The following is a 72089-nucleotide window of genomic DNA, read 5'->3' on the forward strand; positions in this document are numbered from 1 at the left end:
ATATATATATATATTATATTATATGTTTCATCTTATAATCTTCTTAAATGCAACAAAAGCTATTCCTGATTCCATGCTTCTTGTCATCAATTAGGCTGGACTCTCTCAAGATTTTTATTGCCACTGCATTTGGAAGGGTTTACATAGTCCATAAAAACATCCCTATTGAAAATGCCATCTGGGACCTCAGTGCACGGGGGCTCCTGGAAAGGGCAGCGCAGGCCCTCCTGGTTGCTGCCCTAGTGGAGAGCTCATAAGCAACACCCCACGAGCAAACTTGAGCCTCGGGACCACAGGTAAGACCAACTTTTCTGCTCCAAGCGACCTGACTGGTGGTCTTAGGACACACAAAGGCAAAATTCCTCTAGGACCGGACACTTCCGGATTTTAGCTGGATTCCAAACTTCGATGAGCCCTGCCCCCAGCTCACTGCTCCCGAAGCCCGTGGGAGAGAGAGCTCACCACCCGGACAGGTGGGCACTCTTGAGACTTCAGAGCGGGAGAGACCACCAATACTGCCCACCCCTGCCCACATCTCTGGCCTAAGAGGAAACTGTATACGGCCTCTGGGAAACAGTAGATAGGTGCACTGGAGCTGCAGACCCCCGGTGCCCAAGACACTGCCGGAACCTAAAGGGACTGGATTAACAGCTCTCTGCACCTAAATCCCGTGGGAGGGAGAGCTAAACCTTCAGAGAGGCAAACAAGCCTGGGAAGCCAGAAGAGACTACACTAGGCCCACATTTCTGACTCACAGGAACACACAGGAACTCTTCAGGCCCACAGGAGCAGCTGAAGACCTGTAGACAGGAAAAACTACACACCCGAATGCAGAACACTCTGTTCCCATAACTGGCTGAAAGAAAACAGGAAAACAGGTCTACAACACTCCTGTCACATAGGCTTATAGGATAGTCTAGCCACTATCAGAAATAGCAGAACAAAGTAACACCAGAGGTAATCTGATGGCAAGGGGCAAGCGCAGAAACCTAAGCAACAGAAACCAAGACTACATGGCATCATCAGAGCCCAATTCTCCCCCCAAAGCGAACACTGAATATCCAAACACACCAGAAAAGCAAGATCTACATTTAAAAATATATTTGATCATGATGCTGGAGGACTTCAAAAAAGACATGAAGAACTCCCTTAGAGAAACACAGGAAAACATAAGTAAACAAGTAGAAGCCTATAGAGAGGAATCACAAAAATCCCTGAAAGAATTCCAGGAAAACACAATCAAACAATTGAAGGAATTAAAGATGGAAATAGAAGGAATCAAGAAAGAACACAGGGAAAGAACCCCTGATATACAAGCATCACCAACAGAATACAAGAGATAGAAGAGAGAATCTCAGGAGCAGAAGATTCCATAGAAATCATTGACACAACTGTCAAAGATAATGTAAAACGGAAAAAGCTACTGGTTCAAAACATACAGGAAATCCAGGACTCAATGAGAAGATCAAACCTAAGGATGATAGGTACAGAAGAGAGTGAAGACTCCCCGCTCAAAGGACCAGTAAATATCTTCAACAAAATCATAGAAGAAAACTTCCGTAACCTAAGGAAAGAGATGCCCATAAGCATACAAGAAGCCTACAGAACTCCAAATAGATTGGACCAGAAAAGAAACTCCTCCCGTCACATAATAGTCAAAACACCAAATGCAAGAAATAAAGAAAGAATATTAAAAGCAGTAAGGGAAAAAGGTCAAGTAACATATAAAGGCAGACCTGTCAGAATCACACCAGATTTCTCATCAGAGACTATGAAAGCCAGACGGTCCTGGACAGATGTCATACAGACCCTAAGAGAACACAAATGCCAGCCCAAGTTACTGTATCCTGCAAAACTCTCAATTAACATAGATGGAGAAACCAAGATATTCCATGACAAAACCAAATTTACACAATATCTTTCTACAAATCCAGCCCTAAGAAGGATAATAAATGGTAAAGCCCAACATAAGGAGGCAAGCTACACCCTTTAAAAAGCAAGAAACTAAACATCCTGGCAACAAAACAAGGAGAAGGAAAGCACACAAACATAGCCTCACATCCAAATATGAATGTAACAGGAAGCAATAAACACTGTTCCTTAATATCTCTCAATATCAATGGTCTCAACTCCCCAATAAAAAGACATAGATTAACAAACTGGATACGCAATGAGGACACTGCATTCTGCTGCCTAAGGAAACACACCTCAGAAACAAAGACAGACACTACCTCAGAGTGAAAGGCTGGAAAACAACTTTCCAAGCAAATGGTATGAAGAAGCAAGCTGGAGTAGCCATTCTAATATCGAATAAAATCAATTTTCAACTAAAAGTCATCAAAAAAGATAAGGAAGGACACTTCATATTCATCAAAGGAAAAATCCACCAAGATGAACTCTCAATCCTAAATATCTATGCTCCAAATACAAGGGCACCTAAAAGAAACCTTACTAAAGCTCAAAACACACATTGCACCTCACACAATAATAGTAGGAGATTTCAACACCCCACTCTCATCAATGGACAGGTCATGGAAACAGAAATTAAACAGAGACGTAGACAGACTAAGAGAAGTCATGAACCAAATGGACTTAACAGATATTTATAGAACATTCTATCCTAAAGCAAAAGGATATACATTCTTCTCACATCCTCACGGTACTTTCTCCAAAATTGACCATATAATTGGTCAAAAAACGGGCCTCAACAGGTACAGAAAGATAGAAATAATCCCATGCGTCCTATCAGTCCACCACGGCCTAAAGCTGGTCTTCAATAACAATAAGGGAAGAACGCCCACATATACGTGGAAGCTGAATAATGCTCTACTCAACAATAACCTGGTCAAGGAAGAAATAAAGAAAGAAATTAAAGACTTCTTAGAATTTAACGAAAATGAAGGTACAACATACCCAAACTTATGGGACACAATGATAGCTGTGCTAAGAGGAAAACTCATAGCTCAGAGTGCCTGCACAAAGAAACAGGAGAGAGCATATGTCAGCAGCTTGACAGCATACCTAAAAGCTCTAGAACAAAAAGAAGCAAATACACCCAGGAGGAGTAGAAGGCAGGAAATAATGAAACTCAGAGCTGAAATCAACCAAGTAGAAACAAAAAGGACCATAGAAAGAATCAACAAAACCAAAAGTTGGTTCTTTGAGAAAATCAACAAGATAGATAAACCCTTAGCCAGACTAACGAGAGGACACAGAGAGTGTGTCCAAATTAACAAAATCAGAAATGAAAAGGGAGACATAACTACAGAAACAGAGGAAATTCAAAAAATCATCAGATCCTACTACAAAAACCTATATTCAACAAAACTGGAAAATCTGGAGGAAATGGACAATTTCCTAGACAGATACCAGGTACCGAAGCTAAATCAGGAACAGATAAACCATTTAAACAACCCCATAACTCCTAACAAAATAGAAGCAGTCATTAAAGGTCTCCCAACCAAAAAGAGCCCAGATCCAGACGGGTTTAGTGCAGAATTCTATCAGACCTTGATAGAAGACCTCATACCAATACTATCCAAACTATTCCACAAAATTGAAACAGATGGAGCACTAACGAATTCCTTCTATGAAGCCACAATTACTCTTATACCTAAACCACACAAAGACCCAACAAAGAAAGAGAACTTCAGACAAATTTCCCTTATGAATATCGACGCAAAAACACTCAATAAAATTCTGGCAAACCGAATCCAAGAACACATCAAAACAATCATCCAACATGATCAAGTAGGCTTCATACCAGGCATGCAGGGATGGTTTAATATACGGAAAACCATCAACGTGATCCATTATATAAACAAACTGAAAGACCAAAACTACATGATCAGTTCATTAGATGCTGAGAAAGCATTTGACAAAATTCAACACCCCTTCATGATAAAAGTCCTGGAAAGAATAGGAATTCAAGGCCCATACCTGAACATAGCAAAAGCCATATATAGCAAACCAGTCACTAACATTAAACTAAATGGAGAGAAACTTGAAGCAATCCCACTAAAATCAGTGACTAGACAAGGCTGCCCACTCTCTCCCTACTTATTCAATATAGTTCTTGAAGTCCTAGCCAGAGCAATCAGACAAGAAAAGGAGATCAAGGGGATACAGATTGGAAAAGAAGAAGTCAAAATATCATTATTTGCAGATGATATGATAGTATATTTAAGTGATCCCAAAAGTTCCACAAGAGAACTACTAAAGCTGATAAACAACTTCAGCAAAGTGGCTGGGTATAAAATTAACTCAAATAAATCAGTAGCCTTCCTCTACACAAAAGAGAAACAAGCCGGGAAAGAAATTAGGGAAACACCCTTCATAATAGTCCCAAATAATATAACGTACCTCGGAGTGACTGTAACCAAGCAAGTAAAAGATCTCTAACAATAAGAACTTCAAGCCTCTGAAGAAAGAAATTGAAGAAGACCTCAGAAGATGCAAAGATCTCCCACGCTCATGGATTGGCAGGATTAATATAGTAAAAATGGCCATTTTACCAAAAGCGATCTACAGATTCAATGCAATCCCCATCAAAATACCAATCCAATTCTTCAAAGAGTTAGACAGAAAAATTTGCAAATTCATCTGGAATAACAAAAAAAAAACCCAGGATAGCTAAACTATCCTGAACAATAAAAAAAGGACTTCAGGGGAATCACTATCCCTGAACTCAAGCAGTATTACAGAGCAATAGTGATAAAAAAAAAAACAAAAAAACAAAAAAAAAAACTGCATGGTATTGGTACAGAGACAGACAGATAGACCAATGAATAGAATTGAAGACAGAAATGAACCCACACCTATGGTCACTTGATTTTTTGACAAAGGAGCAAAAACCATCCAATAGAAAAAAGATAGCATTTTCAGCAAATGGTGCTGGTTCAACTGGAGGTCAACATGTAGAAGAATGCAGATCGATCCATGCTTATCACCCTGTACAAAGCTTAAGTCCAAGTGGATCAAGGACCTCCACATCAAACCAGACACACTCAAACTAATAGAAGAAAAACTAGGGAAGCATCTGGAACACATGGGCACTGGAAAAAATTTCCTGAACAAAACACCAATGGCTTATGGTCTAAGATCAAGAATCGACAAATGGGATCTCATAAAACTGCAAAGCTTCTGTAAAGCAAAGGACACTGTGGTTAGGACAAAACGTCAACCAACAGATTGGGAAAAGATCTTTACCAATCCTACAACACATAGAGGGCTTATATCCAAAATATACAAAGAACTCAAGAAGTTAGACCGCAGGGAGTCAAATAACCCTATCAAAAAATGGAGTTCAGAGCTAAACAAAGAATTCACAGCTGAGGAATGTAGAATGGCTGAGAAACACCTAAAGAAATGTTCAACATCTTTAGTCATAAGGGAAATGCAAATCAAAACAACCCTGAGATTTCACCACACCAGTGAGAATGGCTAAGATCAAAAACTCAGGTGACAGCAAATGCTGGTGAGGATGTGGAGAAAGAGGAACACTCCTCCATTGTTGGTGGTATTGCAGACTGGTACAACCATTCTGGAAATCAGTCTTGAGGTTCCTCAGAAAATTGGACATTGAACTAGCTGAGGACCCAGCTATACCTCTCTTGGGCATATACCCAAAAGACGCCCCAACATATAAAAAAGACACGTCCTCCACTATGTTCATAGCAGTCTTATTTATAATAGCCAGGAAAGCTGGAAAGAACCCAGATGCCCTTCAACAGAGGAATGGATACAGAAAATGTGGTACATCTACACAATGGAATATTACTCAGCCATCAAAAACAATGACTTTATGAAATTCATAGGCAAATGGATGGATCTGGAAAATATCATCCTGAGTGAGGTAACCCAATCACAGAAGAACACACATGGTATGCACTCATTGATAAGTAGCTATTAGCCCAAATGCTTGAATTACCCTAGATGTACAGAACACATGAAACTCAAGACGGATGATCAAAATGCGAATGCTTCACTCCTTCTTGGCTGGGAATAGGGAGGCAAAGATTAAGAGGCAGAAGGAACACCCATTCAGGACCTGTCCCACATGTGGCCCATACATATACAGCCACCCAATTAGACAAGATCGATGAAGCAAAGTAGTGCAGGCCAACAGGTACCGGATGTAGATCTCTCCTGAGAAACACAGCAAGAATACAGCAAATACATAGGCGAATGCCAGCAGCAAACCACTGAACTGAGAACGGGACCCCCGTTGAAGGAATCAGAGAAAGGACTGAAAGAGCTTGAAGGGGTTCAAGACCCCATATGAACAACAATGCCAACCAACCAGAGCTTTCAGTGACTAAGCCACTACCCAAAGACTATATATGGACTGACCCTGGGCTCCAACCTCATAGGTAGCAATGAATGGCCTAGTAAGAGCACCAGTGGAAGGGGAAGCCCTTGGTCCTGCCAAGACTGAACCCTGAGTGAACGTAATTGTTCGGGGGATGGCAGTAATGGGCGGAGGATGGGGAGGGGAACACCCATATAGAAGGGGAGGAGGAGGGATGAGGGGGATGTTTGCCCGGAAACCGGGAAAGGGAATAACATTCGAAATGTAAGTAAGAAATACTCAAGTTAATAATAAAAAAATAAATAAATAAATAAATAAATAAATAAATAAATAAATAAATACATAAATAAAAGAATCAAAAAAAAAAAGGGGAAAGGAGATGCTATTAATAGTTGTAGGTGATGGAACATGCTTACACCCTGAAGCATTCAGGATCCTAAGGCAGGTAAACTGTAAAGTAGAGGATAGGCAGGGCAGTATAGCAAATTCCAGGCCTGCATGTGGTTACAGAGTGAGAGACTTAACAAAAAAAAAATCCCTATTTCCAGAAATCACCCATACTGCTGGCACCTGTTCTTAACAACTGCTTCCTCCTCTAAATCCTACATTTCCCTCTGTTAATAGACTTCAAGGGGCAGCATTTCTAGAAGGTAACTTGTGGATATAGTTTTATCCCTAACTTCCTCACAAAGCAGCTAAGCCTAAGCCTTAGCAGCCATAAATTAAGAAATCCCAAGGTGTGATCTGGATGAAGGAAGTTATAAAGAAAGGCTGAAAAACTTTAGATTTTCCCGACAGCCAAAGCTGACTTCATGTCACTCAGGCACAGAGACCTTTCTGAAGGTTCTTAGTCTTGTTAAAATAAATGGATATGAAGACAAACTCAGAAAAAACTCTGGTATAATTTATCCCAGATTTACTGGGATTAGGAGAGAAACAATAGGCCAGGGCAACTAGAGAGCTTGCCGCTTCCAGAAAGGGGCAAGTAATTGGCAAGAAAATAGAGGGAGATACACGCCAAGAGATATCAGAGACAATGGAGACAAAAAAGTAAAAAAAAAAAAAAAAAAAAGCCTCAGTCCACATCTGTACCCTGGAGCAGATCCTAAGATCTGTCCTTCCCAGAGACAGCTGGAACCCAAGGAGTTGTAACACATCCAGGCTCACAGGTAAGTCCCCCTTTCCCCATTATTACCATAACTGAGACCCCTGGAGTTAATATCTATACCCAGAAGCAGAGCCTGTGTCCCAACCTCCCTCCCCACTCCATCCCTATCCCCCAAGAAAACTCGATCCCAAGGAAGTCTGACAGAGCCAGGTTCATAGACCAGACTTCCCAGACCTCCTCCCATACCCAGACACCCAGGCTCCTAGGAGGGATACTTTGCAGTCAGTGACAGCAAGGCCAGTTAATACCACAGATAAACAGATGGCCAGAGGCAAGCGCAAGAACATAAGGGACAGAATCCAATGCTATTTGGCAACATCAGAATCCAGTTCTCCCACCACAGAAAGCCCTGGATAACCTAATATACCTGTAAAGCAAGATTCTGACCTAAAAATCTCATCTCATGAAGATGATACAGGACCTTAAGGAGGACATCAATGACCCTTAAAGAAATATAGGAGAACACAGAAGCAGGTAAACAGGTAGAAGCCCTTAAAGAGGAAAGAGATAAATCCCTTAAAGAAATACAGGAAAATACAATCAAACCAGTGAATGAATTGAACAAAAACATCCAGAATCTAAACATGGAAAGAGAAACAATAAAGAAATCACAAAAGGAGACAACCCTGAAGATGGAAAACCTAGGAAAGAGATCAGGAGTCGTAGATGCAAGCATCACCAACAAAACACAAGAGATAGAAGAAAAAATCTCAGCCATAGAAGAAACCATAGAAGACATTGACACAACAGTCAAAGGAAACACATAGTGCAAAAAGCTCCTAACCCAAAACAGTCAAGAAATTCATGTCACAATGAAAAGATGAAACCCAAGAGTAGTAGGTATAGAAAAGAGCAAAGTTTCCCAGTTCAAAGGGCCAGTAAATATCATCAACAAAGTTATAGAAGAAAACTTCCCTTATCTAAAGAAAGAAATGTCCAATAATATACAAGAAGCCTACAGCACTCCAAATAGACTGGACCAGAAGAGAAACCTCTCCTGTCACATACTGAACCTTATACAATCATAGCGGGAAACTTCAACACCCAAAGGTCATGGAACCAGATACAGAGACACAGTGAAACTAACAGAAGTTATGAACCTGTGATGGTTTGTATATGCTCAGCCCAGAGAGTGGTACTATTAGAAGGTGTGGACTTTTTGGAATAGGTGTGCCACTGTGGGTGTGGGCTTTAAGACCCTCATGCCTGAAAGCCAGCCTTCCACTAGCAATCTTCAGATGAAGATGTAGAACTTTCAGCTCCTCCTGCCCCATACCTGCCTGGGCGCTGCCATCCTCCCACCTGGATGACAATGAACCTCTAAACCTGTAAGCCAGCCCCAATTAAATGTTGTTCTTTTAAGAGTTGCCTTGGTCATGGTGTCTGGTCACAGCAGTAAAACTTAAGTAAGACAGAACTAAATGGATTTAACAGATATCTACAGAACAAAGAGTATACATGAATGGGTCCAAGGCTCCAGTTACACACATAGCAGAGGGTTGACTTATGTGGCATCAAAGGGAGGGCAGCCCCTAGATCCTGGGGAGCATCGATTCCCCAATATAGGGGGCTCCTAGAGTGGTGAGGTGAGAGTGGGTGGGTAGAAGAGCACTGTCTTAGAGGCAAAGGTGAGGGGGATGGGATGGGAGATTTGCAGTGGGAGACCAGGAAAGGGGACAACATTTGAAATGTTAAAATAACCAGTAGACACAAAACCAAGAATCTCACTGCCCAAGAACTTAGCTCCTGGTTTATTTTACTGGGGAAGATAAAATTGGCCTCCGTATGGACTAATGCTAGGTTTGGGGCATAAAAGCAGCACTCCAACCTTTAAGGACAACCAATGAGGTAATATTGAGCCTCAATATTATGTATTTTACCCTTGATGCAGTAGCTATAGATAGTTTAAAATGTTGGATGTGCCTAACATAAGAAAGAACAATAGCTGCGTTTGTCCTTTTCATTTCCAGTTTGTTACCTTGGAGTTAGTTTAAACTGTGGATAGCTTTGAGCCCAGCCGTTGGTTGATCCATGGACAGCAGTTTATCATTTATAATACGAGGCCAGTCCTGGTGTCTTTTTAATCTGGCCACAATAAAAGCTAGTGTTTAGAAGTGAGTGAAGAGCAGTTTGAAGACTTTGCATTACCCAAGTTAATAAAGATGAAAAAAAAAAGTGTTGAAATAAAAACAATAAAAAAGAAGACTTTGCATTGTAGTGTATGAAATTTACTTCCTATAAAAATTGTAGAGCCCTACTGTGGTGACAAATATTGTTTTGTTGGCTCAACACACTGGAGGCAAGCCTCAGGACACAGCTGTGAAGGGCTATCTAGATTAAAGTTAGCTTCTGGAATTGTCTGTGAGAGATTGTCTTGATGTCCTGGACATGGCCTAAGGATCAAAGACTACATCAAAGGGACAGGGCAAGCTGGTCATTTGTATGCTTTCATCGCTCTCTATTTTTGAGTGTGGGCTACCAGTTCCCTCAGACTTCAGTGACTGTGACTTCCCTGTCACGGTTGACAGTAATCTGGAATTGGAGCAAACTCCTTCTAGTTTAAGTGATTTTTTTTTCAGAGCATTTTATCACAGCAACAGGAAAAGAAACTAAGACCCCCATTTTGCAGGGACTCACTGACCATGGATGAGAGCATTTGTCTCCGAGTAAGCTAACTTACTGATATCCAGGTTGGTCACATGGTACCTAGGATGCAGAAGGTTGTAGCTGGCCCTTTAATTCTTTTCTTCCTGCTGTCATCTTCTGTCAATCAGAAGTCAAGTAGACTAGCCTTTCTATAGCTCCCATTTCAACAACAATGTGATAGGCTAATCTTTATTTATATTATTCAAGTGAGACAAGGCACAGGTCATGCCAAAAGAAGAGTTTTATAGTCCTTCAGCAGATATTACAAGAAATAATTATGGTTTTTTTCCTTAATAGAAATAGGCAGAAATATAACTCCATGTCAATGAAAGTGAGATTTTATTATATTTTTATTATTTTATTTTGTTAATATACTCTCATTTCATATTCATCCAGACTGCAGTTTTCCCTCCCTCCTCTCCTCCCAGTCCCACATCCACTTCTCCTCTCCTCCAGATCCATTTCTCCTTATTTCCCTTCAGAAAAGGGCAGGACTCCCAGAGATGTCAATCAAACATGACACATCAAGTTGCAGTGAGAGAAGGCACCTTCACTCATCTTAAGGTGGAATGAGGCAACCCAGTAGGAGGAGAAGGATCCTAAGAGTAGGCAAAGCAGTGAGAGACTGAACCCTATTCCTCTGTGAAGAGTTCCGCAAGATGATATATGCAGAGAGCTTAGGTCAGACCCATGCAGTCTCCTTGACTGTAGGTTCAGCCTCCTTGAGCCTGATAAACCAAGTTAGGTGATTCTTTGGGTTTTCTTGTGGTGTCTTTGACCCCTCTGGCTCCTTCCACAGAATTCCCTGAGCTCTGTTTCACATTTCACTGTGGGTGTTTACATCTACTTGTATCAGATGCTGGATAAAGCCTCTCTGATGGCAATTGTGCTAGGTTCCAGTATATGAGTATAGCAGAACATTATTAGGAATCACTTTATTGACATTATTTTGGCTGGATATTTTTGGTTTTATGCTAGGCAGTGTCAGGGATGGGCTCTCTCTCATGGTATGAGTCATAAGTTAAATCAGCTGTTACTGGTTATTGTCACAAGTTCTATGGTACTCTTACCACAGTACATCTTCAGCAGGATACATTGTAAGTCAAAGTTGATGTTCAAATCTCTCCACTGGAAGCCTTGCTTGAATACAGGGGATGTCCAGTTCAGGTGCCATATCTCCTAATTCCTTGCAGTCTTAGCTAGAGTCCCCTGTAGATTTCTGGGAGTTTCTGTCACAGTAGGTTTTTTATCTTGTCCCCTAAATATCCCCCAATTACAGATGTCTCTTTCAGAACTCTCACCTCCATTTTCCCAGTACTGTTCCATCCATTTCCAATATTTATCCATCCCTAGGTCAATGGAAATACCTATTCTATTTCCCCTTCCTGGGAAGATTCATGCTTTGCAACTTGAGCACTCCTTATTAGTTAGCCTCTCTCAGTCTGAATAGAATACAAGAGATAGAAGCGAGAACCTCGGGAGCAGAAGATTCCATAGAAACCATGGTCACAATGGTCAAAGAAAATGGAAAATGGAAAAAGCTACTGGCCCAAAACATACAGGAAATCTAGGACTCAATGAGAAGATCAAACCTAAGGATAACAGGTATAGAAGAGAGTGAAGACTCCCAGCTCAAAGGACCAGTAAATATCTTCAACAAAATCATTGAAGAAAACTTCCCTAACCTAAAGAAAGAGATGTCCATAAACATACAAGAAGCCTACAGAACTCCAAATAGATTGGACCAGAAAAGAATCTCTTCCCGTCACATAATGGTCAAAACACCAAATGCACAAAACAAAGAAAGAATATTAAAGCACTAAGGGGAAAAGGTCAAGTAACATATAAACGCAGACATATCAGAATCACACCGGATTTCTCACCAGAGACTATGAAAGCCAGAAGATCCTGGACAGATGTCATACAGACCCTAAGAGAACACAAATGCCAGCCCAGGTTACTGTATCCAGCAAAACTCTCAATTAACATAGATGGAGAAACCAAGATTTTCCTTGACAAAACCAAATTTACACAATGTCTTTCTACAAACCCAGTGCTACAAAGGATAATAAATGGTAAAGCCCAACATAAGGAGGCAAGTTATACCCTAGAAAAAGCAAGAAAATAATCTTCTTGGCAACAAAACAAAGAGAAGGAAAGCACACAAACATAATCTCACATCCAAATATGAATATAACTGGAAGCAATAATCACTATTTCTTAATATCTCTCAACATCAATGGTCTCAACTCCCCAATAAAAGGACATAGATTAACAAACTGGATAACCAATGAGGGCCCTGCATTCTTCTGCCTAGAGGAAACACACCTCAGAGACAAAGACAGATACTACCTCAGAGTGAAAGGCTGGAAAACAACTTTCCAAGCAAATGGTCTGAAGAAGCAAGCTGGAGTAGCCATTCCAATATCGAATAAAATCGATTTTCAACTAAAAGTGATCAAAAAAGATAAGGAAGGACACGTCATATTCATCAAAGGAAAAATCCACCAAGATGAACTCTCAATCCTAAATATCTATGCTTCAAATAAAAGGACACCTACATACATAAAAGAAACCTTACTAAAATTCAAAGCACACATTGCACCTCACACAATAATAGTAGGAGATTTCAACAACCCACTCTCATTAATGGACAGATCATGGAAACAGAAATTGAACAGAGACATAGACATACTAAGAGAAATCATGAACCAAGTGGACTTAACAGATATTTATAGAACATTCTATCCTAAAACAAAAGGATATACATTCTTCTCACCACCTCATAGTACTTTCTCCAAATTGACCATATAATAGGTCATAAAACAGATACAGATACAGAAAGATAGAAATAATCCCATGTGTCCTATAAGACCACCACAGGCTAAAGCTGGTCTTCAATAACAATAAGGGAAGTTGAACAATGCTCTACTCAATCATAGAAGACCTCATCCCAATACTATCCAAACTATTCCACCAAATTGAAACAGATGGAGCGCTACTGAATTCCTTCTATGAAGCCACAATTATTCTTATAACTAAACCACACAAAGACCCAACAAAGAAAGAGAACTTCAGACCAATTTCCCTTATGAATATCGACGTAATCTCATTTGTTAACTAAGCTAAAATCATATCTTTGATATAGAATTTGTTAAAAGTTTAAAAGTACAAGGTTTAGAGCCAATCCTTTTATTGATGTCATTACAAACTTCTGAGTTGATTACACATATGAGTTATGGGCCAATAGCAAACATATTACTGACTTTGTGAGAGAACTTTGAAGATATTATTAAGCTATAAAGTTTTCCTGCATTCTTATACAACCCAGGATTGACACTGGCCTCAGGGACCTTGGTCTTCTCACATCAACTGTTAATCAAGAAAATCCTCTACATCCAGGGAAATCTGATAGAGGCTTTTTCTCCACTGAAGTTCCTTCTTTCCAGATGACTAAGCTTGAGTCAGGCTGACAAAACTAAACAGCACAAGTATGTTTATATACAACCTCCACAAATTGGCATCCTTTTGAAAATAGTTATGTAGCATCACTGCTAACTCAAGGTTTTCTAAATATTTCCTGCTATTGATCATTAGTTGTTACACAGCTTGTACATTTCAATAATAATCGCACACTCCATGTTTTCTCCAAACACATGAGCAGCTAAAAAAAAAAAAAAAGAAACAAGATCAGAGAAATATAAATTTATGTTAAGCTTAGAAATACCAGTGACGTTACAGAAGAGTACAGAATGATTTTATGAAGAGTAGGATGATTTTAAGGAAGCTTTGTCTATGTCAATATCCCAAAGTATTTTAACTATGTTTCCCTCTATCAGCTTTAAAATTCCAGGTCTTAAAGTCTTTTAAAATTGAACTGATTTTTATGCTCTTATTCAAGTCAAAATTAACATCTACATAGCATCGTCTATGCATTCGACTGTCCCTCCCTAACCCCAGATTACATTTATTCTTCTAACTTTAAGACAACAGCTTTTAGCATATCTAATTGATGAATGAAAACACAAAAGGTCATCGTAGTATAATGCTGCAAACATTTTTAGAAAGAGCAGTCGACAACTGTTTCAATGTAGTATCACCAATATGTGTAATAGAAAAGTTATGGTTATATCTCCATAATAGATTTTTTAATTTAAGTCTGTACTTGAACTTTTTACAATCTCATACATGTATACAATATATTTTGATATTTGTCTCTCATTACTCTCTTATTCTCCTCCTACTTGTGAAAAACCTTTTGTTTTTCCAAATTAATGCCCCTCCTAATTGCATTGACTTTAATCAGAGCTGTTCGTATAAGCATGGCTAGGGAGTTATAAGTTACTTCATATCGCTTCATCAGTGAAGACATTGATTCTGCCTACCCTGAGCAACCATTAACTGCCAAAAGCTCAGTCAAACCTCATGAATCCCTCCCTATTCATGACAGAATGTTATGAGCCCACTCTTGTGGTCTTATGCAGGTAAATATAGATGCTGTGAGCTTGTGATTGCAATTACCATGGCATATCCCCAAGACAGTGTCCTAGCACTGCATCCTATCTTTTAGTGCTCACATTTTTTTATTACCTCTTCTGTAATGTTTTCCAGGTCTTTAAAAGAGTGAGACACCTCTCTCTCTCTCTCTCTCTCTCTCTCTCTCTCTCTCTCTCTCTCTCTCTCTCTCTGTCTCTCTGTCTCTGTCTGTCTCTCTCTCTCTCTGTCTGTCTCTCTCTCTCTCTCTCTCTCTCTCTCTCTGTCTCTCTCGACTGTGCACTCAACAGTCATTACTCTCAACACTTTGACTAGTTATGAGTCCCTTCATTAATGAATGTCATCTGAAAGAAGTAATTGTTGATCAAGGCTTAAAGTGTTGTAATCTATGAGTACAGACAAATATTCAGAAAGCTGTTTGTCATGTTCATTTGGAAAACAGCAATAATTGTGATCTCCCTGGCATAGGCTTTTGACAAAATTTAGAATACCAGACATAAATTCCCTCCTGTGAAGTAAAACTCAAATTCAGTTAACAGCCTTGCCTCTAGTGCACAGTGATATATCTTGCTTGGTATGTGATTACACAAGGTTAATAGCTGGATAAGACCACTGATCAATTTTCTACACCAACAGACTGAATGGCACTTTTAAAAAGTACCAAAACATGCTTAGCTATCAGTGAAAAACAAAGTAAAACTACTTTGAGATTCTACCTAACCACAGCCAGAATGACTATTTTGTGGAGACACTGGCAAGGTAGTGGGTGATGAAGAACCCTTACTCAGTGTTGGTTGGTATGCATATTTCTCAAAAGGTAAAAATAGAACTACCACATGATGTAGCTATTCCACTATTCTCTGTGGTGGTTTGAATATGCTTGGCCCAGGGTGTGGCATTATATGGGGGTATGGTCTTGTTGGAGTAGGTGTGGTCTTACTGAAGGAAGTATGTCACTGTGGGCATGGGTTTTTAGACCCCTGGCATAGCTGCCTGGGAACCAGTCTACTAGCTGCCTTTGGAACAAGAGATGGAACAAGAAGTTCCTCCAGCCCCGACATCTGCTTAGATACTACCATGCTCCTGCCTTGACAATAATGGACTGAACCACTGAACCTGTAACCCAACCCTAGTTAAATGTTGTCTTTTATAAGAGTTGTCTTGGTCAAGGTGTCTGTTCACAGTAGTTAAAGTCTAACCAAGGCAGTTGCTATATCCTACAACTGCATACCCAGCTTCTACACATGGATACCCATCAATAGATGTCCATCAACTGTGGATAATTAAAACACAGTATATATGTATCTAAGGAGGCCAAGAAGTAACAAACATAACATGCTTGCAGATTGAAGGCTTTAAAGTGTATGGGAGAGGGCTAGTAAAACAGATATTATATGGAAGTAGAAAAAATATAGGGGTAGAAAAATTTAAACAACAGTAAGATATGTGTGGGGATGGGGACATGGGGGATGGGGAAAAGAGGAAAAAGATTATTCAAAGGCTGGATTATAAAAAAGACATATGGAAACATTACTTTATAAGATAACTAAAATAATATAGTTGAGGTTGGGAATATTCTGTAAGGGTAGATAATGTTTGTCCAAGAAGTCATAGGAAAATTCCAGTGTGAGGTATGTGACACTTTTCTATAGTCAGAGAGGTTCCAGAGCCCCAATACAACCCAGGCTACTGCTATTGATTCTGGCTGCCCATGGGAACTGGATAGTAAGACCCTATCGTTGAAAATACACATTTGGTTATAGGATAGGAAAATTAAACTGGAGCTGATCCAGAGATTTTGCATGTGTGCAAAGGCTATCCTCTCTTTACTCAGAAATAACAGATGTCTTTTCATTAATAAGATTACTTGAATTCTCCAAGGGATGCTTTTAGATAATAGAAGATGTCAAAACAAGCATTTAATATCTTTCAATCATTTATATCTCTACATACACATAGATATGCCTACCTATATGTGCACATCCTTACCATTTCTTGTAGTACTATTCTTTGAATGCCTTATTTAGTATAAAAATTTATAAACTCTAATAGCAAATCAAAGTGATCTTCTGAAGTATTGTCATTTCTATTAAAGTGTTAGCTTACCTGAAACTGACATACATTAAGTGCTATAATCTGTATGTTTGTAAAACTTGTTCTTAAAACTTGTATTTAAACAGGGATTTAAAGATGCCCAGGGACTGTGTTAATGGTCTCCTGTGATGGAGCCATTTAGAGGTAATTAATATTATAAGCAATCATGAGGGCAAACACCCCTATGATATCCTTCGTGGTGTCATTAGAAGAGGAAGAGAGAGCCAAATGAACAGCTTGCTTCTACATAAACCTGTGTTGCTCTGTCTACCTGGGTGCTCTGTAAGAAGCCCAGATGGCTAGATGATTCTCCCCACATTCACGTCCTTCTCCTGGGACTTCCTAGCCTCCAAAACCCATAAGGAACACTTTTTTTTAACATTATGAATGGCCTAGATTATGGTGTTCAGTTATATCAAGAGAACATATGATAACATAATATTAAATAGAGTAAATAAATACATAACTGGTATTCCTAGGGGTATCAGGTAAACAGACTCATAATTTGTCTTTCATCTGTAGACTGCTTCTGGTAAGATGGCCATTTTTACTATGCTAACACTATGAGCATGAGCATGGGAGAATTTTCCATCTTCTGGAAAATTCTTCAGTTTCTATCTTCAGAGACTTGAAGTTCTTGTCAGATGGGTATTTCACTTGTTTGTCCAGAATTACACCAAGATATTTTATATTATTTGTGCCTATAGCGAAGAGTGTGGTTTCCGTGATTTCTTCCTTAGCCCATTTACCATTTGTATAAAAGTGAGCTGATTTCTTTTTTAAAGTTAATTTTGTATCCAGCCACTTTGCTGAAGTTGTTTATCAACTGTAGGAGTTCTTTGGTAGAGTTTTTAGGGTCACTCGAATATACTATCATATCATCTGTAAATATAGCAATACTATAACATCTTCCTTTCCAATTTGTATCTCCTTGATGTCCTTTAACTATCTTTTTGTTCTACCCAGGACTTCAAGTACTATACTAAAGAGATAGGGACAGAGGTGACAGCTTTGCCCAGTCTCTGCTTTTAGTGGAATTGCTTTAAATTTCTTTCCATTTAATTTCATGTTGGCTACTGGCTTGCTATAAACAACTTTTATTATATTTATCCTTGTATCCCTGAAGGGGTGTTAGGTTTTGTGAAAGCATTTTTCATTACAAGATACCCATGCAATACTCTGGGGATCCAAAGAAGCACAACAAGAAGGACGACTCAAATGTTGTGTATAGTTTTGAAATCACTAGCGCCTTTTCCTGGGAAGGGCCACACTACCAGCCACTCCCAGATTTCCTTTCTACCTGCCTTTAGCTCTGGGAGTTGGGAGTGGGAGTTCTGAATCTGTGGATAACACACACACACACACACACACACACACACACACACACACAGCTTTTCACTTTGAACTTGCCTTTGAAGCACAATTGCTGGGGGAGGCTAACTTCTGCCTGTAAAAAGCATGCCATTACCAATTTAATCCGTCTGTCTTTCAGCCTGCCCTAAACTTAGTGTTTAGTTCAACCTAGCACCAAACATCCTTAGCCACCTGTCTGTAGGAGAGGCTGCAGGCCTTTACCTCCCCTCTCCCAAGGTCTTTACATGACTGCTGTGTTCTTCTACTTCCAAAGCATGGCAGGAAAGCCCCTCTCTCCTTCCCTCCATCTCCTTTTCCACCGAGGACCCAGAAGTCCAACCTGTACCTTTTACCCAGGAATTGGCTCCTGGCCCTCTTTATTAACAAATCAAAAACCAATTAGGGGACAGGACTTAAACATCACAACCTCCCCTTACACTCAGGGGAGGAGACTTGAACCCCAGTTAGAAAGGGGAATAAAGTAGTGATAGGAGGTGGATAGAGGGAGGGAATCGGGTGGAAAAGGGATGGAGAATGGAATGGGTGCAGTTCGGGATCAGGTGTGAGGAGTGGCAGGAGAGATGGCCAGAAAGACAGGAGAATGAATGAAAATCTACAGCTGGTAAGGATAGGGACATGAGGGCATGTCTTGGATGAAAGAGACTCCCAGGAGTCTATGTGGGAGACTTTAGCTGAGACTCCTAGTGGGTTCCTGATATGGAACCTGAAGTGGCCACTTCCTGTAGCCAGGCACTAATCCCAGAGGAGGGATAAGTACAACAACCCACCCACAAACCTTTTGACCAAAAATTTGTTCTGCCTATAAGAAATGCAGCTCTGTTGCCTGCCTGGGGATCCTGTAGCCCCACACCGGGCTGCTTTGTCTGGCTTCAGTGGGAGAGGATGCACCTAGTCTTGCAGAGACTTGTGAAGGATCTCAGAGGAGAAGGGGTGGCAGGATCAGGGGGGACTGTATGGAGAGGACCAGACCGGGGACTTTAGTGGTTGAGATATAAAGTGAATTAATTAATTAATGGGGGAAAAACTCAGACTTTAATCTTTGGGCTTTACCGAAACAGACCAGATGGTGGCATAGTTGGTAATATAGAACAGCAGGGAAAAGAGGAAAAAAAGCATTTAGGGAAGTCTCTTTCCGTTTCAGAGAAACAGAAACTGAAACTGAAGCAGTTTTCAAGTCCTTACACCCTGCCAGCATCAGCCGCACCCTGGTGTTTCCCAGCCTATTTGTGCTGGTACCACGGTAGACAAGCAGTCTGGTTTAGCTTACAGCAAGACTCAATGAAGTTGTTTTTTCCTGACATCTTAGGAGGAAGAGAATACAGACACCAGACATTTTCTTCATCAAAATGGACAGTGTTTTCTTTTTTTCCTTTAAAATTTTCTTTTACATAGAAGAAATTTGAAAATTTGGGTAAGTACAAAATTTCTCCTTTTCTATTATTGTCATTGTTATTGCTGTGTACAGGAACAGTTTATTGAGCAGGCAAAAAACAAAACAAAAAAGCCCAAAAAGACAAAACTGAGGTTAGAAATTCAAGTATATTAAAAAAACAAGTCTGATTTTCTGAACTTAGAATTTCTGGACTCTGTGTTGTTGTAAACTGTATTACGGTCATAGCATTTCATCAAAGATGTTGTTGAAAATTAGGGACAGTTCTATTAAGATCCCTCAAAGAAAAGCAGCATCTTCAGAAAGAAAAAAGAATCACTTCAATGTATACATTAGTGTGAAACACAGTCCCCTCCAATCCCCCTAGGGAACAGGCAGTTTGGAAAATGACATCCTCGATCCTGTGTTGGATCTAATGACAAGTCCATGTGTGGGAGACAGAAACAGGATGCTCATAGAGCTTCTGCTAGGACGTTTTGGTATCATTGCAGTTTTCTGTGCCTGGTAAGAATCAGGGGCTATGGTCTGATGTTTTTACCCCTAAAATGTCATTCAAAGGTCTAGACAAACAATGTCATTGAATAAAGACCTACTTTCAGAAAAAACTGAGAAACCCTACAATTCAAGTCCCTCTCCCTCTCCCTCTCCCTCCCCCCCTGTGTGTGTGTGTGTGTGTGTGTGTGTGTGTGTGTGTGTTCAGTCATGTAAATTCTCTTTCTTTTTTTATACTGTGTAAGCTCATAATTCTGGGGAACTTTAAAACATACACACACACACACACACACACACACACACTCACACTCACATACACATTCTCTTAATTTTAGTCCTAATTAGCCTTCCTCCTGTTTTCCTATTAATAGTTTCTTCAGACTTTCAGACTGTCAGGTGTTTCTAAAAGACTTGCACAAACCCTAAAAGGTGCTGTAGGATCACACATATATAAAAATCTTTAAGAAAGCAAAACAGCAGGGAGGCTAAGAACATGTAGATTCTTCCCAAGTGGCCTCCTCTGTGGTTTTAAAAGATTGATTCAAGAAAGAACTATCAAGACTCAACGAGGCTTTAAAGCAGAGGTTCTCAAACTGTGGGTCTTGACATGGGCTGCTAAGATCATCAGAAAACAGAGATATTTACTTTATATTTCCCAACAATCGCACAGTTATGGTTATGAAGTAACAGGAAAATAATTTTGTGGCTGGGGGGATGGGGTCACCACACTATGATGAACTGTATTAATGGGTTGCAATGTTGGAGAGTTTGAGAACCTCTGTTTTAGAGGAAGCACTGTAAAAAGTGCAACTTGTTGTGTTTTATAAGCTTGGGGTGAAAATTCATCCCTTTTATGTTATTTGTTTAATTTCTCAACCAAATGTTTCAGACCAGATCTCTCTGCCTCCAACCATGATATGAGAAATCAGCTTTATATACTGATATGTTTATGGCATGGGCATAAGTAATTCATCTGACTCATGATTCCATCATGTATTTTTATACTATTACACTAAGATGGGTGGGGCCACAGACCTATGTATAACTACGAGAAAGTTTCACTGATACAGTTAAGGAGATTTCAGGTGTCCTGATAAGATGTGTTAATATAAGAGTAACTAGTGGGCAGTGGGGTCAGGTGTTATACAACTGTATTATCAGTAAAGGCAGCCCTTTCCTGCCTCCTTCTCCCTGCTCACATCAGATTACATGTACAGGAGGAAACGGCAACAGACCCTAGACAGTGGTATCTGTCATTTATATGTCCCTTTCATCATGCCTGGGTCATTTCTGTTGAGTCCATAAAACGTTGCCCCATGAAGATGTGGAAATTGATGCCCTTGAGATCTGTTTTGCTTTTCAACTTGTTAATTGAGCAGAATTGGAAAACTGTGATGGGAAAAATACTGGGAAGTTTATCACTGACTTGGACCAGGCCAAGGTGGGTTGCTGTACACAGAGAAGATAGCATTTTCAATGCCTGTGTCATCCAGAATCTTCCCTTTCTGCTCTAACCAGAACTAAATATGCTGAAATATTATGGGGTTATATAATGTAGTGTGTTATATAAACTTGGCCATTTACATATATGAAGTTTAGATTTGAAAAAGGTTATATAATAAATTATGTACTTTTCTGGGGAAAAAAAGGTAGAATGCTGCTTTGAAACAAGGCCAATCAAGTGATAAATGTTACTAATGACCTGTAAAGTGCAAGGTGTTGGCATTGAGCAGGTTTTTGGCATAGAAAACTTGTTCATTTGGAATAACACTTTAGGAATTATGCTGTTGAGCTCTTCTTGGTGGCTTATGTGAATCAACACTGAGATGTTATTGGAGGTGTGTATGAGGAAATTTGCTGTTGCAGTCCCTTGTATGGTAGAAGGGAATCCAATGTTTCAACATTTTTGACAGGTAGACATCTTCAAAATTCATGTTTGAAAACCATGCCATCCACTTACAAAAGAAATCATACACACAAAGTCTCTCACCCCCCCTCTCTTACACACACACACACACACACACGCACATTCCCATACACACTCTCACACACACATACACGCACTCACCACACACATTCACACACTCACACATACACACACTCACAATGTTTTAAGTAAGTTTATAACTTTGCCTTGGACTATTTTTATGTAGTCATCGTCTGAGTGCAGCCAGGGAGCCTCGGGTTAGATAAGCCTGCAAGATATAGATAAAACATTTTTCTGTCTGCTTTTTAAAAATTTAAAGTGGAACAGAATACATGGAAATGTTATAATACAGGGCTGGAGAGATGGCTCGGTGAAAAAGGAGAGCACTTGTTGCATGTGCAAGTATGAGAACTTGGGTCAATCCTTAGCTCTCACTTCTGAAACCCAGGGGTAGTGACCTGCCTGTAACCTATTCATTGTCTGTGGTGGAGACTGGAAGGTCATTGGTTATTTTTGGTGGCCAGCCTAGCCACAGTTTGGGTAAGAAAACCTGTCTCAGAGTAATAACAATAGATAGCAATAGCACAGACTCCCAATATCTTAAACCACACAAGGACATCGCATGAGTGCTCTTCTTCCCTCCCTCCTTTCCCTGCCTCTTGCTTTCCCTCCCCTTCCTTCTCTGCCCACCCCCACACAAGCACATAGGCAAAGAATCTCACAGATTTAGTAGAAATAGGTTAAAATTTAAATACCACAATAAAACCCTTTATTTTGTATGCTGAAGAAAAATGCAAGATACAGAAAGAATGAAGGGGGCATTATTAAAGGACTTTCTGATGTGCTGGTATTGTAAATTCAGTTTATAAACTAGCAACTAAAATTTATAGGGTAAGAGTCCTCTTCATTGAAAGCAGTCAGATTATTCAGAAAGTTTATTCAACTACAAAATCTACAAGCAGGATGTAATCTTTCTACTAGACTTTTACCTCTCTCTCTCTCTCTCTCTCTCTCTCTCTCTCTCACTCTCTTTCACACACACAAACACACATACAGAAAAACAGAGAGACAGAGAGACAGACAGAGACAGCGACAGAGAGACAGAGACAGATACAGAGACAGACAGAGACAGAGACAAAGCAAACAAACCATATGAGGTATAAGAAGATTGATTAGAAACAAGATGGTCATTTAAAAAAACACCACACAAATATGCATAAAATGTAGTTTTTTCAGATTTCAAGCTGAAACCTAGTGAGGTGTTTGTATGAATCTCTTGTCTATGGAGCCTTAGTAATGGTGAGGGTAGATATGTTTCTATAGTTGATATTCTTGTGTGCGGGGGATCTAAGCCCAAGTCTAACAGTGAGCTATATCCACTAGGCAGATAACATTGAGTTTAGTTTTGGAGAAATTAAAGAAAACAGTACTAAGAATTAACTGTGAGTGAATAAACAAGTCAAAAGCTAGTACTGAAGTCTGGTGTAGCAATACAAAGTGGTAGATGTGAATACCTTGACTTGAACTAGTCCTTACCCTTGATTCGAGACTACAAGGTAGTCTTGTTTCTACACAGCCTCTGTTCTATTTTAGTCATCTTTTTATTTCACCATGTATTTCAGAGGCATCACTAGCTGTTTAAAAGCAGAGTGATGCATATGAACTGAGCCTGTCTACATGATACAGCTCTGACCTTTTTGTATGTTCATTTATGTACCTTCCCGTATTCAGTGTCCTTGTTCCCATTCCCAGAAAACACATCCCTATGCACAAACTACTGCAGTTACTTAGTTCAACTCTGCCTGTCCTTTTCACACAGTGTGTTCTCTTCCGTCCCTCGTGAGTGACTCACACTCATCTCTGTTGTGCCTGAGTCAGCACCTCATTTTTTCCTCCACTAAAATTGTTGCGTTATAAGGTAGATATATATATTTAATTTGATAAAAATCAATCAAGTTCTTTTTAATCAAATTAGCTAGGACATAATGTGTTCTCACCAGCACATTGCAAAAGTTCCAGCCTTTGCTTTCAGCAACATTTTGGGTTCCGGGGTTTTAATGACAGCTATTCTGGTTGGCATGTGCTATTATTAATCCATGCAGTTTAATTTTGAATGTGTGCAACTGGTTAAGATTTTTGTGACTTTCAAAAGCCCTACCTGATGTCAAATGCCAAGCCTTTTACTAAAGTTCACAGAATATATACTTACCACTACCATCTAGGAGTGGAAGCACAATGAAGAAATAAGTTTACATAAAAGCTGAGATCAAAGATATAGTGCCCAGGTGTTACCTACCCCCTAAGGCCAAACAAAAGGTAAGGATGTTCCTTCAAGAGAACAAAGGCTTTCACATGCATCAGCAAGGCTCAGCAGGGGGCAAGCCCTGACAGGGAGACCCAGGAGGGTCTGACACCCACCCAGTTACCATCCTACAACTAGTCCTATATTATCCTCATTTCCAACCCAGAACCAGCAAATTGTCCAAAATTCCCGTAAGGAGAGACCTTTGCATCCCTGGAATTTTAATGTGTAGCTCCTGTTGTGTCAACTATCTAAAGATATAACTTTGAAAGTATAAGTTTTCCAAACTCATTAATCTTGCTTCTTGTGGACACAGTGAGAGCATCAGTGACCCCTGTGATCATCAACCTTACTTGAGGGAGTTCATTGTGTCTCCAGGCAGTTTGGGTAAGTTACATGTTTCATCTCACTTTTCAGATCTTGCTCATGTAGAGTTGGTTATAATAACTTCTGATTCACCTAATATTTGCAGCATCTGGTATTGCTATATTCTTCTATCTCTCTTTTATTCTTGAAGGACTCTTGCATACCTGTGTCAATCACCTTTTATTGAGTACCATTTTGGACTATGTGAGCATCTTTGTTGTGACTGTTTTTACTTTTTAAATTTCTTCTTTTAACTATTTTCCCTCTTTCTTCCCTGTTTAACTTTACTATATTGTTCTATAAACTTACTAAATTATCACTCTATTTTTATAAAAGCATTTAAGGTTATATGCTCTACAAATATTTGTGGGGCTTTTTCTGAAGTTTTGATACTCAACATTTTCATTGATGTTCAATGTAAAGGTTTTCTCTTTAATGGAATCCATTGTAATTTTGTTGTTTTTTTATTTAAGTTTAACTTGTGATTACCGCCATCTGCATGCACTTGTGAGAAGTAATCATATAGTCGATATACCTTTTATTAAGGTTTTTTTTTAACGGTACATGCTTTCAATGTTACAGTACAACATCACATTGACATTTGCACATTCAAACATAAAAGCTACACACAAAGGTGGCCCGGCCTGCAGGGATTCAGAGTGAACCTGGGAGGGGGTGAAAGAATGGGGGACAGGAGGTGCAAAGAAGGAGAGTGAGTCTGTGTTCTGGTCAAGCTCTCAAAGTTTATTTCAAAAAATAGTGGCTTATAAAGACAAGCAGGCGGGAAGGTTACCCAGGACAATTCATCACTGCCACCACCCTTCCTATAGCCCTAAACCATAAATTGCAGGTATACACTGATAAGAACAGACAACTGGCTAGGTGTCCCAAGGCTTGAGGCTGTAACTGGCTTAATTTTCTTGGAGATAGGGGCCGTACAATGAGCAGAGCATTCCTGAGAAGAATTCCTGAGACAGAGCTTACTTGGCTCCTGGCACAAAGGTCTCCCTTGTTGGTCTTTATAGTTATGCTCACTCCCTTATTACCACCTCTCCTTAACCCTCCTTAACTATTAATATGTTGCCAATTATCATGGCTTCCCCATATATGTAACTGGAAATGTGCAGATTGTGACATTAGGCTTGTTTTTTCACTAAGTAAAATTCTCCTTAGATTTCCAAAGGCTGTTTTGTATTGTGGTTTCCTTATAAAATATCCCCTGAAGGCTCATGTGGTGAAGGCTTGGTCCCCTGCAGTATACAGAAATGCTGCATCTTGAAAAATGAATGCATCATGAAGACTCTGACCTAATAAATGGATTAATCTATTGATTGATTTGTGGTTTGATGACTTTGTTGGAAGATGGTAGAAACTAAAGGAAGTGACCTAGCTACTGGAAGTTAGGTTTGTTAGTCGAGGCATGCTTTGAAGTTTTATTTAATCTACCATACTCTTCCCCTCTGCTTCCCTATCTGCTTTCTGACTGACGTGAGGTGAGAAGCTTTCCTCCACTTTGTCTTTCTTCTATGACATTTATGAGTTACTTTGCCTAAGTTGACCATCTCCAGTTTCACCCATTTATTGCAAGTGACATAATTTTTTTTTTTTGTGGCTGAGTAGTTCACTATTATATATATATATATATATATATATATATATATATATATACCCATTCATAAAAGAAAAGACACCTTGATAATTTTCTAACTGGTCTATTATGATAACTGCCATAGTAAAAATGAGTATATTGAAATCTTTACAATAAGTTTCATTTTTTCATTATGTGACAGAGGTAGTATATCTAGATGAAATGTTGTGGCAATTTTACATTTTTCTTATAAGCTTTATACTGATTTCCATAGTCATTAAATAATTCTTATTTCCCCCAACATTATTTAAAGGCTCCCTCTCACTTACCATTGCCACATCTTGGCTTCTTCAGTGCCTCAGAATTGCATTCCTGAGAGCTTCTACCTTCTTGGTTGGATTTATTCATAGGCATTGTTTAAGGTTATTGTGAAAGCTATTATTTTCCTGATTTATTTTCCTAAATGTTCATTATTAGTTCATTATTACTATTAGGAAAGCTCCTAAATTTCATTTGTCGAATTTGTATTTTCCTACTTAGCTATAAGTATTTGTTATATCTAAGAGTTTTCTGGTGATACTGTCTTGGTATCTTTCAGGATAATGTCACCTAGAAAAACTTTACTTTTTCCTTTCCCATTTGTGTCACTTCTGTTCCTTCTGTTTTACTGGTCTAGTAAAGACATTCAACAGTATATTGAAAGCACTGCTCTTCCATGGCCTCCCCATCAGTTCCTGACTCCAGGCTCCTTGCCTAAGTTCCTGCTTTGGATTCTGTCAGTAATGGACTAGGCTTAGAGCATGTAAGCCAAATAAGGCTAAGCTTCACTAAAGTACCTTTAGTCATGCTCTTTATTAGGGAAACAGAAAGCAAAACAAAACAGTAACTCCTTAGCCCACTTTCACATCTAGATAGTTCTAAACTCAGTAAGAGTGAGAGAAGTGGACACCTTTTCTCATTTTCTTGTTTTAAAGGAAACACTTTCATCGTTTCATTTTTGTGATGCTTACTCTAGGATTGCAGTTTATATTGTCACTTGTAACACCACTGTGACCAAACTGACAAAAAGCATCTGAGCAGGCAGGATTTACTTTAATTTAAGGTCTTAGAATGGGGAAAGCATAGTAACAAGAGTTTTCTGTTAAATCAGCAGATCAGGAAGGAGAAAGAGACCTTGGGAAGAAATGGAGACTGGCTAGCTCCTCTACCATTGCTAGACCTCATGCCCAGAATATTCTGTAACCTCCCAAAACAGTGTCACCAGCTAGGGATCAAGTGTGCAAACACATGAAGCAGTGGGAGATATTTCACACTCAAGTCACAATATTCCACTTATGGTGCACCTATGGTTATAGTCATCTCATTTTGCCAAGTCTATGCAAACTCCTCTGGATTTTACAGTCCCAACAATTTCAAAGGATTGAAGACTCAAGGCAATCATTTAACTGTGAGTGCTATCACATGGGAGAAAAGGTTTATATGCTTCTACATACAAAGGTACAGATTAAATATTCCCAACCCATGAAGAGGAATGGAAGCATAGCAAGTAAAGATCAAAACTAATCTGTAGCTTAGAGTGAAAAAAGAATGTAGAGAAGGTTTGACATACTGTTGAGGAAAATATGCTTTCTCTATTGGGAAGAATGTCCTAGAGACACCTGTTGAACACAGTAAATCTGAAGTGTAATTTTCTTTGCTAAATATATCACTTTAGAAGAACTATCTAGATCTGTTAGTGTGATGATGGGTCACTGTTTTGCTTTGCTTCCTGTTTACCTCATAAAAACCATGACATAGAATGACTTGGGGGGAAGAATGGGTTCATTTGGCTTATCTATCCCAATCACAGTCCATCACTTAGGGAAACCAACGTTCCCAGTCACAGGTCATCACTAAGGGAAGACAGGAATACAAGCCATAGTCCATCATTGAGGGAATCCAGGGACCCCAGTCACAGCCTGTCACTGAGGAAAGTCAGAGACCCCACTCACAGCCTATCACTGAGGGAAGCCTAGGCTGGAACTTAGACAGGAACATGGACTCAGAAACTGAAGCAGAGGTCATGGAAGAGCACTGTGGTTTTGGTTTACCTCCCATGACTTACTCAACCTGCTATTTTATACAACATAAGACAACCTGGCCAAGGGTGTTACCACCCACAGTGGGCCAGCCCCTCCCACTTAATCATTAACCATGAAAATGCCCTGCAGACTTAACCTGCAGTACAATCTAATAGAAAAAGTTTCTCAGCCAAGGTTCCTTCTTCTCACATGACCCTGACTTGAATCAAGTTGACAAAAATTAACCAGCAAATCACCAACATTTGCATGTTAGGATTTACTTAATCTTTATAAATTTTAATGCTTATTGCATATGATTACGACTTTCAAGATTCAGTCCTTAAATATTTACAAGACTATATCCTCTCAAAGAATTGTTTCCCTTATTAAAATGCTATAACTCATTTTATCCCTATTATTTTCTTGATTTCCCTTTTAATGGAAATATTTATTTTTGTACATGTATTCTGATTATGGTTTCCTTCAACAGCCCCTTCAAGATCCTTCACCCCTCACCTATCATTGGATCCATACCCTTTCTACAGAATGATAATATCTTAGTCAGGATTTCTTTTTTTTTTTATTTTTTTTTTTTTTATTAACTTGAATATTTCTTATATACATTTTGTGTTATTCCTTCCCTGCTTCCGGCAAACATCCCTCCCCCTCCCCTTCCTTATGGGTGTTCCTCCCTCACCCTCCCCCCCATTGCCGCCCCTCCCCCCCAACAGTCTAGTTCACTGGGGGTTCAGTATTAGCAGGACCCAGGGCTTCCCCTTCCACTGGTGCTCTTACTAGGATATTCATTGCTACCTATGAGGTCAGAGTCCAGGGTCAGTCCATGTATAGTCTTTAGGTAGTGGCTTAGTCCCTGGAAGCTCTGGTTGTTTGGCATTGTTTGTACATATGGGGTCTCGAGCCCCTTCAAGCTCTTCCAGTTCTTTCTCTGATTCCTTCAACGGGGTCCTATTCTCAGTTCAGTGGTTTGCTGCTGACATTCGACTCTGTATTTGCTGTATTCTGGCTGTGTCTCTCAGGAGCGATCTACACTTCTGCCTTCTTTGCTTCATCCATCTTGTCTAATTGGGTGGCTGTATATATATGGGCCACATGTGGGCAGGCTCTGAATGGGTGTTCCTTCAGTCTCTGTTTTAATCTTTTGCCTCTCTCTTCCCTGCCAAGGGTATTCTTGTTCCCTTTTAAAGAAGGAGTGAAGCATTCACATTTTGATCATCCGTCTTGAGTTTCATTTGTTCTAGGCATCTAGGGTAATTCAGGCATTTGGGCTAATAGCCATTTATCAATGAGTGCATACCATGTATGTCTTTCTGTGATTGGGTTAGCTCACTCAGGATGATATTTTCCAGTTCCAACCATTTGCCTACAAATTTCATAAACTCGTTGTTTTCGAGAGCTGAGTAATATCCCAGTGTGTAGATGTACCACATTTTTCTGTATCCATTCCTCTGTTGAAGGGCATCTGGGTTCTTTCCAGCTTCTGGCTATTATAAATAAGGCTGCTATGAACATAGTGGAGCACGTGTCTTTTTTATATGTTGGGGCATCTTTTGGGTATATGCCCAAGAGAGGTATAGCTGGATCCTCAGGCAGTTTAATGTCCAATTTTCTGAGGAACCTCCAGACTGATTTCCAGAATGGTTGTACCAGTCTGCAATCCCACCAACAATGGAGGAGTGTTCCTCTTTCTCCACATCCTCGCCAGCATTTGCTGTCACCTGAGTTTTTGATCTTAGCCATTCTCACTGGTGTGAGGTGAAATCTCAGGGTTGTTTTGATTTGCATTTCCCTGATGCTTAGTCAGGATTTCTATTCCTGCAAAACATCATGACCAAAAAGCAAGTTGGGGAAGAAATGATTTATTCAGCTTACACTTCCACATTGCTGTTCATCAACAAAGGAAGTCAGGACTGGAACTCAAGCAGGTCAGGAAGCAGGACCCGATGCAGAGGCCATGGAGGGATGTAATTTACTGGCTTGCTTTCCCTGGCTTGCTCTGCTTGCTTTCTTATAGAACCCAAGACTACTAGCCTAGGGATGGCACCACCCACCATGGGCCCTCCCAACCTTGATCTCTAATTGAGAAAATGCTGTACAGCTGGATCTCATGGAAGCATTTCTTCAGGGGAGGCTCCTTTGTGATAACTCCAGCTTGTGTCAAGTTGACACACAAAACCAGACAGTATAGATAATAAATAAGATAAAACAAAAACAAACATACAAACAGGAATAAGGCAAAACCAAACCAATCCAAAAACAAAACCTACAAAAAACCCAAAAAACAAACAATCAAAAAAAAACAGAAGAAAATGAACCAAAGGAAAAGCATTGAAAACTTGGGTATTACTCTAATAGGTCTGCCTTCACATGTTTCTTCTTCTTTTCCTTGAGGCTTTTTACTATTCTTTGTTCTGCACATTTAGTATTTTGTTTTTTTATATGTCATGGGGAATTTCTTTTCTGATCCAGTTTTTTTTGGTGTTCTGTTTGCTTCTTGCACCTTGATAGAGACCATTTTCTTTAGGGTAGGAACATTTTCTTCTATGGTTTTGTTAAAAATATTTTCTGGGCCTTTTTCCTGGGTTTCTTTTCTTTCCTCTATTTCTATTTGTAGGTTGATGTCATTATGCAGGTGAAAGCAGACAAGATAAAATCAGGCCTGTCATTGGACGAGAAGGAAGGGAGATGGGGAGAGAGGTTTTAGAAGGAGAGAGAGAAGCCAGAATTGAGCTAGGAGAATCAAGATGGACTGGAGAAGGATAACTCAGATCCGAGTGGTCTTGAATCTAGGTGAGAGGTTTATATCCTTATTGTGAGTTTACTGTGTGGATGTATTGTGGATTGAGAATTTAACATATAAATATGATTTTTGGGTTGCAATCTATTGAGTTATGATTGTAATGGGTTGTTGGGAGTTTATACCATAAGTATTAGGCAGTGGATGCTAGACATGTAAACAGAACAGCGGCAGAGAGTTATGAGAGGGTAGCCACCACTGGGACCAAAGGGTAGATGTTGGGAATGTAAGTAGAGTCCACAGTAAGAGATCCACAAGATAGGCAGTCTCTGTATGAAACTGGCATGATAGCAACCCGCCTTGGGAACTAGAAGGGTAAAGATATTGCTACTGGGCTCAGAGCAGTGTGAGATGGGACAGAGCTTAGCGGATGAGATGCTTTGCTGACTAAGATGAAAATATCCCACAGATGCCATGTGACCCTACAGTGCCAGCACTATTACAGGATAAAAGAAACCATTTTTAAATAATTACTGCAACATCTATTACTCAGAATTGGGACTTTTCATAGTGTTCTAGGTTGCCTGGGTGTTCGTGCCTAGAGTTTTTATACTTAACATTTTCTTTCACCAAGGTATTGATTTTTTTCTTTCTTCAAAGCTTGAGAGTCTGTCTTCCATTCCTGTTATTCTATTGGTGAAGCTTGCTTTAATTCTTACATTTTTCATTTACAGTTTTACCGCAGTTGGGTTTCCATTTCCACTTTCATGTCTTGGACTATTTTCTTCATTTCCATCTGCTATATGTTTTCATGGGTTTCATTAATGGGTTTATCTCCTCTTTAAGGTCCCTGGAAATACTCATAATAGCTATTTTGAAGTCCTTTCTTGAGCTTCAGCTGTATTGCATTCTCGGGGCCAATAAGGCTGTTGGGCTCTAGTGAAGTCATATTTTCCTTGCTGTTATTAATTACTATAATAAGGCTGCTATTGTTTTTATGCTGTTATTTGGGCACCTGGGTTTGAGATCATTGTGCTGATATTAGGTCTTCTCTTTGTTCTGTGGGAGTTTCATTCCTGGTTTTCCTTTGTTCTTTTGGGTTCTTTGGACTGTGTGGTGTCTGCAGGTTGCCTGGGAGAGTATGCTTCGGAAATCCAGGTGTGGCCACTAAGGATTTCAGGTAGAAAAAATTTTTTGAGGCACTAGAAGCTGACACTAAGAAATGTAGATGAACTAGAAGAGCTGGGAGAATCCATAAAAGGGAGGGAAGCTGGGTGTGCCACCAGGATCTGTGTAGACTCCTGGATGTGCTGGCAGAGAAGCCATAGCATGTTGTCTGTTACAAAGGTGAGGGTGAAAGTGGATGATTGTAATTGGAGAAGAGGAGGGAAAGTGATGATCACTGATTCCCTGGCCAGCATGGCCAGAGGGTTTCCAGGGGGTAACTATAGGTGTTGTTGGCTAGGACAAAGGGGTGTGGCAGTGGAGGAAAGCTGTAGGAAAATATATGCATGATCACTGGGAATGGGTGCAGAGAGGAAGAAGAGACTGCAGTGGATAGTTTGCTACAAAGAACACACACACACATACACACACACATACACACACACACATACACACACAGACACACACACAGACACACACACAGACACACAGACACAGACACACAGACACAGACACACAGACACACACACACATACACACACACACACACACACACACACCGTTTATTGGAATGATTTACAGGCTGTAGTCCAGCTAATTCAACAATAGCTGTCTGTGAATAGAATGTCCAAGAATGCTCAGTCCATAAGATTAGATGTCTCAGCTGGTCTTCAGTATATGCTATGATCCTAAAGAGGTATACTCTAAAGCCAGTGAAGAAATGAACTTGCAAGTTAATAGAATCAGGAAAAGCTTTCTTCTTCTATGTCTTTACACAGACATCCATTAGAAAGTATGGCACAATTAATGGTGTGTCTTCCTATTAAAAAATCTGAACTAGAAGTAGATTCACCACTTTAAACCAGGCAATACATCTCTCCTAGGTGTACGTGATTGTACATTCATTTATTCATTGTGGTTACTTTTAAGATAACAATCCATTACTTTATTGTAGTTCATTCAAGATGTAATAAAGTTGACAACCAATACTAGCCACCCCACTGGGCCTGGCTTGAACTTTTAAAAACTTCAAAGTCTACCCCCTAGTGGCATACTTTCTCCAAAAAGTCACATCCTAATCCTTTCAAATAGTGCCACTCTCTGAGCATTCCAATATATGAACCTACAGAGGACTCAGTCTTATTCAAATCACTACAATGTCCCAAAATTTGTTTCTATAGTAATTCTAAACATCCATTAAGCTGACAATCATGTGAGCCCGCCATGTGCATTCACATAAAACATGCTGCAAGGTTCACTAAACACATGCATTAAAATCTAAAAGATTACATTGTGCTTGGCAAGCATTCTGTATGATTTCAATTATTTAAAATGTGTTGAAGTTTGCTTTGTAACTTGGGAAATAGAAAATCTTGACTATTAAAAATGGTATTTTGTTGTTCTTGGAGTATTCTATAAATACAATTTGGAGCCTATTGATGGACGGTGATGTTAAATTGGTAATGTTAAAGTCTTCTGTATGTTTCCCTGTTCCTGTTTAACTGTCATCTCAACTGTTAAGGCAAGGAAAGGTACTGAGGGCTCCAGTTATACATGCATATTTGCTTAAAATTGCAAAATCCTATCAGTGTTTATATCACAAAGTTACTAACAGTTTTTCCTGTTGCAAATACCTTTAGGATTTTTGTGACATCTTGTTGGGTGAACTTTTATCAATATTTAATACCCTAGTCTGTGATTATTTTCTTTATACTGTTATCTACTTTGTCTGTAGTTAGTTAGTATAACTACTTCTATGCTTATTAAATAATATTTGAATGATATAAATCTATGCATACCTTTACTTTCAATGTGTTCAACTTATATTTTAATTGGACATCATATAAACAGGATGCAATGTAGTAGTATTTTTAATCCAATCCACCAACTTAGTGTTTTTAATGTCCGTATATAAAACATTTATAGTGAAAGTGGTTATTGATATGTTGGGAGTCAATCCTGCTTCTGTGCTCTCTGTATTGTCCATTTTCCTTATCTATCTTATCTTTTTGTGTTCTTCTGAGTTACTTGAGAATTTTCTATTACATATGTATGAATATTTTAGTATTACTTTTAGTATTACTTTGATTGCGTTTAAAATGATTTCTCTAGATATTTTACTACATATATACAACTTATGTCCATCTAATCATATCCTTTTGCTATTAGATTAAAATGTTGAAACCTGTCTATGATAATACTAGCTTGAATGCACCCAATTTCATTTTGCCTAAACTATTGAAACCTACCTCTCTTTCTGTGTTCCTATTTTAGGTCTGTGCAATGGGATTCAATAGTATAAAAGGCGTTCTCAGTTAATGGCATATAATTTTCTCTAACCAGAAAAATATAGACAAGTAATAGGTCAATTATCTTGATAATTCATCCTAAGATTTATATTTTCTGAGTAGATAACACAAAGTATCAGAATTTCAATTTACCATTTACCAAATGGGAAAGCCAGTTAGTACCTCAAAATATTAAGTATTTTATGTCTATCATTAATCTTTAATATTTGATTATTCCACTTCTTTCTAACTATAATTAACATTCATATGTTTTATTTATTTTGTCTCTATCACAGCAAGTTGAAGAAATTATACTTAACTCTATATTTAGTTTCATGTTTGTTGAGGTTTGGTCTGTGTTGCTATATACTGTAATGCTAAATACTGGCCCTGGTTGCCTCAGGGAGTAGAGAATCCACACTTACACCAAGTGATGCTATGTGACTTTGTTCCTTAATTTAAAACTATTGGTTAAATAAATATGCTGACAGACTATAGCTGGGCAGAAGAGAGGTAGGTGGGGTTTTGGGTGCTGGGTTTGGGGTCTGAGGAGACCATGAGGTAAAGAGAAGAAGGTAGAGAGAGAAGGCACCATGGGGTAGGTGAGTCATGAAAACATGGCAGTGAGAGTTGGCCAATTTGAGTTAAGAGCAGCCCAGATGGAACAGAAAAAGTTATAACTTGGGGTTATTGATGGGGAAGTAGATTATAACAACTCAGAGGGTAGACATCAGCCCATCCTGAGTGCTTTAAAGGTTTTATCAAAGATATAAAGGGTTTTTTTTATATCTGGGAACCGAATGATCAAAGGTGGGCTAGAAAACCCCAATTTGAGATTAAACCATACTACAACACATATTTTTATTTTCTTCTATATAGCAGAGTTGAATATTCATAATAATACAGAAAACACATTTTATAAGTGATAACCATAAAAAGCATGATCTATGAATGGAAGTATCCCCAATATATATTTAGTATATAAAGTGAAAAGAGAAAAGAGGACTGGAAGTAATGTGCTACAAGTCATGTAAGGATAAGTGCTGTGCATTTAGATTTGGGGGTATTTCTCTTGGTTGATATAGAATAAGCTGGTGTCAAAAACTGTTCAAATGTTGTGATGTGTACATTTTACCTATTTAAAAACAGAATGCTTCACATTTCCACTTATATACTACAGCATATTTTTTTCTCTTCTCTATACAGCTAATCAGAATGGCAGAGACACTCAACCTTCCAAAAAACACAGATGACTGGACAAAAGAGGATGTAAACCTGTGGCTAGAAAGTCATAGGATTGACCAAAAGTACAGGGAAATCTTGATGGCACAAGATGTGAGTGGAGTAGTCTTGAAGTGGTTAAATAAAAAAAATCTTGTTGAAATGGGCATAACCCATGGGCCAGCTATCCAAATAGAAGAGCTATTCAAGGAATTGCAGAAAACACCCAAAGAAAATCTTACTAAGACATGTAAGAAGACAAAAGGCAGAAAAAATATCCCTAAAACCCAGACAGAAAGTAGAGAGACTTCAAATCAAAACCATAGAGCTGAAGAGAACTCATGCAAGGCTGACACCTCTGCAGTGAGTCCAGAAGGAAACTCACAAAGTTCTGCAGCAAGTCCAGAGGCTAAAGGTTCTAAATCAGAAAAAAATGAGCTAGTAGAAGATAAAGCAGTCCAACAGGATAAGCAGGCATCTCCAGGACCAACGTGCATTGCATATCCTTTCAATGAGTTCAGTAATCCATATCGTTACAAATTACATTTCATCCTACAGCCTGAAACAGGACCACTCAATCTCATTGACCCAGTACATGAGTTCAAAGCCTTAACAAACACAGAGACAGCCACAGAGGAGGACATAAAGATGAAATTTAGCAACGAAGTCTTCCGATTTGCTTCAGCTTGTATGAACTCACGTACTAATGGCACCATTCATTTTGGAGTCCAAGACAAACCCCAAGGAAGGATTGTTGGCATGGAGCTCACCACCGTCACTAAAGATGCCCTCATTGACCACTTCAATCTGATGATAGTCCAGTATTTTGAGGTCCATCAAGTCCAACAAGCAAAGAAGTGCATTCGAGAGCCAAGATTTGTGGAAGTTTTACTGCCAAATAGTACTCCATCTAATAAATTTGTTATTGAGGTGGATATCATTCCACAATATTCAGAATGCAAAGAAGACTTCTTCCAAATAAAAATGCATTGGCGTAAGGATGAAACATGGCAACAAATTCCAAAATACTCGGTCTTTGTGAGAGATGGTCCGAAAAGTAAGGACATCATAGGGAATAAAGCTGATTTCAAAGCTTTTAAGTTAGACCTAAAAGCACTGGCAGACTCTAGGAAAGAAGCAGAAAAAAAATCCAAAGTAAAATCAAATGGAAGCAACAGTCAGGGGCAAAAGCTAATTGACCTGCTGACAGGAAATAAGGATCTGCTAGATAACTCACACTATGAATGGTACATTCTAGTAACAAATAAATGTCATCCAGATCAAACCAAACACCTAGATTTCCTGAAGGAAATTAAATGGTTTGCTGTACTAGAGTTTGATCCTGAGTCTGAGAGCAATGGTGTGGTCAAGGCTTTCAAAGGAAGCCGAGTAGCAAACCTCCACTTTCCAAGCCTATTTATAGAAGAAAAACCCACAGTACGTGAAAAGATTTTCAGTCTGAATCTTTATCAGCAACCTAGCTGGATTTTCTGCAATGGCAGGTTAGACCTAGAGAGTGACAAATACCAACCCTTAGATCCGATATCCTGGCAAAGAGAGAGAGCTTCTGAAGTCAGAAGACTGATTTCATTTCTTACACGTGATGACATAATGCCAAGAGGGAAATTTCTGGTAGTGTTTTTATTACTGTCCTCTGTGGAAGACCCAAGAGATCCCCTTATTGAGACTTTCTGTGCTTTCTATCAAGATCTTAATGGAATGGAAAATATACTGTGCATTTGTGTACACCCACACATATATCAGGTATGGAAAGACCTACTTGAAGTAAGATTATCAAGCCACCAAGATGAATTATCAAACCAAAGCATTTTTAGTTTAAATCTTGCAGAGATAAATGGCACTATTCTTAAATTAAAATCTTTAACTCAGTCTTCGAAGCGATTCTTGCCATCTGTTGGCTCATCTACTGTCCTTCTGAAAAAGGAAGAAGAAATTATGACTGCCTTGGAAATCCTCTGTGAAAATGAATGCGAAGGTACACTCTTGGAGAAAGATAGAGAGAAATTATTTGAATTTAAGACATCCAAAGAGAAAGACTTCTACAGGGGTGGCAAAGTGTCTTGGTGGAACTTCTACTTTTCTTCTGAAAACTATTCTTCATCATTTGTCAAAAGGGATAAATATGTAAAACTTGAAAAAAAGATTCAAGAATGGGCAGATTCTTCTCAGCCAGTGTGTGCAAAGATTATTCACCTCTATCATCATCCAGGCTGTGGAGGGACTACTTTAGCAATGCACATCCTCTGGGAACTAAGGAAGAAATTTAGATGTGCTGTGCTGAAAAATAAGACAGAGGACTTTTCAGAAATTGGAGAACAGGTAACAAATTTAATCACTTATGGAGCAACAAACCATCAGGAGTATTTACCTGTGCTGCTCCTTGTTGATGATTTTGAAGAGCAAGACAACGTCTACCTTCTTCAGACCTCCATCCAAACGGCTGTGGCTAAGAAACACATTCGATATGAGAAGCCTCTAGTAATCATTCTCAATTGTACAAGGTCACAAAATCCTGAGAAAAGTGCAAAGAACCCAGACAGCGTTGCCCTAGTACAACAACTCTCTGACAAAGAACAAAGAGCATTTGAGTTGAAGCTGACAGAAATCAAAGAACAGCATAAAAACGTTGAAGATTTTTATTCTTTCATGATCATGAAAACCAACTTTAACAAAGAGTACATAGAAAATGTGGTCAGGAACATTCTGAAAGGGCAAAATGTCACCACCAAAGAAGCAAAGCTCTTTGCTTTCCTGGCTCTCCTTAATGCATTTGTACCTGACACTACCATTTCTCTTTCACAGTGTGAGCTTTTCCTAGGAATCTCAAACAAGAAGGCTTACTGGGGGACAGAAAAGTTTGAAGACAAGATGGGTACTTACTCCACAATTCTAATCAAATCAGAGGTGATCGAATGTGGGAGCTACTGTGGAGTGCGCATCATTCACCATTTGATTGCCACTCTCTCCCTGGAGGAATTGAAGAGAAGCTACAATTTGAGCAAAAGTAAAATTGTGATGGATATGTTAACAGAAAATTTGTTCTATGACACAGGTATAGGAAAAAGCAAATTTTACCAAGACATGCAAACATTGCTGATCACAAGACAGCGCAATGAACATGAACGTGAGACAGGAAACTGGTTTTCTCCGTTCATTGAAGCCTTACATAAAGATGAAGGAAATGATGCAGTGAAAGCTGTATTACATGAAGCTACACGTAGGTTCTACCCCAATGCATTCATCTGCCAAGCTTTAGCCAGACATTTCTACCTTAAAGAGAAGGACTTTGAAAGTGCTCTACGTTGGGCAAAACAAGCAAGAAAAATAGCGCCTAATAATTCTTACATCTCAGATACACTAGGTCAAGTCTACAAAAGTAAACTAAGATGGTGGGTAGAGGATAATATAAAAAATGGGATTATCTCGGTGGATGAGCTAACTGAACTTTTAGATTTAGCGAAGCATGCATCAGAGGCTTTCAAAGACTCTCAACAGCAAACTGAAGACCGAGAATATGAAGGGAAAGAAAGCGTGTATCAGAAGTCAAAAAGGAGGTATGACACTTACAACATAGCTGGTTATCAAGGAGAGATAGAAGTTGGCCTCTATACCATCCAGATCCTCAAACTCCTTCCTTTTTTTAATAGCAAAAATGAACTATCTCGACAAGTTATGATCAACTTTATATCAGGAAATTGTGATATACCAGGGGATCTAAATGAATTTAAGTCAGTATTGAAGAATTTTATTTCTTATCTAACTAACCTGCAGTCTTCTTTGAAGAAATCCTTTGATTTTTTTGATGATTACTTTGTCCTTCTAAAACCCAGAAACAATATAGAGCAATATGAAGAGGCTAAAAGTCGGAGAAAGGTGGCCATGTACTTTAAGAAGTATGTAGAAATATTTGGCCCCTTGGCAGAATTACAAAATCAAAATTTTAGATCAAAGCTCAGTCTATCACTACAAGTAGAAAGGACTCGGAGAAGCCTAGAAGCTTTAAAAGCAGACAAGTTTTCTGGACTCTTGGAATACCTTATCAAAAGTCCAAAAGATGCGGTGAGCTCCATGGAAGATATCATGAATAAATACACTTTCCTTCTTGAGCAATGTGCTATCAAAATCCAACAAAAGGAAAAGCAAAATTTTATCTTGGCCAGCATCATTCTCTCTTGTATTAACCCTATCTCCAAGTTCGTGAAGCCGATTAAAACACTGAAAGAACAGCTTCGAGAGATCCTGCAACCAATAGGACTGACTTACCAGTTTTCAGAACCTTATTTTCTAGCCTCTCTTTTATTCTGGCCAGAAAACCAACAACTAGATCAAGATTCTAAACAAATGGAAAAGTATGCTCAAGCACTGGAGAAATCTTTCCGGGGGCAGTATAAACGTTTGTATCGCACAAAGCAACCAATTGCATATTTCTTTCTTGGGAAAGGCAACAGTAGGAATAGACTGATTCACAAAGGAAAAATTGATGAAAATTTTGAAAATGTATCAGATATTAATTCCTGGTGGCATACAGGAAAAGTATGGGAAGAGAAAAAGGTCCAGGATCTTTTAGTTCGTTTACTGGGACGAGCTGAAAACAACTGTTTATACATAGAGTATGGGATCAATGAAAAAATCACAATACCAATTAAACCCACTCATTTTGGTCAACTTAGAAGTGGGAGGAGCATAGAAAAGGTGTCTTTTTATCTAGGATTTTCCATTGGAGGCCTTCTTGCTTATGACATTAAAATTGTTTAAGACCTTGAGTTTCTCAAGAGATATGGTTTTAATATCAACTTTTTTCTTTAATTTACTTATAGATACCACTCTTAATAATTCTGTGTAGTGGGGAAAGGAAGAGTAGTAGAAGAAAAACAAGGCTGAGCCTCACTTGGGTATTTCTGTGCATAGGGTTCTTTTTACTCTTCCCTCTGTGTTGGCAAGAAATTCTTCTAAAACTTCTGCAAAATAAAATCAGACAAAAATATGCAATTTTTTTTCATCTTCATTTTTTCACTAGAATCTTGCTGGGGCAGTTTTCCTCCTGCCTTCTGCATTAAACTTATCTCTATAATCTATCAGTTAACTCTTCTTTTAATTGACAAATAGGCACTTGTGGTAAGCAATGTGATTTAAAAATGTGTATACATTAACAAATGGTTAAGTTAAGCTGAGTAACATACTCATTGCTTTACAACTTATGTTTTGTTATAAGAACATTTGAAATTTATTCTCTTAGTCTTTTTCTTTTTTCCACATCCCTCTCTCTGTTTTGAGTTGTTGCTTTTAAATCAGGGTCTCTCTTTTTACATAACCCTGGCTGTCCTGGAACTCATTAAGTAAACCAGGCTGGCCTTGAAATCACAGGCATCTGACTGCCCCTGCCTCCCAAGTACTAGAATCAAAGGTGTGTACTACCATGCCAGCCTACAATTTTCAATAATATGTTATTTTGTTATTAACTATAATTGTCATACTATATAATAGACCCTCTTGTTTAACTGCCCATCATATCCATTTACTAGTATCACCCCATTTTAAACACATACCTAGTACTCATCACATAGTCTTTTTCAATGCCTTTGGCCCTTTGACTACAATTTCTTGGATTCCACATTTATATGAAAATATAGGTGATTTTTCTGTACTTGAGTTATTATTTTAAAATCACTATTTGTTAAGATGTTTTAATGATTTTTTTTATCGTGTCAAGCCAGGAGAGGAAGAGAGGAAGAGAGAGAGAGAAAGAGAGAGAGAGAGAGAGAGAGAGAGAGAGAGAGAGAGAGAGAGAGTGGAAGAGCGGAAGGAAGTGTTTTAATGATTTTTAAACATAATCCCTCTAATTCAAAACAGCCTTAGTTTGGAAATCTAGAGTGTCTGGCCAAGTCTTTCTGTTGTTCTTGTTTTTCTGAGTCACTTCCCACCATGGCCCAGGTCTCTGTGCATTCTGCATAGAATCATTCCTGCTGAAGTGTAGACTTCCTGGCTGACACTTTTCGATTCAATTCAAGTAAGTGAGGCAAGTAGTCCACCTCTAGCCCTTAACCTATCTTGGGTACACAGCAAGCATGGGTCTTCATTTCACTATTGGAAAGCAGTATATCTGGTTACTAGTCTCAGTAGCAGCATGCTTTGTAAATTCAGGGTGATGTGACCCAAGCTCTCTCAGAAGACTCTGAATGAATCCTCTGCCTGGGTTCTTTTGGTCGACTGAGGAACTTTCTTCTGCAGGACCTCCTCATAAAGGGTTGGGAGTACAGATGGCTCACCTGGATGTTTGAGGCTCTGAATTCAATTTCCACCACTAAAATCAATAAATGATTTTGCACCTGAAGATAGAGCTTGTTGATAATCTCTGGTCTGTCATATTCAAGGCACTAGGTTCAATCTCCTGAACTTCTTGTAGTGAATTTTTTTAAGGAACTGCTTTATAAATAACAGAAGTTTACATAGTCCATAAAAACATCCCTATTTCCAGAAGCCACACATATTGCTGGCACCTGTTCTTAACAACTGCTTCCTCCTCTACATCCTACATTTTCCTCTGTTAATACACTTCAAGTGACAGCATTTCCAGAAGTTACCCTGTGGATACAGTCTTATCCCTAAGTTCCTCACAAAGCAGCTAAGTCCAGGCCTTAGCATCCATAAATTAAGACATCCCAATGTGAGATCTGAATGAAGGAAGTTATAAAGAAAGGCTGAAAAACATTATTTTCCAGAAAGCCAAAGCTAACTTCATGTCACTTCAGCACAGAGACCTCTCCGAAGGTTCTTAGTCTTGTTAAAAAATGAATTTGAAGACAAACTCAGAAGATTACTCCCATTTAATTCATCAGAGACTTCCTGGGATTAGGAGAGAGAAAACAGACCAGGGAAGCTAGAGACCTTGGCAGCTGCCAGGAAGGGGCAAGTAATAGGAAAGAAAATAGAGGGGGATACACCCTGAGAGATAACAGAGATAATGGAGACACTCCAGGAAAGTTAAAAAAAAATGTCACTCCACATCTCCACCCTGGAGCAGATCCTATGATCTACCCCTCCCTCCCAGAGACAGCTTGACTCCAAGGAGTTCTGACACACCCAGGCTCACAGGTAAGTCCCCCTTATCCCAATGCTACCATAAGTGGGATCCCTGGAGTTCATATCTGCACCCAGAAGCAGATCCTGTGTCCCAGCCCCCTCCCCACCCCATCTCTACAGAGAAAACTTGATCCCAAGGAGGTCTGACACAGCCAGGATCACAGATCAGACTTCTCAGACCCCCCTCCCATACCCAGACACAGCCTGACCCAAGGAGTCCCAACATAACCAGGCTCATAGGAGAGATACTTTGCAGTTAGTGACAGCAAGGCAGTTTAACACCACAGATAAACAGATGGTCAGAGGCAAGTGCAAGAGCATAAGCAACAGAAACCAATGCTATTTGGCAACATCAGAATCCAGATCTCCCACCACAGAAAGCCCTGGATACCCTAACACACCTCTAAAGCAATATTCTGATCCAAAATCCCATCTCATGAAGATGATAGAGGACCTTAAGGAGGACATCAACAACTCCCTTAAAGAAATACAGGAGAACACAGGTAAACAGGTAGAAGCCCTTAGAGGAAATAAATAAATTCCTTAAAGAAATACAGGAAAACACAAACAGGTAAAGGAGTTGAACAAAAACTTACAGAATCTAAAAATGGAAAGAGAAACAATAAAAAAAATCACAAAGGGAGACAACCGTGAAGATGAAAAACCTATGAAAGAGATCAGGAGTCATAGATGCAAGCATTACCAAAAGAGTACAAGAGATAGAAGAGAGAATCTCAACCACAGAAGATACCATAGAAGACATTGACACAACAGCCAAAGAAAATACATAGTGCAAAAAGCTCTTAACCAAAAACAAAACAAAACAAACAAACAAACAAAAACAAAAAACAAAAAAAGAAAACCAAGAAATTCAGGACACAATGAAAAGATGAAACCTCAGAATAGTAAGTACTGAATAGAGCAAAGCTTCCTAGGTCAAAGGGCCAGTAAATATCTTCAACAAAATTATAGAACAAAACTTCCCTAACCTAAAGAAAGAGATGCCCATAAACATACAATAAGTCTACAGAACTCCAAATAGACTGGACTAGAAGAGAGAAGAGAAACCTCTCCTGTCACATAATAATCAAAACACCAAATGCACAAAACAAAGAATATTAAAAGCAGTAAGGGAAAAAGGTCAAGTAACATATAAAGGCATACCTATCAGAATTACACCAGACTTCTCAACAGAGACTCTAAAAAGAAGATTTTGGGCAAATGTCACATCCTAAGAGAACACAAATGCTAGCCTAGGCTATTATACTCAGCAAAACTCTCACTTGCCATAGATGGAAAAACCAAAGTGTTCTATGACAAAACCAAATTTAAACAATATCTTTGCAGCCCTGCAGAGGACAATAGAAGGAAAACTCAAACACCAGGAAGGAAACTACACCTAAGAAAAAACAAGAAATTAATCTTCTCACAACAAACCCAATGACGAGAACCATACAAACATAATTCTACCTTGAACAACAAAAATAACAGCATCAATGGACTCAATTCCCCAATAAAAGACATGGGGTAACAGGCTGGATATGTAAACAGGATCCAGCATTTTGCTTCATACAAGATATACACCCCAGTGACAAAGAAAAACAGTACCTCAGAGTAAAATATTGGGAAAAAAAATGTTCCAAGCAAATGGTCCCAAAAAGCTGGAGTGGCCATTCTAATACCAAATAAAATTGACTTTCAACCAAAAGTTATCAAAAAAGATAAAGAAGGACACTTCGTACCCATCAAAGGAAAAATCTACCAAGATGAACTCTCAATTCTGAACATGTATGCTCCAAATGCAAGGGTAAAAGAAACACTACTTAAAGCTCAAAGCACATATTGAACCTCACATAATGATAGTGGGAGACTTCAACACCCCACTGTTACCAATGGACAGGTCATGGAACCAGAAACTAAACAGAGACACAGTGAAACTAACAGAAATTATGAACCTGTGATTGTTTGTATATGCTTAGCCCAGAGAGTAGCATTATTAGAAGTTGTGGCCTTACTGTAGGTGTGGCCTTGTTGGAATAGGTGTGTCACTGTGGGTGTGGGCTTTAAGACCCTCATGCCTGGAAGCCAGTCTTCCACTAACAGCCTTCAGATGAAGATGTAGAACTCTCAGCTCCTCCTGCCCCATACCTGCCTGGATGGTGCCATGCTCCCACCTTGATGACAATGGACTGAATCTCTGAACCTGTAAGCCAGCCCCTCATTAAATGTTGTTCTTATAAAAGTTGCCTTGGTCATGGTGTCTGTTCACAGTAGTAAAACCTAACTAAGACAGAACTAAATGGATTTAACAGATATCTACAGACATATCACCTGTCCCGCGCTATCGTCTCGCCAGCAAGAACACACGCGGACACCAGGATCCTTCTGCAGCAAAGCGTTTATTGCATCTTGAAGAGGAGAGACCCGAGCCCCAGAATGGTGCTGCTTATATACACCCTAGCGCGGCATGTCCATGCCTGATTGGCCGCTTACCCATGATCTCACTGGCACGCCCTGGGGTGGGCAAAGACTTGGTGCGAACACACTCTTGCACATGCACACACAGCTAGCTTCCTGAAAGGAAGTTGGGCTGGCGCAGCGGAAGCCAGTGCCATCTTGTGATGGTGAATGTTATTGCGGCTTTCCACATCTCCCCCTTTTTGTTTTACTAGAATGAGGCTGGTCTAGGCCTCTGCAGTTACGTCCATCTGCTGTGGCTCCTGTCTTAGGTCGTTCTTCTAATGCCACAGACTTATCCATCGTAGGGTAACCCTATCACCACTGGGCCCCGTGTCTTAGATTGGTCTGTGCATGAGGAAAGTTGCCCGTCTCTGGATACCGCAGTGCTGTGTGACAGTAACTGCTAAAAGACCTAGGGCGAATTCTACAAAAGAGGCCAGCTAGAAAATGAGTTAGTGGGGAAATCATGATCACCCTATCGCGTGCAATGAGGAAACCTCAGCGATGTAGAAGGGCTGATCAAAGAATCATTGAGTCTCTCTCATCCCAGTGCAATGGATCCACAAATCGGTGGGGTGCAAGAGCAGAGAACTCAGATGCCGACTAATTCTTGAGCATAGATAACCAAATTTCAGGGGAGGCCCCTTGTTCAATGGCCACAAGTGCTTGAGTGATAACGACCTTGTCACATTTCTGATGAGATCTGAGTTTGCAGACCAACCATAGCATGAACACTAATCCACAGCATAGGGCTGCACCAAACAGAGCCACTCCCGATAAGTAGTGGGCACCTCATCTGGTTCTCCTCAGCTGCTACCACCAAGGGCCGTAGTCAAGCCGCTCCTATAATAAAATTTAGAATTCCCAATTGTTAGCAACTACTCCAGAAAGTTCACCCACTGTGCTTGCCTAACAATAGATTGGGGGAGGGTAACTCTAGACACTGCAGACACAATGACTGCAGCAGTAATGGCTGCTACAATAGCAGCAAAAATAACAAGGTCTTTCCCAGGACAGTTTAGGATCTCTGGAACAACCAGCAGGCAAGGGAACCACGTCTGAGATCTGTATAACCGGGGCAGAGTTCCCCAGTCCACAGCAGCTCCACGCAGATGGCATTCCTGTGAAGCTACAGACTGCAAGATGACAACACCAGTTAAGGCAGCAAGAGTCACCAGGGGAATGAGGGGGGCAGGGGTAACAGCTGGAGTCCAGTCTTCTCCAGCAAGCAGCAGTGCACAGAGGGTCGGAGCGCAGGCCATGATGGAACGGGACACAATGACTGCAGCAACGCCAGAATTTCTGTGATGATAAAAGATGAGGGGGAATCCTCCGTCTTCCTCTCAGGGCAGAGGAATGACTCCAGGGACGCGAACCACGAGACCTGAATCTTCATGCTCCCAGGATCAGCATGTCTCACCAGACACTCAGGCATTTGGCACACTCCTGTAGCATCCTGTAGAAAAAACACAAACATTCCCTCTTCCCCATAAAAATACCTGGACAGGATCATGCCAATATATGGATCTTTCTATTTCACCTAGGCAGAAGTATGCCTAGTTGTAGGGTGCCATAAACACTCAGAGATCCTTGGCATCCAAATTTTAAAATTGAAATAAAAAGAGTATTATTTACCATACAGGGATAACTCCCCCTTTTTATTTATTAAAATTGTTAAAATGTTATTTATTAAGATAATTGAGGACACTGAGCATTTGTATTTATAAATTGACTTGTATACCAAATTATTGTTTCCAGCATTATTGTTTTGGATATATAAAGAATGAGATTTTTTTGACTAATTGTTCCTATGTAAGGCCTACAATCTGCCTGGCATCATTGTCCTCCCTTGCTAAGGGGTCCAAGCAATCCAGCCTGAGCTCCCAAATGGCCTACAAAGGAATAGTACTTAGTGCTCTTAACCACTAAGCCATCTCTCCAGCACCTCACAAGTTTTAAGCATTAATTAGAAATGCTGAATCCTGTAAACAGGGTCCAGATTTAGCCTTATTTAGAAATCCCTGAGTTGGCAGGGTAAGGCTGGGTATTGAAAGTAAGCAAATGGAGTCTTCCTCTTTTTGTGAGGGTGTGTTATCAACTCCATTACCATTTTCAAAGAGCTGGGTTTATGGTTTTGTTTAGTTGTCTGAGCCAGAGCACTGAAAGGACAGTGAGTTGTCAGACATTCACACTGAAATCATCACTCACTGATTTCATGTAGAAAACTTGTCTCCAATAAGGCATTAACTAATTGTAAAATTTAAGGCTTAATAGTATCTAAAAAAAGAAAACTTTTTAATCAACTGTAAACCATAAGCCACACATTGGCTATCAGTATATGAATTGAAAGCTTGATTTTTTTTAACATTTTAAATATAGTAAGCACATTTCCTATGGGTTGTCCATGACTCTAGCCTACAATTCTGTATTAACACAATTGAAGCTTTATCTCCAATGAGGATAACAAACAAAGACCTAAGTCCTCTGGTAAGGTGAGGTGCTTAGCCAATTAACATATCATTAGAAGCTTAAAATTAGTTTCAAGAAGCTCCCGGAAACAGCGGCGCAGATCTTCCTGGTTGCTGCCGCCGCAGAGAGCGCGTAGGCAGCACCCTGAGAGCAAACTTGAGCCTCGGGACCACAGGTAAGACCAACTTTTCTGCTTCAAGAGACCTGCCTGGTGAACTCGGGACACACAGAGGCAGAATTCCTCTAGGACCGGGCACTTCCTGTGTTTGTCAGGAGTCCCACACCCGCGGATCCCAGCCCGCAGCAGCTCTCTGCTCCCAGACCCCGTGGGAGAGAGACCTCACCGCCTGGTCAGGTGGGCACTCCTGAGGCTGCAGAGCGGAAGAGACCACCAACACTGCCCACCCCTGCCCACATCCCTGGCCCAAGAGGAAACTGTATACCGCCTCTGGTTTCCCGTGGGGGAGGGCCCAGGAGTGGCAGGACCCCTGTGCCTCAGACACCGCCAGAACCTGAAGGAACAGTCCAGATAAACAGTTCTCTGCACCCAAATCCGGTGGAAGGGAGAGCTAAACCTTCAGAGAGGCAGACACGCCTGGGAAACCAGAAGAGACTGCACTCTACACACATCTCGGACGCCAGAGGAAAACACCAAACGCCATCTGGAACCCTGGTGCACTGAAGCTCCCGGAAACGGCGGCGCAGATCTTCCTGGTTGCTGCCGCCACAGAAAGCTAGTGGGCAGCACCCCGTGAGCAAACTTGAGCCTCGGGACCACAGGTAAGACCAACTTTTCTGCTGCAAGGCCCACAGGAACAGCTGAAGACCTGTAGAGAGGAAAAACTACACGCCCGAAAGCAGAACACTCTGTCCCCATAACAGGCTGAAAGAAAACAGGAAAGCAGCTCTACAGCACTCCTGACACACAGGCTTATAGGACAGTCTAGCCACTGTCAGAAATATCAGAACAAAGTAATACGAGAGATAATCTGATGGTGAGAGGCAAGCACAGGAACCCAAGCAACAGAAACTAAGACTACAGGTCACCATCGGAGCCCAATTCTCCCATCAAAACAAACATGGAATATCCAAACACACCAGAAAAGCAAGATCTAGTTTCAAAATCATATTTGATCATGATGCTGGAGGACTTCAAGAAAGATGTGAAGAACTCCCTTAGAGAAACACAGGAAAACATTAATAAACAAGTAGAAGCCTACAGAGAGGAATCACAAAAATCCCTGAAAGAATTCTAGGAAAAACACAATCAAACAGTTGAAGGAATTAAAAATGGAAATAGAAGCAATCAAGAAAGAACACATGGAAACAACCCTGGATATAGAAAACCAAAAGAAGAGACAAGGAGCTGTAGATACAAGCTTCACCAACAGAATACAAGAGATGGAAGAGAGAATCTCAGGAGCAGAAGATTCTATAGAAATCATTGACTCAACTGTCAAAGATAATGTAAAGCGGAAAAAGCTACTGGTCCAAAACATACAAGAAATCCAGGACTACATGAGAAGATCAAACCTAAGGATAATAGGTATAGAAGAGAGTGAAGACTCCCAGCTCAAAGGACCAGTAGATATCTTCAACAAAATCATAGAAGAAAACTTCCCTAACCTAAAAAAAGAGATACCCATAGGCATACAAGAAGCCTACAGAACTCCAAATAGATTGGACCAGAAAAGAAACACCTCCTGTCACATTATAGTCAAAACACCAAACGCACAAAATAAATAAAAAGAATATTAAAAAGCAGTAAGGAAAAAGGTCAAGTAACATATAAAGGCAGACCTATCAGAATCACACCAGACTTTTCGCCAGAAACTATGAAGGCCAGAAGATCCTGGACTGATGTCATACAAACCCTAAGAGAACACAAATGCCAGCCCAGTTTACTGTATCCTGCAAAAGTCTCAATTAACATAGATGGAGAAACTAAGATATTCCATGACAAAACCAAATTTACACAATATCTTTCTACAAATCCAGCACTACAAAGGATAATAAATGATAAAGCCCAACATAAGGAGGCAAGCTATACCCTAGAAGAAGCAAGAAACTAATCGTCTTGGCAACAAAACAAAGAGAAGAAAAGCACACAAACATAACCTCACATCCAAATATGAATATAACAGGAAGCAATAATCACTATTCTTAATATCTCTCAACATCAATGGCCTCAACTCCCCAATAAAAAGACATAGATTAACAAACTGGATCATAACGAGGACCCTGCATTCTGCTGCCTACAGGAAACACACCTCAGAGGCAAAGACAGACACTATCTCAGGGTGAAAGGCTGGAAAACAACTTCCCATGCAAATGGTCAGAAGAAGCAAGCTGGAGTAGCCATTCTAATATCAAATAAAATCAATTTTCAACTAAAAGTCATCAAAAAAGATAAGGAAGGACACTTCATATTCATCAAAGAAAAAAATCCACCAAGATGAACTCTCAATCCTAAATATCTATGCCCCAAATACAAGGGCACCTACATAAATAAAAGAAACCTTACTAAAGCTCAAAACACACATTGCACCTCACACAATAATAGTAGGAGATTTCAACACCCACTCTCATCAATGGACAGATCATGAAACAGAAATTAAACAGAGACGTAAATAGACTAAGAGAAGTCATGAGCCAAATGGACTTAACTGATATTTATAGAACATTCTATCCTAAAGCAAAAGGATATACCTTCTTCTCAGCTCCTCATGGTACTTTCTCCAAAATTGACCATATAATTGGTCAAAAAACAGGCCTCAACAGGTACAGAAAGACAGAAATAATCCCATGCGTGCTATCAGACCACCAAGGCCTAAAACTGGTCTTCAATAACAATAAGGGAAGAATGCCCACATATACGTGGAAATTGAACAATGCTCTACTCAATGATAACGTGGTCAAGGAAGAAATAAAGAAAGAAATTAAAAACTTTTTAGAATTTAATGAAAATGAAGGTACAACATACCCAAACTTATGGGACACAGTGAAAGCTGTGCTAAGAGGAAAACTCATAGCGCTGAGTGCCTGCAGAAAGAAACAGGAAAGAGCATATGTCAGCAGCTTGACAGCACACCTAAAAGCTCTAGAACAAAAAGAAGCAAATACACCTAGGAGGAGTAGAAGGCAGGAAATAATCAAACTCAGAGCTGAAATCAACCAAGTAGAAACAAAAAGGACCATAGAAAGAATCAACAGAACCAAAAGTTGGTTCTTTGAGAAAATCAACAAGATAGATAAACCCTAGCCAGACTAACGAGAGGACACAGAGAGTGTGTCCAAATTAACAAAATCAGAAATGAAAAGGGAGACATAACTACAGATTCAGAGGAAATTCAAAAAAATCATCAGATCTTACTATAAAAGCCTATATTCAACAAAACTTGAAAATCTACAGGAAATGGACAATTTCCTAGACAGATACCAGGTACAGAAGTTAAATCAGGAACAGATAAACCAGTTAAACAACCCCATAACTCCTAAGGAAATAGAAGCAGTCATTAAAGGTCTCCCAACCAAAAAGAGCCCAGGTCCAGACGGGTTTAGTGCAGAATTCTATCAGACCTTCATACCTCATACCAATACTATCCAAACTATTCCACAAAATTGAAACAGATGGAGCACTACCGAATTCCTTCTATGAAGCCACAATTACTCTTATACCTAAACCACACAAAGACCCAACAAAGAAAGAGAACTTCAGACCAATTTCCCTTATGAATATCGACGCAAAAATACTCAATAAAATTCTGGCAAACCGAATCCAAGGGCACATCAAAACAATCATCCACCATGATCAAGTAGGCTTCATCCCAGGCATGCAGGGATGGTTTAATATACGGAAAACCATCAACGTGATCCATTATATAAACAAACTGAAAGAACAAAACCACATGATCATTTCATTAGATGCTGAGAAAGCATTTGACAAAATTCAACACCCCTTCATGATAAAAGTCCTGGAAAGAATAGGAATTCAAGGCCCATACCTAAACATAGTAAAAGCCATATACAGCAAACCAGTTGCTAACATTAAACTAAATGGAGAGAAACTTGAAGCAATCCCACTAAAATCAGGGACTAGACAAGGCTGCCCACTCTCTCCCTACTTATTCAATATAGTTCTTGAAGTTCTAGCCAGAGCAATCAGACAACAAAAGGAGGTCAAAGGGATACAGATTGGAAAAGAAGAAGTCAAAATATCCCTATTTGCAGATGATATGATAGTATATTTACGTGATCCCAAAAGTTCCACCAGAGAACTACTAAAGCTGATAAACAACTTCAGCAAAGTGGCTGGGTATAAAATTAACTCAAATAAATCAGTAGCCTTCCTCTGCACAAAAGAGAAACAAGCCGAGAAGGAAATTAGGGAAACGACACCCTTCATAATAGACCCAAATAATATAAAGTACCTCGGTGTGACTTTAACCAAGCAAGTAAAAGATTTGTACAATAAGAACTTCAAGACTCTGAAGAAAGAAATTGAAGAAGACCTCAGAAGATGGGAAGATCTCCCATGCTCATGGATTGGCAGGATTAATATAGTAAAAATGGCCATTCTACCAAAAAGCGATCTACAGATTCAATGCAATCCCCATCAAAATACCAATCCAATTCTTCAAAGAGTTAGACAGAACAATTTGCAAATTCATCTGGAATAACAAAAACCCAGGATAGCTAAAACTATCCTCAACAATAAAAAAGGACTTCAGGGGAATCACTATCCCTGAACTCAAGCAGTATTACAGAGCAATAGTGATAAAAACTGCATGGTATTGGTACAGAGACAGACAGATAGACCAATGGAATAGAATTGAAGACCCAGAAATGAACCCACACACCTATGGTCACTTGATTTTTGACAAAGGAGCCAAAACCATCCAATGGAAAAAAGATAGCATTTTCAGCAAATGGTGCTGGTTCAACTGGAGGTCAACATGTAGAAGAATGCAGATCGATCCATGCTTATCACCCTGTACAAACCTTAAGTCCAAGTGGATCAAGGACCTCCACATCAAACCAGACACACTCAAACTAATAGAAGAAAAACTAGGGAAGCATCTGGAACACATGGGCACTGGAAAAAAATTTCCTGAACAAAACGCCAATGGCTTATGCTCTAAGATCAAGAATCGACAAATGGGATCTCATAAAACTGCAAAGCTTCTGTAAGGCAAAGGATACTATGGTTAGGACAAAATGGCAAGCAACAGATTAGGAAAAGATCTTTACCAATCCTACAACAGATAGAGGCCTTATATCCAAAATATACAAAGAACTCAAGAAGTTAGACCGAGGGAGACAAATAACCCTATTAAAAAATGGGGTTCAGAGCTAAACAAAGAATTCACAGCTGAGGAATGCCGAATGGCTGAGAAACACCTAATACTATAGGTAAAACTTTTATTTCTCTCTTATGGTGGAAGCCCAGCCCGCAGGCCAGGCGCGCATATTTAACACTCGTGCGCGAATCCACACCTGATTGGTTGCTTACTCATGACCTCATCAGCCACGCCCCGGAATGGGCAAAGACCTGGCAGGAAGGCACTCTTGCACATGCGCACACAGTTAATCTCCCGATAGGGAGTCGGCTAGCTCGGCCAAGGCTAGCGCCATCTTGACTGACTTGGCCTTCCACGTGGGGCGCAGTGGAAGCCAGCACCATCTAGTGGTGGCGAATGTTATTGCGGCCATTTACATCTCCCCCTTTTCTTTTTATTAATAAATAGCCATAAATTATTGTCTAGGCTGTTCTAGGTCCCCGCAGTTACGTCCATTTGCTGTGGCTCCTGTCTTAGGTCGTTCCTCTATGTCACAGCCTTATCCGTCGAATGGTAACCCTATCGCCACCGGGCCCGGTGTCTTAGATCGGTCTGTGCATGAGGAAAGTTGCCCGTCTCTGGATACCACAGTGCTGTGTGACAGTAACTGAATAATGACCTAGGGCAAACTCTAAAAAGAGGCCAGCCAGAAGGTGAGTTAGTGGGGAGATCATGATCCCCTTATCGCGTGCAATGAGGAAACCTAGCGATGTAGAAGGGCTGATCAAAGGAATCTTGAGTCTCTCTCTCCCAGTGCAATGGACCCACAGGTCCATGGGGTGCAAGAGCAGAGAACTCAGATACCGACTAATTTTTGAAGATAGATAACCAAATTTTAGGGGAGGCCCCTTGTTCAAATGGCTGCAAGTGCTTGAGTGAAAACGGCCTTGTCACGTTTTTGTTGAGATCTGAGTTTGCAAACCAACCATAGCATGAATACTAATCCACAGCATAGGGCTGCACCAAACAGAGCCACCCCCACCCATTCCTAGAAGTACTAGGAATTCAAATCCAAAGAGGTAGTGTGAGGACTAGAGGTAGTTTCTGAGGGATTCATCCGGGAGTCATTTCTAGGCGTCAGGATTCTCCGTGTCAGTCGTTCCGGTAGCCAGAATGGATTGTCTTCTTCCTGTGGGAAAACACAAACCGCTCCCCTGGATCTTATTAAAATAGGATCCGGACCTTTCCATAGACCAGTCAAGACATCTTTCCATTTTACCATCTCTTTTGGTCTATCAGGCTCTGAATAGTGACGTTCGGCCGCAGTATGGCCTTGGGCGTCAAGATTTAAAAAATTAAGGGTGAAGAGTGCTATGGAAACAGCTACTCTTGGTACTGAGGGTAGAGTCTCCTCGACTCCCCCTTTTTGTTTAATTAAATAGGATTTGAGAGTGCGATGGGCACGTTCTACAATGCCCTGTCCCTGAGGATTATACGGGAGACCAGTCAGATGAGTCACCTCCATCTGGTGGCAGAACTGTTGAAATTTTTGAGAAGTATAAGCTGGTCCATTGTCTGTCTTAAGGAGTTTGGGTTTACCCCAAGCGCTCCATGCCTCGAGGCAATGTTGAATTGCATGTGAGGCCTTTTCTCCTGTTAGAGGTGTAGCAAACATAATGTCAGAGCATGTATCAATAGAAACATGCAAATACTGAAGTTTTCCAAAAGAAGGGATATGAGTAACATCCATTTGCCAAACCTGTAGTGGTCGGATTCCTCGTGGGTTAACTCCCACATGTGGTACAGGCAGGAATTGACAACAATTTTGACATTGGGTAACTATCTGCCTATCTTCTTTTCTAGTCAGAGCAAATCGGCGGCGTAAGGATTCAGCCGTTACATGAAATCGTCTCTGAAATTCTTTTGCTACGTCTAATTGAGGGGACAAGGCAACTGCAATCACTCTTGTAGCTTAGTCCGCTAGGTCATTTCCCCGGGACATTGGCCCAGGAAGGCCCTAGTGAGCTCTAATATGTGTTATGAATACAGGGGATCTCCTGCTGAGAAGGGTAGATTGAATTTGTTGAAAAATCTGAGCAAGTTTGCTGGAAGGCCTGATTAATCCAGCCACCTCAAGAACCTTAACTGCATTAACCACATAAGAGGAATCTGACACAATGTTAAGCGGGCCTGGGAAGGTCTCGAGGACCTCTAGCACCACTAAACATTCTACAACTTGAGGTGAGGTTTCATTATACTGTTTAGATACTACCTTATTATTGACCACATAAGCACCTATACCAGTTTTTGACCCATCTGTATACACTACAACCCCATAAACAAGTGGTTTCTGAGACATTATGTGGGGAAACACAATGGCTTGGCTTAAAGCAAACTGTAGGATCGGGTGTTTTGGATAATGATTATCAATCTGTCCAGCAAAGGAAGTAACTAACACTGCCCAAGCATTTGAGGTAGCAGCTAATGTTTGAACCTGAATGGCTGTATATGGTACTATCAAAGTTTTGGGTTCTTTCCCAAAATGAGTAATAGCTGCCTTCAACCCGCGGAGTGCAAGCTGAGCAACCGCATCGGGATACCAGTCAATAATCTTAGCAGGAGATGCATTGGGATGGACCCATAATAAAGGCCCATCCTGCCACAAGACAGCTGTTGGCAATAGCATAGTTTTGAAAACACACAAATCAAAAGGCTTGGTCTCATCAATGCGCTGCAATTGAGCATCCTGTAAGGCTTTTTCTACAACTTGTAAGGTCTGGTTTGCGGCTGGCGTCAATGCTCTCGGAGAGGAGATATGAGAGTCTCCCTCCAAAATATCAAATAAAGGTTTCAACTCAGCAGAGGAAACCTTTAAAAATGGTCTCAGCCAATTTATATCTCCCAATAATTTTTGGAAATCATTTAAGGTATGTAAATGATCTCTGCGAATCTCTAATTTCTGGGGAACTATTTTTTCAGGATAAATGACCGTTCCCAGAAATGAGCCAATTTCTGCAATTTGAACCTTTTCTGCAGCGACTTGTAGTCCCCATTGTCCCAATGTTTTGATTAATATGGGATATGAGGTCTGTAAGGTGGTTAAATCTTTGCCACATGCTAGGATGTCATCCATGTAATGAGCCAGCAACAAGGAAGGAAATTGCTTCCTTATAGGTTCAAGAGCTCGTTGCACATATAGTTGGCAAATAGTGGGGCTATTGGCCATGCCTTGAGGCAGGACCCTCCACTGAAATCTCTTATCAGGTTCAAGATGATTAATAGCTGGTATAGTAAATGCAAACCTCTGTCTGTCTTGTGGACACAAGGGGATGGAAAAGAAACAATCCTTAATGTCTATAATTATTATCTTCCATTGCTTAGGTAAAGCAGAGAGTAAGGGTAGGCCTCATTGGATTGAGCCAAATAAACGCATCTGTGCATTAATGGCTCTCAAATCATGGAGGAGTCTCCATTTTCCTGATTTTTTCTTTATCACAAAAATAGGAGTATTCCATGGTGAAATAGATGGTTTTAAATGACCAAGCTGTAATTTTTCATTAACCAATTTAGTGGCAGCTTCTAATTTTTCAGAGGATAGATGCCATTGAGGAACCCATATCACTTCCTCTGTGAGCCAGGGTATGGGCATAGAACCCTCAATGGCACCTAGGAAAAACCCAGGTCCTGCCTTCCTATATTACCTTCTTGTGGAACCGGTTCTAATTTTCCTTGTTCCTTTTTTCCTAATCCCTTCCTAATCTCGACAGCTTGTCGAGAGTACTCATTGGTCAATGTCAGACCTAGACCCTGTAAGACATCCCTCCCCCAAATGTTAACAGGAAGAGGGAGGACATAAGGAATAAACCTTCCTGATTGGCCTTCTGGAGCATGCCAAATCAAGGAGCGTGAGCTGATAGTGGGGCTGGCCTCATACCCTAGTCCTTGTAAGGAATGGGATGATTGAGTGACAGGCCATGCCTTAGGCCATCACTTAGAGGAGATAATGCTCTTGTCAGCCCCTGTATCTAGAATTCCCTTAAAAGTTTTCCCTTCTACATTCAACTCTAAAGAGGGTCTGGAATTAAGGTCCATCATCAAATAAGCAGAATCAGTCCCGGAAGAGCCAAACTTCACGGTTCCTCTAGGGATCCCGGAAGAAGGAAAATGATCATGTAAGCTTGGAAGAATAATCAACTGAGCAATCCTATCACCTGGGGAAATGGAAAAAACGCCTTGAGGGCACGAACAGAGAACTTGAAGTTCTCCCGTGTAATCTTGATCTATTATTCCAGGGTGAACAATTAGTCCCTTTAAAGTTAAGGAGGACCGTCCCATAATAAGGCCAACACTTCCCACGGGTAGGGGGCCTTTGTAGTCAGTGGGGACAGGTTGCACACCCATCAGTGGCATTTATATGAATTGGGTGGTGGAACAGAGGTCCACTCCTGCTGAGCCTCTAGTGGCTCTGCGAACCGTGGAGTCCGTCTGTTGTAAGCTGGAGTCCTATATGTTTTGGGGCCCTGAGACCTGGGGCCCAGATACCCATTTTTTGGAATGTTTTCACCCTCTTCTGTCTGGGGAGGCACGGGCTGAATAAGCCTGCCTCTGATATCTTTAACTGAGCGACATTCACTAGCCCAATGATAGCCTTTCCCACACTTAGTACACAGTCCTGGTGCTCTCTTCCTAGTGAGGGCTTGACACTCCTTTTTCAAATGTCCCGGTTTGCCACAGTTATAGCAGACCTTGCGATCACCTGTACCTGAGCACTTTTGGCTCTGTAGGATAGCAGCCGTGAGGCCGGCATTAGTAAGCGGGCCTCCAAGTTCTCGGCAAACTCTCAGCCAGTCCTGTAATCCTTTGCTCTTCCTAGGCGTAATAGCTGCTCTGCATTCCTGTGTGGCTTGCTCATAAACCAACTGTTCCACTAAAGGCATTGCCTGTTCAGGGTCTCCAAAGATCCTGCCTGCTGCCTCCATCATCCTAGCCACGAAGTCTGAAAATGGTTCCTGGGGGGCTTGTATGATTCTCGTTAAGTGTCCCCCGGACTCTCCCTTTTTGGAAAGTGCCTTCCATGCCTTAAGGGCGGCAGCAGAAATTTGAGCGTATGCTCCCCAGTCATAGTTAGTTTGATTATTGGCATATTGCCCTTGTCCTGTTAACAGATCAAGCGTCCAGTCTCTCTGATTGCCTTCAGCAATGGCATTGACTTTGGCCTGTGCCTGAGAGGCGTCATACCATAAGGCTTTCCATTCTACGTATTGTCCCATATTGGGAAGCGCAGCCTTCACTGTTGTCTGCCAGTCTCCTGGAGTCATGGCCAGAGTAGCAAGCCTTTCGACTTGAGCAATAGTAAAATTGGCACTAACTCCATAGTTACGGACCGACTCGGCAAGTTCTTTTATTTGAACATATTCTACTGGCGGGTGAACACGGCCTCCATTGGCGGCCTCAAACACCGGAAATGCCAGCTGTATCTTTTTCTTTTCCTCTTTAGTGAGGAAGGAATCTGAGTGGAATCTCTCCATATAAGATGGAGAGGCGCCGGGACTTATAGGCTGGGAAACCGCATGGTTTCCGCCTTCCACTTCCTTTTGTTTACCCAAGCTGTTAGCTCTTTGTTCATCTGGGTAGCATCTTTCTTTTTCACAGCGAGCTGCCTTATCTTCTAAATCCTCTCTCTCAGAGGAGCTAAGCTCGTCTGTCCCTGAGCTATCAAGCTCTGAAGTCTTTGAATCCTTTACAGGATAAAGACTTCCGCTTTTCAAGATCTCTTTTTCCTTCCTCTGTTTTATCTCACCCGGGGCGTTTTTTCCCCACTCTCTCTCTCCCTCGGATCTAAAGTCCTCGGGAGGGTCTCTTTTCTTAAGTGCACTTTTTCCCTTTAAACTCTTTAATTCGTTCTCTAACTCTGTTTCTGACGCACTGTCTCGCCCTCCCCCCAACGCTCTCTGCTTTGCTGTTAGATGCCGTTTGGCGGTAACTAGAAACTCAAAGGTCAATAGAAACAACCCGAGGGCTGCCAAAGCAACCATAACGGCACCTGCCTCGTCCGGCAGGGGACTGAGCCGGAGCAGGTCAAGGCTAAACATGGTCTCTCAGAGTTTTACCTGCGTCCTATAGCTTCTGAATTTCTTCCGTGAAACGGAGGCTTCCAGGGCGCCGAAGATGCGATGGTGTGGCCTCTGGTCCCGGGTTCTCAGCACCAAATGTCAAATGCGCGCCTTCTCGCCGGAAAGAAGCAAGAGGACATAGAAATCCTTACTATAGGTAAAACTTTATTTCTCTCTTATGGTGGAAGCCCCGCGCGCCGGCCAGGCACGCCTATTTAACCCTCGCGCGCGCATCCACACCTGATTGGTTGCTTACTCATGACCTCATCAGGCACGCCCCGGAATGGGCAAAGACCTGGCACGAAGGCACTCTTGCACATGCGCACACAGTTAATCTCCCGATAGGGAGTCGGCTAGCGCGGCCAAGGCTAGCGCCATCTTGACTGACTTGGCCTTTCACGTGGGGCGCAGTGGAAGCGAGCACCATCTAGTGGTGGCGAATGTTATTCTTGGCCCTTACAATGGGGAAATGCAAATCAAAACAACCCTGAGATTTCACCTCACACCAGTGAGAATGGCTAAGATCAAAAACTCAGGTGACAGCAAATGCTGGCGAGGATGTGGAGAAAGGGGAACACTCCTCCATTGTTGGTGGGGTTGCAGACTGCTACAACCATTCTGGAAATCAGTCTGGAGGTTCCTCAGAAAATTGGACATTGAACTGCCTGAGGATCAGCTATACCTCTCTTGGGCATATACCCAAAAGATGCCCCAACATATAAAAAGACGTGCTCCACTATGTTCATCGCAGCCTTATTTATAATAGCCAGAAGCTGGAAAGAACCCAGATGCCCTTCAACAGAGGAATGGATACAGAAAATGTGGTACATCTACACAATGGAATATTACTCAGCTATCAAAAACAATGACTTTATGAAATTCGTAGGCAAATGGTTGGAACTGGAAAATATCATCCTGAGTGAGCTAACCCAATCAAAGAAAGACATACATGGTATGCACTCATTGATGATTGGCTATTAGCCCAAATGCTTGAATTACCCTAGATGCCTAGAACAAATGAAACTCAAGACGGATGATCAAAATGTGAATGCTTCACTCCTTCTTTAAACGGGGAACAAGAATACCCTTGGCAGTGAAGAGAGAGGCAAAGATTAAAACAGAGACTGAAGGAACACCCATTCAGAGCCTGCCCCACATGTGGCCCATACATATACAGCCACCTAATTAGACAAGATGGATGAAGCAAAGAAGTGCAGACCGACAGGAGCCGGATGTAGATCGCTCCTGAGAGACACAGCCAGAATACAGCAAATACAGAGGCGAATGCCAGCAGCAAACCACTGAACTGAGAATAGGACCCCGTTGAAGGAATCAGAGAAAGAACTGGAAGAGCTTGAAGGGGCTCGAGACCCCATATGTACAACAATGCCAAGCAACCAGAGCTTCCAGGGACTAAGCCACTACCTAAAGTCTATACATGGACTGACCCTGGACTCTGACCTCATAGGTAGCAATGAATATCCTAGTAAGAGCACCAGTGGAAGGGGAAGCCCTGGGTCCTGCTAAGACTGAACCCCCCGTGAACTAGACTGTTGGGGGGAGGGCGGCAATGGGGGGAGGGTGGGGAGGGGAACACCCATAAGGAAGGGGAGGGGGGAGGGGGATGTTTGTCCGGAAACCGGGAAAGGGAATAACACTCGAAATGTATATAAGAAATACTCAAGTTAATAAAAAAAAAAAAAAATTCAACCATTTTGAAGGTTCTCAATAAAAAAAATTAGTTTCAAATATTCTTTTCTGGAGTAGTGTAACAGCTACTCCCCAAATATTAAAGCTCATTTTGACAGCAAAGATTTGTAGTAAAAATTTCCATATACACTGAAAGATTCAAAGTTCTAACTTCTTACATTGAAGAAGCAAACAAATTACATAATATAAGTCTATTTAGCCATTCTTTTGTAAAAATTTTTAATGATATCACTTCATGGGCTCTCTAAAATTATAAGCAAGCTCATGAAATGAAAACTCCCAATCGCTATGACGTAAACAAATTGCATAAAATCAATCCTCTAAGTCTGTCTTGAAATGTCAGTTGAAGTAAGCAAACTGGCTGTAATGCTCTCACAAGTTCTAAAACCTCATCAATCCTTCATGAATCTTGTAACAATCTCTACCTGTTTGATTTTTTCTCAATTATAAATAAGTTTGAGTTAGTCAATGCAACATTGGCAATCCTTAATCATGATCTTTAAGTTCTCTTTGTACCACCAGAGCACAACCACAAGGTCACCTGAGTTCTGAGTAGTGACTAGGCAGCTGTCCTTGGGGCAGTGGAATTAGCATTAAAATACAGTAACTTCAGGGCAAACCACAACTTTGGAAAGCGAAATCTTCAATATTTAGACCAAACACCATTATGACTTTTCTAGCTGTGATTTTAAGAGAAGCACCTTGTCACCTGCTAAGTCTAATAATCAGCTCATGCAGACGCTCATCCCCGGGCAGCTTCTCCAGCTGACCCAGGCTCCTTCTACAGGTGTAAGGCTCCAAGGGCTGATCGAACTGCTTTTTATTCATTTGTTCCTTTTTTGAAATGAGTTAAAATCAAATCAAGGTGTGAACGACCAGCAGATAAAGTTTTTACCATTTTCTCTTTTGAACATGAAACATAAAACATTTAAGCAACAAGAAACAAAAACCACAGACATAAACTGACATACATGGACAGCTTGGTGCACCAAGGACAGACAACAGACAAAGGGGAAAAACTAGATGGTGTCTCACCAAAGGGACACAGATTCCAATAGGAGTCAGCAGAGAGGTAGGATTTCCCCTTTCCCACCACTTCTACGGTGACCATCCACTCGAGTGGAGTTGATATGGACGATGGATTGTCTCAATTCCTGGACTAGTCCATCAACGTGTTGAAACCAAATTCCTGTATGATACTGAGATATATTATGTGATATCTGAGCAGCACGACTGACATTCACAAATGGTATGGAAGTGAAACACAGTCCTGAATATTTCCACTCACAACCCAATTGCATTAACTCCATCAAGCTTTACATGGGCGATGAGATGTCCTTGGGGGTAGGGGGTAGGAAAAATGAAACTAATGCTGTAGCTGATGTGTCCTGACTGGTCCCAGCTAAAAGTCCTTGAGACCAGGAATCCAAGTAGGCACACTCTGTAAAATACAACTCTGAAGACAAAAGTTTAGAATTGAGATATCTTTTTGTTTGATTCTCCTGAATAAATTTTTCAGGCGGTCTACCTCTATCAAATCTGATCAGTATGACTCTGTGAAGTTTCCAGAGCCTAATCACACCTTTTACAAGCACAAAGACAAAATTTTTCTCCCAAAATACTGTGTTCCTTTTATCTCCTTTTCTTTTCTTTTTTTCTTTCGAGACCTTTTCTCCCTCCAACATACTTTCTTGTTGCTCTGCAAGGACCCTCTGACCTGTCCTAACGGCTGTAACGGTTTCCCACACAAAGAAAAAAATAAACAAAATTACCAGCCTTGCCCACAAAGGATCCATAACTTTCGGTTTCTTCACAGTGGCTCTCCTCCTAGACCCATATCTTTCTTCTTCATAGCGAGCTGTCTTATCTTCTAAATCCTCTTCCTCAGAGGGGCTAAGCTCGTCTGTTTCTGAACTATCAAGCCCCAAAGCCTCTAACTCCTCTACGGGAAAAAGGTTTTTTTTCAGGGTTTTCTTCTCCTTCCTCTGTTTCTCTCCCAGGGCGTCCTTTCCCTTATCTCTCGCTTCCTCGGATCCAAGGTCCTTGGAAGGGCCTCTTTTCTTAGGTGCACCTTTCCTTCTTAAAGCTTCTAATCTTTCACCTCGCTCTGTTTCTGACATGCTGTCCTGTAACTCCTCTAATGCCCCCTGTCCTGCTATTACTGTTGGGCGGCATTTCTCATCTTCTAGGCACGATTTCTGACTGTGCCAGCCGGCAGCCGCAAAAATCAAAAACCAAAAGAAAAGAATGGCGCTGCCAAAACAATAACAAAAGCTTCCCACGCATCTTCTAATGGGGGAGAGAGATGAGAGAGATCAAGACCAAACATGCCTCTCAGAGCTTACTTTTCAACCTGCAGTTCTGGACCCTCTCCATGACGGAGGCTCTCTCAGCGCCAGCGATGGTGAGCATTTTTTTTCGGGTTTGGCACCATATGTCGCTACCAACGTCTATCGCCAGTAAGAACGACGCGGAATTGGATCCTTCTGCAGCAAAGCGTTTATTGCATCTTGAAGAGGAGAGACCCGAGCCCCAGAATGGCGCTGCTTATGTACACCCTAGCGTGGCCCGTCCACGCCTGATTGGTCGCTTACCCATGATCTCACTGGCACGCCCAGGGGTGGGCAAAGACTTGGCACGAACACACTCTTGCACATGCGCACACAGCTAGCTTCCTGAAAGGAAGTCGGGCTGGCGCAGCAGAAGCCAGCGCCATCTTGTAATGGCGAATGCTATCCCGGCTTTCCACGTGGGGCGCAGCGGAAGACAGCGTCATCTTGTGATGGCGAATGTTATTGCGGCTTTCCACAATCACCCTAAAACAAAAGAATATACCTCTTCTCAGTACCTCATGGTACTTTCTCCAATATTGACCATATAATTGGACACAAAACAAGCCTCAAACCAATATAGCAAGATTGAATTAATCCCATGCATTCTATCAGACTACTATAGACTAAAGCTGGTCTTCAATAGCAACAATAACAATAGAAAGCCCACATACTCATGGAAGCTGAACAACTTTCTGCTCAATGATAACTTGGTCAAAAAAGAAATTAAGAAATTGAAGATTTCTTGGAATTAACTGTGACAAATCATCAACACTATACAAATGATGAATTGGCTGAGAAAGAAAATAGGAAAACAACACACTTCACAATAATCACAAATAATATAAAATATCTTGGTGCAACTCTAACTACGAAGTGAAAGATCTATAGGACAAGAACTTCAAGTCTCTGAAGAAAGAAATTTAAGGCCTCAGAAGATGGAAAGATGTCCCATGCTCATGGATCAGCAGGATTAACATAAGTAAAAATGTCCATCTTACCAACATCAACCTACTGATTCATTGCAGTCCCCATCAAAATTCTAAATCAATTATTCACAGAAATAGAAAGAGCAATTCTAGAATTCATCAGGAATAAAAAAAAAATCCAAGATTGTGAAAACTATTCTCAACATTCAAAGAAATTCTGGAGGACTCACCATTCCTGACCTCAAACTGTACTACAGAGCAATAGTGATAAAAACTGTATGGTACAGAGAAGACAGGAAGATCAGTGGAATAGAATTGAAGACCTAGGAACAAACTCGCCATACACCTATGTTAGTTGATTTTTAATAAAGACGACAAAATCATTCAATGGAAAAAAGACAGCATTTTCAATAAATGGTGCTGGTTCAACTGGCAGTTAGCTTGTAGAAGAATGCAAATTTATCCATTTTCATCTCCTTGTACAAAGCTCAAGTCCAAGTGGATCAAGGACCTCCACATAAAACCAGATCCACTGAAACTAATAGAAGAGAAAGTGGGGAAGAGCCTCAAACACATGGGCACAGAAAGAAATTTTCTGAACAGAACACCAATGACTCAGGCTCTTAAGATCAATGATTGAGAAATTGGATGTCATACAATTGAAAAGCTTCTGTAAGGCAAAGGACACTGTCAATTAGACAAAGCAGCAATCTTCGGATTGGGAAAACACCATTTCCAACCCTACATCTATAGAGGTCTAATATCCAAAATATACAAAGAACTCAAGAGGATAGACTCCAGAGAACAAAATAAACCTATTTAAAAATGGGGCACAAAGCTAAACAAAGAATTGTCAACTAAGGAATGGCTGAAAAGCACCTAAAGAAATGTTAAATGTCCTTAGTAATCAGGGATATGCAAATCAAAACGACCTTGAGATTCTACCTCACTCCACTCAGAATAGTTAACATCAAAAACTCAGGTGACAGCAGATGCTGGCAAGGATATAGAGAAAGAGGAACACTCCTTCATTACAAAGGGATTGAAAGCTGGTAGAAAGCACTCTGGAAATAAACATGGCACTTCCCCAGAAAATTGGACATAGTACTACCTGAGGACCCAGCTATACTACTCCTGGGCATATACTGAAAAGATTCTCCAACATAAAACAAAGACACATGCTCCACTATGTTCACAGCAGCCTTATTTATAATAGCCAGAAGCTGGAAAGAACCCAGATGTCCCTCAACTGAGGAATGGTTACAGGAAATGTTTTACATTTACACAATTGAGTACTAATCAGTCATTAAAAACAATGACTTCATGAATTTTACAGGAAAATTGATGGAAATAGAAAATGGCACCCTGAGTGAGGTAACACAATCACAAAGGAACACACATGGTATGTACTCACTGATTGTGGATATTGGGATAAATCTCATATGATACAACTTACAGACCATATGAAGCTCAAAAAAAAAGGGAAGAACAAAGTGTGGGTGCCTCAGGCCAACTTAGAAGGGGGAATAAAATAATCATGTGAGGTTTAAGGTGGGAGGGACTTGGCAGGAAGAGAGGAGGGGGAGGGGGAAAAGGGGACAGGATCAGGTATGGAAGTAGACTGGGCAGGAGAGAAGCACAGAGAATCAGAAAATTGAACAGATGTGTGTAGCAATGGGGCATGGGAAACTGGGGGTAGCCAACAGAAAATCCCAGAAGCCAGGAAAGCAATAGTCTCACAGGACCCAATGGAGATGATAGTAGGGGAAATACGCAACAAAGGGGAGAGAGAACTTGTAGAGACCATATTCAGAGTTTTGGCAAGGTCTCCCGTTGAGAGATGAGACCACCCACACTTCACAAAATTTTAACCCAGAATTGCTACTGTCTAAAGGAAATACTAGGACAAAGAGTGGAGCTATTTTCCCTTGCAGCTTTTAATAATCTTTCTTAGTTCTATATGTTTAGTGTTTTGATCATTATGCAGTGGGTTATAGGGGACTTTCTTTTCCTCTGGTGGCCTCTGGTAGAGCAAGGTCTTTTGCCAGAATTGTGGGCTGGAATATAGAGATGAGTATGGGGATGTTGCTGGGAGAAAGCTGGGCAGGCTCTGAGGAAGCACTGAATATCTGCAAACAGGCTTTATTCCTGGGGTTTTGGGTACCTGTGTGACCTCTGGTATAGCTGAGTGAGACTTTATTTTGTTATGTGGGGAAAATTCCACCTACAAAAAACTTATGGTAGATGACTATACATTCTAGCTTATTCCTTTTCATGCTATATCATCAAGGAAAAATGAAAGAAAATGTTACAGAGAATATTTATCAGTCTGTGATACTACTTGTTAACCTTGTTTTCTCTTTCTTCAACTCCTCCTTTCTTGGGCTCACTGCCCTCCTGGTATCCAACTGGCTCCAAGCATATGGCAGATTAAACAACTGATAACAGCACAACAAACAAGCTGTAGGTCTTACCATTTGGAAAAAAATCCTTCACAGCTAGTGAATAAAAGCAGCTTTAGAAAGGAGACAGATTTGTTGTGCACACTTCTCTCTGCCAGTCATTTGCTGACTGTGTCATGTTGATTATTAGTTGGTTTGGGTTGCTTCCATTGGTTTTAAGGGGACAGGATGTAGAACTGAGTGGCTTGATACAATGGATCCCATGCAAACTTTTAACTTGCAGTCTTCTTCCTGTCTCAGGCTCCCAACAACTGAGATTCCTGATATGTGCCAGCTCATCTGGCTTCTGAGTTCCCTTTCACAGGAAAAGGAATGAAGTGATTTCATCTTTTATAAATGGAGGAGGTAAACTAATTACAAGTACATGATGAGTAGTAACATTTATGTAGATGAACTTGTACAATAGATGATCCCTTGTAACATGGCTCATCATGTTACAGCACACATCAGCACTTCTATTCCTTTTTATATGGCAAAAATTCATACCATGCATATTTTCACGGCTTCTTTGAAATATTCATACAGTATATTTTGATTCTATTTTTTTTTATTAACCCGGTATTTCTTATATACATTTGGTGTTATTCCTTTCGGTTTCGGGCAAACATCCCCCCCCTCCCCTTCCTTATGGGTTTTCCCCTCCCCTCCCTCCCCCCATTGCCGCCCTCCCCCCCACAGTCTAGTTCACTGGGTGTTCAGTCTTAGCAGGACCCAGGGCTTCCCCTTCCACTGGTGCTCTTACTAGGATATTCATTGCTACCTATGAGGTCAGAGTCCAGGGTCAGTCCATGTGTAGTCTTTAGGTAGTGGCTTAGTCCATGGAAGCTCTGGTTGCTTGGCATTGTTGTACATATGGGGTCTCGAGCCCCTTCAAGCTCTTTCAGTTCTTTCTCTGATTCCTTCAACGGGGGTCCTATTCTCAGTTCAGTGGTTTGCTGCTGGCATTCCCCTCTGTATTTGCTGTATTCTGGCTGTGTCTCTCAGGAGAGATCTACATCCGGCTCCTGTCGGTCTGCCTTCTTTGCTTCATCCATCTTGTCCTAATTGACTGGCTGTATATGTATGGGCCACATGTGGGGCAGGCTCTGAATGGGTGTTCCTTCAGTCTCTGTTTTAATCTTTGCCTCTCTCTTCCTGCCAAGGGTATTCTTGTTCCCTTTTAAAGAAGGAGTAAGCCATTCGCATTTTGGTTATCCTTCTTGAGTTTCATGTGTTCTTTGGATCTGGAGTAATTCGAGCATTTGGGATAATATCCACTTATCAATGGGAGCACACCAAGTGTGCTTTCCTGTGATTCGGTTACCTCACTCAGGATGGTATTTTCTATTTCCATCCATTTGCCTATGAATTTCATAAAGTCATTGTTTTGATAGCTGAGTAATATTCGATTGTATAGATGTACCACATTTTCTGTATCCATTCCTCTGTTGAAGGGCATCTGGGTTCTTTCCAGCTTCTGGCTATTATAAATAAGGCTGCGATGAAACATGGTAGAACCATGTATCTTTTTATATGTTGGGGCATCTTTTGGGTATATGCCCAAGAGAGGTATAGCTGGATCCTCAGGCAGTTCAATGTCAATTTTCTGAGGAACCTCAGACCAATTTCCAGAATGGTTGTAGCAGTCTACAACCAACAATGGAGGTGTTTCCTCTTTCACTCGCACTGCCAGCATTTGCTGTCACTGAGTTTTGATCTTAGCCATTCTCACTGGGTAAGTGTCCAGGGTTGTTTGATTTGCATTTCCCCTGTTGGCAAAAATTTTAGTAACACCGCCACCCACTAGATGGCTGGCTTCCACTAAGCCCCGTGGAAGCCAAGTCAGTCAAATGGTAGCTAGCCATTTCTTCAGCCCAAACTCTATCGGAGATTAACTGTGTCTTGTGTGCAAGAATTGCCGTGCAGGTCTTTGCCACGTCCGGGCGTGCCTGATGTCGGTCATGAAGTAAACAACCAAATGGAGTTATTGGGTGCGGCGCGTGGGTTAAATAGAAGAGCGCGCCTGGCTGGTAGCGATGGAGCTTCCACCATAGAGAGAAATAAAGTTTTGCTATAGTAAAGGATTTCTATGTCCGCGTGCTTCTTTGCGAGGCGAAAGCGCGTGGTGGGACATTTGGTGCTGAGAACTCCGGAACAGAGGCCCACACCATCGCGATAAAGTCGGCATACCTTGGCAGGCCTCCGTTTCACTGGGAAAGAAATTCGAAGCTACAGGGCGCTTAGGTAAACTCTGAGAGACCATGTTTAGCCTTGGCCTGCTCGACTCAGTCCCCTGCGGGCCGCGGCAGGTGCCGTTATGGTTGCTTTGGCAGCCCTGGGTTAGTTTCTATTGACTTTTGAGTTTCTAGTTACTGCTTCAACGATCTAACAACAGCGGAGAGAGCGAGAGGCGTTGTGGGAGGCGAGACAGTGCTTTGTCAGAAACAGAGTTAAGAGAGCAATTAAAAGGATTTAAGAAGAGGAGGAAAGTGCACGCAAGAAGAAGACCCTCCGAGGACTTTAGATCAGGGAGAAAGAGATGAAGCATGGTGAGATACAACAGAGGAAGGAGAGAGAGATCTTGCAGCGAAGTCTTTATCGTAAAGAGTTCGAACTTCGAAGCTTGGTGGCTCAAGGGAGCAGAGCGAGGCACTCCTCTGAGAGAGGAAGGATTTAGAAGATATGAGGCAGCTCAGCATGAAAAAGAAGAGCAGCTGCAGATGAACAATAACAGCTTGGCAGTTTGACAAAAGGAAAGTGGAAGGCCCGGAAACCATGCGGTTTCCCAGCCTCTAGTCCAGCGCCTCTCCATCTTATATGGAGGGATTCCACTCAGATTCCTTCACCTCACTAAAGAGGAACGAAAAAGAGATACAGCTAGCATTTCCGGTCGTTTGGGGCACGTGATGGAGGCCGTGTTCACACGCACCAGTGAGAATATGTTCAAATAAAGAACTTGCGAGGCGGTCCGTAACTATGGAGTTAGTGCCAATTTTACTATTGCTCAAGTCCCGCTTGCTACTCAGCCATGGCTCCAGGAGACTGGCGAGACAACAGTGAAGACTAAAGCACAGTGTGGGACAATCTGTGGAATGGAAAGAAGCCTTTGCTTTATGGTATGGCAGCCTCTCAGAGCACAGGCCAAAGTCAATGCCATTGCTGAAGTAGCAATCAAGAGAACTGGGCCTTGATCTGTTAACAGGACGAGGGCAATATGCTGGCCTGATCAAAACTTACTATGACTGGGAGCATACGCTCCAAATTTCCGCGCGCTACGCCCGTAAGGCATGGTAAACACTTTCCAGAAGGGAGAGTCCGAGGACACTTAGCAGAATCATACAAGCCCCAGGAACCATTCTCAGACTTCCTTCGATGTCTAGGATGATAAGGGCGGGATCACTTTGGAGACCCTGAACAGGCAATGCCTTTAGTGGAACAGTTGGTTTATGGGGCAAGCTCTGGGAGATGCAGAGCAGCTATTACGCCTAGGAAGAGCAAAGGATTACAGGACTGGCTGAGAGTTTGCCGAGAACTTGGAGGCCAGCTTTGGCTACTGCAGATGCCTCTGAAAAGACTGCTATCCTACTAGAGCCAAAGTGCTCCAGGTACAGAGTGATGTAGGTCTGCTCTATAACTGTGGCAAACAGGACACGTTGAAAAGGAGTGTCAAGCCTCACTAGGGAGAGCACCAGGACTGCGTACTAAGTGGGGAAGAGGCTATCATTGGGCTAGTGAGTGTCGCTCAGTTAAAGATATCAGCGCAGGCTTATTTCAGTGCAGGCCTCCCCAGACAGAAGAGAGTTGACATTTCCACGGGTATCCTGGGCGGTCTGCAGGCTAAAACATCATGGGACTCAGCTTACAACAGGCCGAGACTCCCGCAGGTTGCAGAGCCACTAGAGGCTCAGCAGGAGTGGTTACTCTCATTATCCTTGCAATTCTTATTAGTGCCACTGATGGTGTGCAACCCTGTCCCCACTGACTACAAAGGCTACCAAGTGGGAAGTGTTGGCCTTATGCAGGGCAGGTCCTCATAACTTTAAAGGACTAGATGACTCACCCTGGAATAATAGATCAAGATTGCTCGAGAGAGACTTTCGAGTTCATTACGTTGCCCTCAAAGGCGTTTTCCATTTCCCCAGGTGATAGGATTGCTCAGTGATTATTCTTTCAAACTTGCAGTCATTTTCCTCTACTTCCGGGGTCCCTAGAGGAACATGCAGTTTGGCTCTTCGGGACTGATTCTGCTTATTTAATGATGGACCTTATTTCCAGACCCTCTTTAGAGTTGAATGTAGAGGAGAAAACTTTTAAAGGGAATTCTAGAATACAGGGGCTGACAAGAGCATTATCTCCTCTAAGTGATGGCCTAAGGCATGGCCTGTCCTCAATCATCCATTCTTACAAGGACTGGGGTATGAGGCAGCCCACTGATCAGCTCCGCTCCTTGATTTGACATGCTCCAGAAGGCCAATCAGGAAGATTTATTCCTTAGCCTCCCTCTTCCTGTTAACATTTGGGGAGGATGTCTTACAAGAGTCTAGGTCTGACATTGTCCACATGGGTACTCTCGACAAGCTGTCGAGATTAGGAAGGATTAGGAGACAAGGAAAATTAGAGACCAGTTCCCTGAAGGTAATATGGAAGGCAGGACCTGGGTTTTTCCTAGGTGCCGCTGAGTTCTATGCCCAAACCCTGGCTCACAGAGGAAGTGATATGGGTTCCTCAATGGCATCTATCCTCTGATAAAGCTGCCACTAAATTGGTTAATGACAATTACAGCTTGGTCATTTGAGCTTCGTATTTACATGGAATACTCTATTTTGTGATAAAGAAAAAATCAGGAAAATGGGAACTCTCCATGATTTGGAGCCGATAATGCAGATGCGGTCATGGCTCGATCCAACGAAAACCTACTTACTCTCTGCTTTACCTAAGCAATGGAAGATAATAGTATAGACATTAAAGTTGTTTCTCTTTCCATCCCTTGTGTCCTAAGAACAGACAGAGTTTGCATTTACTATACCAGCTAGTGATCCTTGAACATCATAAGAGATTTCAGTGGAGGGTCTCTGCACTCAGAGGCGGCCAATAGCCCCACTATTTGCCAACTATATGTGCTTGAGCTCTTTGAACCTATAAGGAAGCAATTTCCTTCCTTGTTGCTGGCTCATTACATGGATGACATCCTAGCATGTGGCAAAGATTTACCCACCTTACAGACCTCATATCCCATATTAATCAAAACACTGGGACAATGGGGACTACATGTCGCCGCAGCAAAGGTTCAAATTGCAGAAATTGGCTCATTTCTGGGAACGGTCATTTATCCTGAAAAAATAGTTCCCCAGAAATTAGAGATTCGCAGAGATCATTTACATACCTTAAATGATTTCCAAAAATTATTGGGAGATATAAATTGGCTGAGAACCATTTTTAAAAGGTTTCCTCTTCGAGTTGAAACCTTTGTTTGATGATTACGGAGGGGACTCATATCTCCTCTCCGAGAGCATTAACATCAAACCAGACCGTGCAAGTTGTGAAAAAGCCTTACAGGATGCTCAATTGCAGCGCATTGATGAGACCAAGCCTTTTGATTTGTGTGTTTTTCAAAACTA

The 72089-nt window shown here is 40.9% G+C and overlaps 1 protein-coding gene across 3 annotated transcripts; it reads left to right on the forward strand.

Moving 5' to 3' along the window:
* Positions 1 to 19284: 19284 nt before the first annotated feature.
* On the forward strand, positions 19285 to 40649 carry Samd9 (sterile alpha motif domain containing 9). 3 transcript variants are annotated; one of them, XM_032906985.1, is made up of 3 exons: positions 19285 to 19497; positions 24514 to 24584; positions 35625 to 40649. In XM_032906985.1, exon 3 carries the CDS (start codon positions 35634 to 35636, stop codon positions 40413 to 40415), a length of 4782 nt encoding a protein of 1593 aa, XP_032762876.1. In that variant the 5' UTR covers positions 19285 to 19497; positions 24514 to 24584; positions 35625 to 35633; the 3' UTR covers positions 40416 to 40649. The 3 variants fall into 3 exon arrangements, with proteins under 3 accessions (XP_032762876.1, XP_032762878.1, XP_032762877.1); XM_032906987.1 differs by lacking the exons at positions 19285 to 19497; positions 24514 to 24584 and adding an exon at positions 31002 to 31019; XM_032906986.1 differs by lacking the exons at positions 19285 to 19497; positions 24514 to 24584 and adding an exon at positions 32128 to 32146.
* The last annotated feature ends 31440 nt before the right edge of the window (positions 40650 to 72089 follow it).

This window comes from Rattus rattus, chromosome 6 (assembly GCF_011064425.1).
Source record: "Rattus rattus isolate New Zealand chromosome 6, Rrattus_CSIRO_v1, whole genome shotgun sequence".
NCBI lineage: Eukaryota > Metazoa > Chordata > Mammalia > Rodentia > Muridae > Rattus > Rattus rattus.

Excerpts from the sequence above, each read along its gene's own strand:
- Samd9 (XM_032906985.1), top strand. The coding sequence starts at position 35,634 with ATGGCAGAGACACTCAACCTTCCAAAAAACACAGATGACTGGACAAAA.